At 42.5% G+C, this 71,898-nt stretch overlaps 3 protein-coding genes and 1 pseudogene across 3 annotated transcripts; 3 read left to right on the top strand and 1 right to left on the bottom strand.

The window, feature by feature from the left end:
• Nucleotides 1–6,343: 6,343 nt before the first annotated feature.
• Nucleotides 6,344–7,434, top strand: LOC139204903 (piggyBac transposable element-derived protein 4-like; annotated as a pseudogene).
• A 22,368-nt stretch (nt 7,435–29,802) lies between these two features.
• isg20l2 (interferon stimulated exonuclease gene 20-like 2) lies at nt 29,803–35,555 on the bottom strand. The gene is made up of 3 exons (XM_070836155.1): nt 34,146–35,555; nt 33,221–33,421; nt 29,803–30,952 (listed from the first exon to the last, which is right to left on the bottom strand). The coding sequence occupies exons 1-3, from the start codon at nt 34,812–34,814 to the stop codon at nt 30,851–30,853; spliced, it is 972 nt and encodes a 323-aa protein (XP_070692256.1). The 5' UTR covers nt 34,815–35,555; the 3' UTR covers nt 29,803–30,850.
• Nucleotides 35,556–36,168: 613 nt separating this feature from the next.
• On the top strand, nt 36,169–47,814 carry mettl25b (methyltransferase like 25B). Its single transcript, XM_070834924.1, has 8 exons — nt 36,169–36,306; nt 36,754–36,872; nt 41,927–42,140; nt 42,241–42,303; nt 43,247–43,384; nt 45,658–46,487; nt 47,093–47,277; nt 47,404–47,814. The coding sequence occupies exons 1-8, from the start codon at nt 36,169–36,171 to the stop codon at nt 47,487–47,489; spliced, it is 1,773 nt and encodes a 590-aa protein (XP_070691025.1). The 3' UTR covers nt 47,490–47,814.
• A 3,152-nt stretch (nt 47,815–50,966) lies between these two features.
• On the top strand, nt 50,967–65,855 carry LOC139205695 (atrial natriuretic peptide-converting enzyme-like). Its single transcript, XM_070835984.1, has 11 exons — nt 50,967–51,360; nt 52,115–52,480; nt 53,320–53,685; nt 54,806–55,159; nt 55,262–55,279; nt 61,992–62,055; nt 62,139–62,182; nt 62,516–62,666; nt 62,775–62,888; nt 63,411–63,478; nt 65,745–65,855. The coding sequence occupies exons 1-11, from the start codon at nt 50,968–50,970 to the stop codon at nt 65,766–65,768; spliced, it is 1,962 nt and encodes a 653-aa protein (XP_070692085.1). The 5' UTR covers nt 50,967; the 3' UTR covers nt 65,769–65,855.
• The last annotated feature ends 6,043 nt before the right edge of the window (nt 65,856–71,898 follow it).

The following is a 71,898-nucleotide window of genomic DNA, read 5'->3' as shown; positions in this document are numbered from 1 at the left end:
AGGTCGGGGGTTCGATCCCCAGCTCAGGTCAACATGTCGAAGCAAGCCTTGGGCAAGACACTGAACCCCAACTTGCTCCTGAAGCAGCTTCAGTGTGTGAATGAGTATTAAAGAATAGTCTCCTCCTGTATGAATGATGGGTGAATGAGGATGTCATGTAAAGCACTTTGAATAGTTGAAATAACTAGAAAGGCACTATACAAATACAGACCATTTACACAGCAGGTGAGATTTATTTTGCATTTTCACAAACTCTTAGTTTACTTATTACTAACATCAGACTTATTCCAAAACAGTAAGGGACACCAAGATGAATTGAGCTGAATTAAGTTTTTACATGAGGCGTCTTTAAAGTGAGGGCACGAGACAGTGTAGTAGGTTGGAAATGCTACATGTTTAGTTTCTATTTAACAGAAACACCCCCTCATTTTTTGTTAATTATTGAACTATTCTAACCTACTCTCCACGCAGTCTTTACATCAAGGCAATACTCTTTTAAGTCACTAGGTGATGCTGTGGTGCTACTGTGGATCCACTAGGGAGACGATCTACCGACACAGCTCAGACACAGCAAATTAACAAGCTCTGGTCTGAGCGAGATGCTAATTTTGGCCCTCTCTCTATCGATCCACAGGTACTGCAGAACTTGTTTTTCTATGTTTAGCTTGGTTTAGGGTCTAATGTGAATATAGTATTAGCTGTTTGAAATGTTTTAAAATGATTTGAAGATGTGTGTATCAAGATACCAAGATTTTGAGAGGTGTACATTAAGCTAGCAAGCTTCATTTTTGCAGCTAACCAGCGTCACCATGTTGAGTTGATCTTTTCATGAGCATCAGTTTTACACAGTACCTTTCTAAGTCTTTATAATTGACATTAGTTTTCTGTAATATAAGAGAATGTGTTCCAAATACTGTTACGCATATTAGCCAGCCAGCAGTGAGTAAGTTGTGTCAGGAAAGATACCACCACATCTCAGGTCGCGCCATATTCGTACTGTTAGTGTACGAGTGAGTGTAATGTAAAGAATGTTGTCAAATAGTTTTGTGTATCTTATATTGGTGTTGAATGAGAGTTAGCCTAACTGGATGGGGAATATATTTTTAATTTACGTGCACTTATTTGCCTTTTTGACAGGATGTTTTATGATATGTATTGTCATTGGGTAAGATCATTTTTTAATTTGTGAAATGTTTTGGTGTTAATTTGACATGCGCTTAAATGAGATCTTACCAATAACTGTGACTGAGAATGGTATGCAGTTGTACACAGAAATAAACAAGCTCTAGTCTGAGCAAGACGCTCATTTTGGTCCTCTCTCTATCAATCCACAGTGTTGTATATTGGCTACACGGTGCTTCCTAGCCTGTGTAACCCTTACTACCAGTCTAGGTTTTACCTAGGCATGGTGCCGGTAATAACTAGAAAATGTACATATATTTCAGGTTATGGTGCATCCCAATCACTCTGGATCCACAAATAAAAGTATTTAAAATGTGACTTTCCAAACAAAAGTGGTGTCTTAGTTCAACTTGCCCAGTTGAGGGGTAAGTTGAGCCTTGGGAGAGGATAAGTTGAGCCACATGGGAGTACATTGTGCCACTGATTATGATGAAGTCAAACTGCACATTTTCACTTATCATCTATATCAGAGAAAGAAAAATTCAACACCAAATGACTGAGTTTACAGTCAAAGTCAGAATAAATTCAAAGTGAAAATCAACTGCAGTTAACTAACTATGCAATTAGCTAACTATTTCAATTGTTTGTCCATTACTTTTGCAAACTATTTCAAATGTAGTTTTAGCTAACTATTACAATTGTTTGTCCATTACTTTTGCAAACTATTTCAAATGTAGTTTTAGCTAACAATTTCAACTATTTACCCATTTATTTTAGCCGATTATTACAACTGTTCATCCATCACTGTTAGCTTGCTGTTTTATGTGGTTATCCAGACTTTGTTGTAAGCTAAGCTACGTGTGAGTGGAACTGATAGCAGGTTGAATGAGAACAATAAAATCTGTTGGTGAAGTATGATGAAAAAGTTAATCAGTGGAAAATAGTAAATGGTCTGTATTTGTATAGTGCCTTTCTAGTTATTTCAACCACTCAAAGCGCTTTACATGACATCCTCATTCACCCATTCACACATCATTCATACAGGAGGAATGTAATTTTGGAGGAGATTATTCTTTCATACTCATTCACACACTGAAGCTACTTCAGGAGCAAGATGGGGTTCAGTGTCTTGCCCAAGGACACTTCAACATGTTGACCCATAGGAGCTGGAGATTGAACCCTTCTGATTGAGGGACGACCCACTCTACCACTGAGCCACAGCCACAGCCGCCCATAGTTTGCTGTGTCTGTCCTTGTGAAACAAGTGTACTCATCCATCCACTTATTATCTATACCGCTTATCCGTCAGGGTCGTGGGGGAGCTGGAGCCAATCCCAGCTGACTTGGCCAAAGGGCCAACATATAGAGACAGACAACCACTCACGCTCACACTCACAGGCAATTTAGAGTCAATTAACCTAACCTGCATGTCTTTGGACTGTGGGAGGAAGCCGGAGAATCAAGAGGAAACCCACACAAGCACAGGGAGAACATGCAAACTCCACACAGAAAGACTTAACGTTTCAACCTGGATTCAAACCTGGAACTTTCTTGCTGTGGGGCAACAGTGCTAACCACCGCACCACCACGCTGCCCACTACTGTACTCAGAAAAATATTAAAAATGAATTAAAAGCAAAGGAAACTAAATTAGCATTTGATAACAAGCCACTGGGTTAAAGTTCTCCGGACATGTTCCCAGTCTATCTTTCCTTCTCTCACTCTGTCTCCTATCTATAGAGTATACAGAGTCAGGGAGCTGAGCTAGCATTGGTTGGCCAGCATTACTCCGCCTGGCGTTTCCAAAGCTATGACCAATGCGATGACAGATGGCTGAAAAATGGCAACGTGCGGTTTCCCATCAGCAACCCCAGGGAGCATATATTAATTTCTATATATACTGAGTATACTTTATATAAACAATATATGTTGGCGTACATTGCATAACTGCAACTAATGTAACCCTTGATATTACACATAAAAACTGACAGCAGTAATGCACATAGGTGACAAACAGTGATGTAACCATCAATATTGCACACAAGTGACAAGAGTAACTGGAACATTCAATACATTTATGGTCACTACCTTACTCTGATGACTTGCACTGAATGGAGTCGAATATCCCTTCCTATCCTATTCCCCATCCCAGAGTATCCCATCCTATCCCAGAATATCCCTTCTTTAGTAGGTATAGATTGGAAGGCTAACTAGGTCACTTTGCTCGCTGGAGTTTTGCAGTAGCTAGCGCGTTTGACCACGTGCATGTCCCTGCCCGCGAACCGTAGCAGAGAAGAGATGACAGACTGGCCGACCTGTACGTCAATCAAGTCGCAAATGCGACTTTTTTTTTTTTTTTTTTTTTTATGTCACGCGATCTACCCGCACTACCTCCCTCCGCAATCGACCGGTAGATCACGATTGACGTATTGGGCACCCCTGCTCTAGAAGAAGAAGGAACCTTCATCCATATCCCTGGCAGAGGTCTCCGAGGTAGTTGAGAAGCTCCTCGGTGGCAAGGCGCCAGGGGTGGATATTGTTGGGCTGTCGTGGTTGACATATTCCTCTGTAAATCCTGTGGGGGGGTACTGCATGAGTATGGGGTACTGGGTTCGTTGCTACAAGTTATTCGGTCCCTGTATAACCAAAGTGTGAGCTGTGTCCGCATTCTTGGCACAAAGTCAAGCACGTTCTCAGTGGGTGTTGGATTCTGCCAAGGCTGTCCCTTATCACCAATCTCAAGGCGCAGCCGAGGTGAGGAGAGGTGTCCGGTTTGGGGAGCTCAGAATTGCATATTTGCTTTTTGCAGATGATGTGGTTCTGTTGGCTTTCTCAGGCCATGACCGTCGTGCACTGGGGCTGTTTGCAGGTGAGTGTGAAGCAGTTGGGATGAGGGTCAGCATCTCTAAGTCTCAGGCCATGGTTCTTGGCCCGAAAAAGGTGGATTGTCCCCTCTGGGTTGGGAGTAGGTTGTTGCCCCAAGTGGGGGAGTTTAAGTATCTCGGGGTCTTGTTCACTAGTGAGGGTAAAATGGCTGATACAACCGGCCGAAATGAGTTTCCTCTGTAAGGTGTCTGGGCTCAGCCTTAGAGATAGGGAGAGGAGCTGGACATCCGGGAGGGGCTTGGAGTAGAGCCGCTGCTCCTTCACATCAAAAGGGCACCTCCCCTTAGAGGTTTTCCAGGCAAGTCCCACCGGGAGCAGTCCCTGGGGCGGATACGCTGGAGGGATTACATACCTCATGTGGCCTGGGAACGCCTCGGGATCCCCCATGAGGAGCTGGAAAGTGTTGCTCAGGAGATGTGGGGGGGCGGGAGTGCCCTGCTTGACCTGTTGCCACCGCAACCTGCCCCTGGATAAGCGGAAGATAATGGATGGATGGATTGATTGATTGTTGGCTGCTACAACAGAATGTGTTCACAGACATTTATTTTGGAAGCCACATACCACTGTGGTGGTGAAAGAAAAAGTGAAGAAAGAAAATGGAAGTAAATGCCATAAAATATGCTCTACCTGCACAATCATCTTGCACTAAACCTGTAATAAGAATAAGAATAAGACCGCCTTTATTTATCCCGGAGGAAATTGTTGTGCCAGAGTGCGATCTCTTAGCATTTCTGAAGTGGGTAACTCATCAATGAAGAAATTGAGCATGTTAATTTGCAGGCAATCACAAAGAAGCTAAAACTCCTAACTATAAATAAATAAATGGTTTGTCTGGTTTATTCATTTACAGCTGTAAATTAATTACATGTAATTTAATGTAGCCTATTTGGTAAAGATATGCCCACATGTCAATATATTCATTTGAATGCAAAGTTTTTTAAAAAGCTCCCAAAGATAATAAATAGAGGCTAGCTGTGCTTAGTGGTGCACCTCATTAAGTGGTTCTTCACCCTGAGGAACAGCGGTGTCAGTGGAACAAACAGAATTAAAGTTTGCTCAACATTCAGTGTGGTTTTATAGTGTCCACACCTTTGTTAAACAAAAGCATTTCAAGTGACAGCAACAAAAGCATTTAACACACATTGAATTATATTGCCTGTTCCCTTGAAAAAAAAACAAAACTGTGCTGCTTTATTTGTTGAGTCTGTAAACCATGGGCTAATGCTACACAGACTAAGGGATGTTGGAATAGAAGACTGAGCTATAAAATGGTTCGGGCATTATCATACAGAGCACACACAATGTGTTTTTGTAGATCATCCTACATTAGATGTTTTTGAGATTTCCAGGTTCGATAATACCTTCTATTTTATTTTCTATATTTTTAAATAACACTGGAAAGGACTTGGAAATAGTGAAATTGGCCTATTGGCTCAACTTGTCCCAGATGAGCAGTAAGTGTTGGGGGTGGAGAGAGGACAAGTTAAGCCACATAGGAGAATACTGTGCCATTGATTATGCTTAACCCTTAAATACTGTTCGGGTCAAATTTGACCCATTTTGACATTTGACAGCAGTAAAAAATACCCTAATCGTCATTCTTTGAGCCTGAAGTTTGATGACTTTTCCTAAAGTGACCCAAAATACACAGAAATGAAAATATTTTAAAATTGTATCCTTTTTTTTCACTCATTTTTGTACACTGAGACTGTTTCGGGTCAAATTTGACCAGTATCTATTGAGATGGATTTTAGATCTACCAGTGTGGGTCAAATCAAGGAAAATGGTCGTTTTAGGGAATCTTGAAACTGTGAAACTGTACAGGCCATGTTTGTGTGTATTTTTTATGGGACAGTGGTGACAAAGTTCAAGGGAGACCTCGACACTGTCATGAGAACTGTCTGTTCTCCCACCGCATTTGCCCAGGTTCCCGCAGAGACAGACACCTGCTGGTTTTTGAAGGGGCATGGGGGAATCTCGAAACAGTGAAACAGTAAAACAGCATAGGAGCAATCATATATGGCGCACAAAGGGAACAGAAGTCATCCAGGGGTTAGAGGGTGCCTTGACACAGACACAAGATCTGCAACTGCAAGCACAAGCACCTGCAATGTAATAAAATAATTTGCAAAGTAACACATTTGAATCAATGAGTGACTGACATCATGGCAACAAGACTAGGTGTGCAACAGGTGCTTGATCTGATCTTCTAAGAGGAGGTTGATAGTGATTTGGAGGAGGATGTGTCAGACTAGGAAGACAACGTGGAAGAAAACTCTGATTACACCCCCTCTGATGAAGATGACTCTGATGTAGAGGAGCAGGCAGCAAGGCAGATGTTTGTGTCGAAAAACAGTGCAATCTGTGGGTCTTCACTTCCACATCAAGTTGTAGGCAGGCTGGCAGCGGAAAATGTCATTCGAATGACTCCAGGACCCATCTGGGGGACTGGCCATCTCCCATGCATCTGACATTTTTTCCAACTCTTCTTCCCTCCAGCCATTGAAAAGATTGCAATGACAAACATGGAGGGGATTAATCGTTATGGTCAAGAATGGAAGACCATGGATGTGACTGACCTACATGCCTACATGGGGGCTTCTAATACTGGCTGGTGTGTACAGGTCTCGAGGTGAGGCTGCTTCTAGTCAGTGGAACCCTGTGACGGGAAGACCAATATTTCGAGCCACCAAGTCCTGCACGGCGTGTCACTGACAAACTGGCAGCAATTAGGGATGTCTGGGACAAGTGGGTGGAACGGCTGCCTCTCATGTACAACCCTGGCCCAGAGGTCACAGTGGACGAAAGACTCGTTCCATTCAGAGGTAAGAATGGTCTTTTATTGTTAGACTAATTAATCTCTGCTTCAGTATACATGTTATTGGCTGTGATATCAAATGGTCAGATTCAGATCAGATTCCCTTTATTTCTTATGCACTTCCATACATAAAAGGGAAATGTTTTCCTCGGAAAAACACAACCCAGGACAAAAACAGTGGAATTCAATAAATAAGAAGATAGATAGAACAAAAAGATAAATGGTTTTCCCCCTTTTTGTGTTTTTGCAGGTCACTGTCCTTTCTGCCAGTACATTCCAAGCAAGCAAGGAAAATATGGTATTAAATTATGGGTTGCTTGTCATGCACGTTCCAGTTATGCTTTGAATATGCAAGTATACACTGGGAAGCCAGCTGGCGGAGCCCCAGAGAGAAAACAAGGCATGCGTGTTGAGTTAGAGATGACAGAAGAGCTAAGAGGACCCAATGTGACGTGTGACAACTTCTTCACCTCTCATGAGTTTGGTCAGGTGCTCCTGAAGAAGAAAATCACAATGGTTGGCACTGTGCGGCAGAACAAACCTGAGCTGCCACCCGCTCTGATTACAACAAGGGGGAGAGAGGTTGAACCACCCGCTGGGCTCTCATGATATTCCACAATATCATTGGCATATCAACCTACAATGCCTACAACCTACAAAGGAGGTTCTTTTTGGAGGAGTTTGGAAAGGCCCTTGTGACTCCTTGCATGCAAAAGCGACAACACCTTCCCTCAGCAGCTTCAGCAGCATTGGTAAGGGCATTGCAGCCAACTGAGCCTGGCCCTGATCAAGAACTCACACAAGAAGCCAACACAAGGGGACAGAAAAACAGGGACAACCTGCTGCAAGTGTGGGACCCACAGTAATATGAGAATATAACTGGACACTGGGTACCCTCCCATTCTCATGTTTTATTGTGTGTTATTATGCAGTTGTAATATGATTTATATTCATGCAGCACTAGTCATATTTTTAGCAGGTTTATTAGTGGATATAATGAGTGAGCTCACGCAGGCACTTCTGGGCAGCTTAGGGGTCTTTAGGGTGCACAGGTAGCACACGTGCCCAAGCAGATTGAAATGTCCGGCAGTATGCGGCCACGCTGAGCAGTTGTGCTTGTGATTTTTGTACTTCCAGAATTAAAGAGATGTTCATAACCCATGCATGCCTGGCAGTCCCATTTTTGAGTCCAAGTGTGCAACACAAATGTGGGAAACACGTGCAAGTTCCACACACGTAAGGTTTCCTACCACTGCTTTGAATGCAGAGACTAGTTTATAATAAGCATTTTTTTATTTAATGTTTTGTGTTGTAAGTGGTAAATGTTGAATTAATATTGATAATTATGATTTCTTATGATATAGCAGTGAGGACAGCGTTTAATGGTTGCAATGGTTAAACATGGTTATATTATGAATTCCAACAGTTCCAGAATGTTCATGCCATTTTCAAATTCAATAAAATATATCTAAATCATTATGGCTTTTATGTTTTATGTCTTATGTAAAACAGGACACGATACTGTGTAATAGATGTTTTTCTCCAAAAACGTGTGTTGTAAAACTTAAAAAATACACTCTCTCTGCTCTCTGAAACATTTATTATGGATTAATCATACATTTATTGATGTGACATAGGTTATTTAGACATTCTAAATAGATCTGTAGTTTAAAATTTGGTATAGACACTTACTACGAGGGAATTCTTGGTCAATTTTGACCCGGACCATACTGTGATGGCTTAAGATATGAACAGCATGTAAGGGTTAAGTAAAATTGGACATTTTCTTCTATATAGCCTCACCTAAAGAGACCTAAAGTTTGGTCTAGACCTGCTCTTTATGGAAACCACCTTGAGATAATGCTTGTTATGAATTGACGCTATATAAATAAAGATTGATTGAGTTATCATACTATCACAAGGAAAGACAAACTCAGTATCCATTGCTCTTCATCAGCTATTTCAAATGTTTATGCATTACTTTTAGCTAATTATTTCAAGTGGTGATCCATACATTGTGCGAAGCTAAGCTAGCCGGATAAAGGTGACGCTGCCTCTTGCACTGCACTTTTTAGATTCTGCGTACCACAGTGATCTAGAAATTATAACCAAATCAGGCTCACTGCCCACAGGGAGTGTCATAAAACCTATAGAAAGGCCCTCTGTAATGCCAGAGTCGCATACTACTCCTCGTTAATAGAAGAAAATAAAAGCAACCCTAGATTTCTGTCCAGCACAATAGCCAGGCAATAGCCAGACAAAGAGCCAGAACTCTATTGATCCTTGTGTTCCTTTAGAGCTCAGCAGCAACATCTTCATGAGCTTCTTTAATGATAAAATTCTAACTATTAGAGACAAAATTCATCACCTCCTGCCGTCAACAGGGTCTGATTCAACTTCAAACTTAGGAATTATGGAATCAGCTGCTAGACCTGATGTGCATTTGGACTGTTTTTATTCCAATTGATCTTCCTGAATTGGCTTCAATAGTCTCCTCATCCAAACCATCAACTTGTCTCCTAGACCCCATTCCTACTGGGCTACTTAATGAAGTCCTGCCCTCAATTAGCACATCCTTACTGGATATGATAAATCAGTCTTTACTAACAGGCTACGTACCACAGTCCCTTAAAGTAGCAGTAATTAAACCTCTCCTGAAAAAGCCTACTCTTGATTCAGGTGTATTAGCCAACTATAGACCTATATCCAACCTTCCCCTTTTCTCAAAGATCCTGGAGAAAGTTGTAGCTAATCAGCTGTGTAATTTTCTAAATTCCAACAGTCTATTAGAGGACTTTCAGTCAGGTTTTAGAGCAAACCATAGCACAGAGACAGCACTGGTGAAGGTTACAAACGACCTCCTTATGGCATCAGACAGAGGACTTCTCTCTGTACTTGTCTTGTTAGACCTGAGTGCTGCTTTTGACACCATCAACCATCACATCTTACTGCAGAGACTGGAACAGTTAATTGGCATAAAAGGAACCACATTAAGGTGGTTTAAGACCTATTTATTAGATCGATTTCAGTTTGTACATGTTAACAATGAATCCTCTGTCCACACTGAAGTTAGACATGGAGTTCCACAAGGTTCAGTGCTTGGACCAATACTTTTTACCTTATATATGCTTCCTCTGGGTAATATTATCAGGAAGCACTCCATTCATTTCCACTGTTACGCAGATTATACACAATTATATTTATCAATAAAGCCAAATGAACCCAAATCAGTTGAGTAAACTTCAAATCTACCTTAAGGACATAAAGTCTTGGATGAGCAGCAACTTTCTGCTGCTAAACTCAGATAAAACTGAAGTTATTCTGCTCGGCCCTTAGGGACACCTTTTCTATCAACATAACTGCTCTGGATGGCATTACTCTGGCCTCCAGCTCCACTTTGAGGAATCTGGGAGTCTTATTTGATCAAGATTTGTCCTTTAACTCCCACATTAAACAGATTTCTAGAACTGCCTTTTTCCATCTACGTAATATTGCTAAAATCAGGCCCATTTTGTCTATAGATGATGCAGAAAAATGAGTCCATGCATTTGTCACTTCTAGATTGGACTATTGCAACTCATTATTATCAGGCTGCCCCAATAAGTCGTTAAAGACTCTCCAGCTGGTCCAGAACGCTGCTGCTTGTGTTCTGACGAGAACTAAGAGAAGACACCATATTTCTCCTGTACTGGCTTCTCTTCATTGACTTCCAGTAAAATCTAGAATAGAGTTTAAAATCCTTCTCCTCACATACAAGGTTCTTAATGGTCAGGCCCCATCATATCTTAAAGAGCTCATAGTACCCTACTACCCCACTAGAGCACTGCGCTCCCAGAACGCAGGCCTACTGGTGGTTCCCAAAGTCTCCGAAAGTAGTGCAGGTGGCAGAGCTTTCAGCCATCAGGCTCCTCTCCTGTGGAATCTCTTTCCAGTTTGGGTTCGGGGGGGCAGACACCCTCTCTACATTTAAGAGTAGACTAAAAACCTTCCTTTTTGATAAGGCATAAAGTTAAGGGCTGGCCCAGGCCTTGGACCAGCCCCTAGTTATGCTATAGGCTGTAGGCTTAGACTGCTGGGGGACTCCTATGATGCACTGGGCTCCTCTATCCTCCTCTTCCTTCTCCATCATTATGTCTCATGTCCGCTTAATGTCTGCCACTAACTTGGTATCTTCCCCGGAGCCTTTCTGTGCTTTTCTCATCTCTCAGGTTCCTGTGGATCCTGGTCCTGCTTCTCCTGCTGTGGTTCTCTAGTTCCTGTGGATCCTGGTCCTGCTCCTGCTGCTGTGGTTCTCTGGCTTCATGAATCACTGGTGTGGATCGTCGGCCACTCGTCATGTTTTTCAACATTACCATATTGCGAATGCTAATTTTTTACACTCTTATTGTTAGTGCTATAGTCACTGTTAGTATGTTGGTTGCTGTTTGTGTTGTCCCTCTCTCTCTGTGTCTCTCTCTCTCTCTGTCTCTCCCTCTCTCTGTCCAACCTCCACCCAACTCGGACCCTGACAGAAAGCCGCCCACATTTGAGCCAGGAATATGTTCAAGGTTTCTTCCCGTTAAAGGGGAGTTCTTCCTTCTTGCTCAATATAATATCTGATGCTTGCTCATGTGGGAATTCTTGAATCCTTAATTTTGAATTCCTGAATCGCTGGGCCTCTCTCTTAATTAAAGAGTTTGGTCTAGACCTGCTCTTTATGTAAAGCGTATTGAGATAACGCTGTTATGAATTGGTGCTATATAAATAAAGATTGATTGATTGATTGAGTGTACCTGAATGAAATTTTGATCTTTTCTCCTGATGAAAAGACCCATGTACAGAATGCCAGGAACATTTTCGAGAGACTTTTAGAGAGCCATTTATGTGTTAAAGCAGAAAGGTATGAGTTCCATGTTCCTACTCCCAGTTTGAGGAAGAGGGTTTAGCAGTTTGTCGGATTTGCAAATTTCTACAGAAGATTACATGAACTCATCTCTCCTTCTCTAAAATTTACTTGGACTTCTCAGTCGAGCAGGCTTTGGTCTGCCTGAAAGAAATGTGCACCACAGCACACATACTCACCGTTCCGGACCTCAAGGACAGTTTGTGGTGGAGGTCAATGCTTCCAATGACATAGTCGGGGAAGTTCTATCCCAGAGATCCGAAAAGGTCCATCCATGCACCTACCTGTCGCATAAGTTAACCCCTCCATAGAAAAATTATGACATTGGAAATTGTGAACTGTTAGCCTTGAAGAATGATGGAATGTTGGGAGAATGGAGACACTGGTTGGGGGGAGCTGAACAGCGATTTTTGGTATGGACAGATCATAAGAATCTAGAGTATATTCTCAAAGCAAAGAGACTCAATTCTAGACAGACTAGATGGACTCTTCACTCCATTATATTGCCCAGGATCAAAAAATGGAAAGCCCTATACCTTATCCAGGATCTTTGACCCTGATCCAGTTCCAAAAGAATTAGAGGGCATCCCACCACCTGAATGGGTGATAGGAGTCATGTCATGGCCCATGGAGGAACGAGTGAAACAAACAAGATCCAGATATCCAAACAGATCCAAACTTTAATAAATTTCTTTTAGTAGAATAATAAGATCCCCTCCATTGTGTAGATTCCAAAGATCATGTAGGTTTCGAACTGTGTTTGTCCACAGTAAAGTAAAGCTGGGGTGATGTGTAGAATTTCGCCATGAAAATGTTAGGATCCTGTTGGTTTCTATCTCCCCTGCCCTTTCTCCCTCCTGTGCTGTCTCCCTCTTCCTGCCACCTGAGCAGAGGTTACTCCAGGTCACTCCGCCCATGCACCGGCAATTCACACACAACTGAATCTCCAATCAAGCCACCCACTCCTTCCCTGCCTACATAAGCCCAGCCCAGATCACCACTCACTGCCAGATTGTTCGTTGCACTTGGTACACTTCAGGCTCCTTTCTCCAAGACTACTTGTGATTTTGCTCGTGTTTGCTCTCTGTCCTGGTTTCAGTTTTTGTCTCCTTCTCCGTCCTGCTCCTGCTCCCTGCTCCACCTGGTTGTCTTCCCTGGTCCCCACCCCGGGTCCTGCTTCCGCTAGCCCCTTTTCCCCGACCTTGCTCCTATCCGTTGGTGTAAATAAACCCATCTGTCTCCCAACCACCCAGTTGTTCTGTGTCTGCGTTGTGGGTTCAGCTGGTTTAGTTCCGCATAACAGAAAAAGAAATATGGCGCTTTTCCACAAGCACCTACTCAACTCAACTCGACCTGTAGGGTTTTCCACTAGACGATAGTACCTGGTACCAGGTACTTTTTTAGTACCTACTCAGCCGGGGTTCCAAGCGAGCTGAGTCGAGCCAAAAATGTGACGTCAACAGACTGCAGGCCGCTGATTGGCCAGGGAGTGACGTCACTGGATGAGTCATGAGAGCGACTCGTTCACAAGAATCAAATCCGGCGTTTTTATTATTTCTGTGAACGAGGTACAGGGCTACACGCAAACCAACCACTCTATGTCCTTAGTTGTGTTGTGTTTGTGCCATATACAAATTACGCCACTGGAGTTTCGGGCCAGCTTGCTATGATGACCCCATCCACTTTGAGGTGGTACGCAACTGTAATGGAAAATGACTCGAGTCGAGGCCAGTAGAGCTAAAACTGTGTAATCGAAAAGCACCAATAGTAACTCAACTGTAAACTGTCCAGTCTGCCCCAAACTTCACCTGCATGAGTCCTTATCTAATGCTTACATTGACTTATAGTCATAGCACCACCTGCAGGCAATAAAAAACACATTTTCTCTTTAATGTTATCCCCTTGGGCAGCATGGTGGCGCGGTGGTTAGCACTCTTGCCTCACAGCAAGAAGGTTCCAGGTCCAAAGACATGCAGGTTAGGTTAATTGGTGACTGAATTTCCCATAGGTGTGAGTGGTTGTCTGTCTCTAAGTGTGATTGGCTGGCGACCAGACCAGGGTGTACCCTGCCTCTTGCCCGAAGTCAGCTGGGATTGGCTCCAGCTCCCCCGTGACCTTGACAGATAAGGGGTATAGATAATGGATGGATGGATGTACTCCATGCAAACCAAATGCAAACCAAACCAAACGCTCCATGTCCTTAGTTGTGTGTGTTCGTGCCATATACAAATTACGCCACTGGAGTTTCGGGCCGCCTTGCTATGACGACCCTGCCCACTTTGAGGTGGTACGCAACTGTAGTCGAGTCGAGTCGAGTCGAGCCGAGTAGAGCCAAGTAGGTACTAGTGGAAACGCGCCATTGGTGTCACAAGGAATACAGTGTGGACATCTGATGTGGTTATTGAGCCTAGGTGTAGCAAGTAGGCTCAATACTGCCCCCTACAAATTATCATCAGTTTATTCCTCACTGTGTGTTTCACCTACATGTACCAGAACTGGTGAGCAATTGTAACATCCCAAGATGTAAAAAAAAATGTCCCTTGGTACCATGATCTAAACCCAAAAGGAAGTCACAAACTCTCCCCCTAGACGGAGGTTAATCAGATCCCCTTCAGACTTGGCCAGCATATATAAAAGACCTTAATGATGAAAAGTTGTTCACAGTTGGTACAAGACTTGGTGTGGCCATGGCGAGGCATCAGATTTCCAAGTTTAACCACACAATGGGAAGTAGTTGTGACTTCACTGTGCATTTCTGAGTCTGTCCTAAATTTCACGTTTCACAAATAAAGTGCAGACTTTTCATTTTTTGTACTAGGGGAAAGTGGATTGATAAACCCCCTTTTTCTTTCAGCTACAAAAGGAGTCAGTTTGAGCTGTGTCTGGATAAGAAAGTAGGATAATAAACAATGTTGACTTAAGGCCACTAACTAGTGGCAGACATTAGGCTGACATGAGACATAATGGAGAGGAAGAGGAGGATAGAGAATAGAGAGGAGGAGGAGCCCAGTGCACCATAGGAGTCCCCCGGCAGTCTAAGCCTATAGCAGCATAACTAGGGGCTGGTCTAAGGCCTGATCCAGCCCTTAACTATATGCCTTGCCAAAAAGGAAGGTTTTTAGTCTACTCTTAAATGTAGAGAGGGTGTCTACATTCACCAACACATGTTGGTGGAACAATCCTGCGTTCTAAATCCTGCCTGGTGAGCAAACCTTAATCTTAACCAGTCAACTTCAATGCTTAAACCTACCATTTTCATTCTGGAGCGAACATCACCCTGACTTTAATCCTGGTTCGGGATCAACAACCACGACCATTCATTTCCCATAAATGTTTTCTTTTTTCCTAACCCCACTAATCCTAATCCTAACCCCATTCCTTAAACCTAACCATAATCCAATCAACTAACTGTCATCATCATTCAACTTCCCAAAATGTATTCCTAACTAGTACCCTATTGAAAGAAACCTTTGCCCTATAAACTAAACACAGAACATTTTTCGACCGCACCACATCACAGTGGCAAATCACACAAAACGCAAATCACACAAAACACAAATTTGGATTTTACATTCCAAGACCAAAGTGGAAGATAGGGGGGAAAGATGACTGGACAGGAAGACAAAAAGGCAATAAAAAACTATAAACAGAAAGAAAAATATACAGAAAATATATACACAGGGCATACCCCTGTTTGCTAAGGTGGGAGTATGTTCTGGTAGTTTGGAACAGCCTTGGAGAGCCTCTAGGTTAGAGGCCTGACTAACCTCCATATGCAGTACATCAAGTGTCTCCCAAAGATCTTAAATAAAAACCTATTCCAAATGACTGAGAATGGCCTGCTAAATTGGGGAATACTTGTTTTTTAAACACATTTATTTTTTGCAACAACACCTTTTTATCATATTGTGTATGTTGGTCATATCTCAGTTACTAAGATTTCTTGAAATACCAAGGCATTTTAAAAGGCCACAATTCTGTTTTGGCCACTAGAGGGCCCTCCAGGACGTCTTACAATACCTTTCAAAAGATTCCAAGACACAAAGCTTCTTTAGCACTGATAAAGCTGTAATTGAGGTGGACAGCTTCAAGAATCCTTCCACAGAACAGACAGACAGACAGTAAGAATGACAAACAGACTGAGAGGATGAAGATGCCTTTTCTGCAGGCTATTCAGCATCATACAGAGAGGACACATTTCACACTACACATCCGTACCATCCTTTACCCTGACCTCAACCACCCCTCTCCTAGTGCCTGAACCTAATCACATCACTAGGGGCTGCCAAATTTCCCAATATTCCCAACTATCCTCTGAGAGGCAGGGGAAAAGGGTTCTGCAGCTGTTTCATATTGGCTTCTAGGTGTCTCTATGGTAGGCAGAGGACTCAGAGTTCGGGCTGTCAGCATAAAGACAGTCTGCATGCTCCTCTGAGAGGCAGGGCAAATGTGCTCTGCAGCTGTTTCATATTGGCCTCAGTGCACTACACCATCTGCAGCTGACTAAGGGGAATGGTGCAGTAAGGATCAGTAAGTATGGTGCGTATGGGGGACGGGAACAGGTTGAAGGCTTGGGGTAGAGCTGGCTTCGGAGGGGGGGCTTGGGGATGAAATGGTTGATTTGTCATGCCCTCTTCTAAATTTGATTCACTCAGACAAGCCTAACCCTTTTCTATAGTTGTAAACTGGCCAAAATATTTATGTTAAAAACTATTCTGTATAACTATATAAATTCACTAACCTGTAATACATATGCAATTTGCAGCAGTTAATAACCCATTTCCAGCAAACAATGTGGGCTTCATAGGTAATCGTCAGTAATTGGCTTTCTGGGAAAGACCTAGTCTGATTCAGAGAGAGCAGCTCTCTTATCTAGAAATATGGCCAGAGGCAGAACTGCTGTCCTAAATGCTTCTCTGTACCTCCATTAGAACAGTTACACACACAAAATCCAATACAGACTGGGTCTGCCCCCAATCATTTAAATCAATTAAGTCAAAAATAAACAGAAGAGGAGTTATACATAAAAATCTAACTCACATTTCCTGGCTTTGACGAAAAGAGAGTTCTCCAGAAGCCGCTGCAGCACCGCCTGAACATGGTTGTCATCAGCAGGATGTCATCCAGGTATATGAACACATGCTTGTTTAGCATGTTTTGGAGCACGTCATTGTTGAGGGCCTGGAAAAGACAGCTGGGGTGTTTTTGAGACTGAAGGGCATCACTCATAGAGTCCGGTGGGGGTGTCTTACACTCAGTTTCTGCTCGTATGCGGACCAAGTGGTAAAGATGTTGGCACTCTCCAAGAGCTCCAAGGTGGTGGAGATGATGACAGTAACCCAGGATGAGAGGAAGCCGAGGAGACTGTAGGATGTCGAACTGGATGGCCGCGTGGTGGTTACTGGACAGGAGCGTTTGGACAGGCACTGTTTGGCAAGTGACCGTTCCCAGGAGGTGACCATTGAGGGTGCTGGCAGGATCCACTTCAGGCATGGGAGTCCGGTCGATGCCAAGCTGCAGAGCCAGGTCCTCGTCGATGAGGCTTGCATGAGGGTGTGCGAGTCGCCTGCTAGCAGCAAACGAGCGTGGCACAGGGGATGTTGAGGAGGTAATAATTTGTTGGTGCAACTCACCAGCAGTTGTTTGCTGGACACCGTGAGACGAAGTGACCTGACCAACCACAGTAGAGGCAGAGGTTCACCTGCCAGCGGTGCCTCCTCTGTGGTGAGACTGGTGCGGCTTACTTGCATGAGCTCAGGCTTCCTTGTGGGTCAGCCATCTGTGTCGTTCCCCGTAGTCAGGGGTGCGTGGTCGAGTCACAAAGCGTTGGTCTGCCTGCCCCTGCCACCATGCGTGGATGTGTCGGTCTATCCGGGATGCTAGGAGACAGCAGAACTGATGTTACTGCACGTCTTTCACCGGCATGGCCTCCCTGCTGACACTGTCTCCAACCAGGGTCCCTTGTTCACTTCCATCTGGAGAGCGTTCTGCAAACTGGTGGGGGCTACAGCCAGTCTGTCTTCTGGATTCCATCCACAGTCCAAAGGGCAGTCAGAGAGGATGCACCAGGAGACGGAGACTGACCTACGCTGCATGGCATCTCGGCATACCTCGTTCTGGTCCCAACAACTTCTGTCAAATCAGATTGTTATTCTGAAATGCATTCACCTACTTGCCAAGTGTAATAAAAGTAACTTTGATTTTTTGTGTCTACAGTGTGCTGCATTTGAGTCCTAAACACTCCTGTTACAAGCTGTCTGTTATGACCAGAAGCACACACAGATGGACTTGAAAGCTCAACAAGGCCAAGGCACCAAAAAACAGCCTCTCACAAGAAACACTTACTAATAGATACCAACCCGACTAGACTCAGGTTGGTATCTATCTGATTAGACTCAAAACTCTCACAAGGAACTCTCACTAACACTGACTAAAGACACTGGAATGCTTGATACAAGGGTACAAGATTATCTGGCACAGGACAGGGGAAAACACAGAAAATGCATACACCAGGTAAGGTGGCACAGGATGAAACAATCAGGGCGGGCCAGACAATCACAGAAGTAGGAGACACACAAGGGCAGGAAGTCAAGGGACGTGAAATGAGAGGGAAAAGTTGAACACCACAATAAAACAGAAAGTACCAGAAAAACACATGAATTAAACTTAACAAACTTGAAGAGACATAACACTGTCTGATTGTGTTGGGTTGGCTGGCGCTTCCAGATGGGGAGTGATGCTCAGTTGTCAGGGTTACCAAGGTTGCAGGTGATAGCTGCGCCGTGCTACAGGTAGTGCAAGATAGACTGTCGCTTGTTAGAGAAACATGCTGACAGTGACCTGAAGATTCACACAGCGGGATGTGGGGTAACATGTGGGTTAAGATCATAGTTCCTTGTTTAGATTTCAGAGAAAGTCACCCAACTGATTGGCGACTGCTTTCTCAAGAATCTTGGGGAGAAAGGGAAGGCTAGATATAGGTCCGTAGTTAGCTAACATGCCTGAAGCAAGAGTTGGCTCTTTAAGAGGAGGTTTAATTACAGCCACTTTAAAGGCCTGTGCTACATAGCATGTTAATCAAGACATTAGGTGCCTCAATGATGACACTGCATGTATTTCTCAGCATTAAGGACACCATTAACCCTGACCAAATCCCCAAACTTAAAAAGAAACCTCCACCATACTTCACTGTTGCCTGCAGACACTCATTATTATACTATTATAATTATTTATACTATTATTTGTGCATAGTTGAGTCACTTGGCCATGTTTCCATGTCAGAGGTTGATGCAGTCATTAACAACTTTGATCAAAATGAAGGCTAGTCTAGTCTAGATGGGAAGCACTCGACTCATTCAATGGCAACTGTTGTGTACTGAAATCACCACAGCAGAGAAAACCATTGCAAATGTTTCACAGAGATCTCTAGCTGCTTTAAATACATGGGATTTGGATAGAGACAAACTACACAGGTAAATGTAATTTGTCATTTAGTGTTGTTGATGATGTCTTTTTTTATTATAGTGAGTATCTTTTCACAATCACTTGTAATCTTATTGGTTCATTGGAAAGAGACCTTTGTTGCCTCCTTAAATGTTCTATGTGTAATAAGTATTATTGTAAGTAACTCATTACTATTTCAATGTTGATTCCTGGTACATTAAATCTCCAAAGCGACCAGAACCACCTGAACTTCCCAAACCTCAGATGATGAACTCAGACACTGCAGTCTCAATAGCAGCAGATAGAACAGAGTTTGTTTGGAATGCAAGTGACAATCAACTGAATGTCCCAGCATGGTCTGCATTCAGTGCCTTACCATAAGATACTTCCTGTGCTCTATCCAGTGCTCTCTACATGCCTTCCATAAGAGAATCACCTCGTGATCTTTTGACTATATATAAAGATTTAATATGGCTTGTACCGCTTGCAGAAGAACTAGGATAAATCACATCCTAGTGACTGCCAACCTTGCTATCTATTGCAAAGCACAAGATCTTATGGAGCAAACTACCCTCTTTACAAGGAAAGATAACAATGAAAATAGGCGGTATGCACATTATCATGTCTTACCTGGCAAGCATCAGCAAGCTCTATGGTGATGGCGGCCTCTTTGACTTACTGACTGAGTCAAATGTGTATGCTGAGGAAACAGCTTGACAAATACAGAGTGGCAAACAACTGGCAAGAGGAGTTAGGAGCATTAAATTACCTCTGAAACTTTGTTCAGGATCTTCTGGAAAGCTATACAATCATGGCTTATAAAACAAGCTCTAAGTCCAATAACTGGAAAACAAGAGCAGCTCTTGAGAGATGTGCAACATGCATTCCATGCTAATAACAAGACTTGGAGATTGAACTTATTACGATCCACAACAGTATCCAAATGTTCTCGAATTAGAGTTTGCAAACTTAGCATAGTGGTTCAACTTTCTGAAGGGTGCTGATCTGTTGCTGCATATTCTGAGTGTGAAGCAGACTTTCAACTCCAGCCTGAAGCTTACACAGTCATGCAACAAGGAAGATTTGTTGAGAGGGATACATGGGTGGAGTTCTTGGCTTTACATTAAGAAAGGCAGCTCTCACAAGATGGCTAATGGCAAGACATGTCCCCACAGCGTATCCTGAAAGACCTGACGAAAATAATTCAAAAACCCATCTGGAACATAGAGCATTCAGAATGGACAGATGCAGAACCCTTTTGACCTTGATAGCATTCCAGAAGAACTGTTAAACACTGTCACAGGACAGGTTGCTTCTGAAAAGGTTGCAAAAGATCTTTCATGTTCATTCAAGATGGTGCAAAGCATAAGCTTTTACAGCTTTTATCGCTTTTATCGAATAACACCTGGCAACTCATTTGCTTGCCCTGAACTCGATGTGAAGTGTTCAGTGGTCAGAATGGAAGCCTGTGAGAAGTTATTAATAGCTGTGGAGGTGCAGCGGGAAAAGATACCAAATACCTGAGGAAAGGGGGGTTTATGTGGTCCTACTTTGACTGAACAACAACAGTATATTTGGAATAAGGTGTTCTGCTATTGTTATACTAAGTAATAAACCAACCTTGCTGCCTGATGTTGTGTAGAACATGTTGTGTAGAATATTATTATTATTACTTGATAGCAATACATTAAGACAATAAGTAAACAAGCAATGACTGGTGTCCACTGCCACTACTGAATCTTAATTTTATCTAACACAGACAATGAGTGACTAACACGCCAATTGTTGTCATTTCTGTAGCAATATCTGATTTAGGATAGAGAAGTCAGAAGAGGAAGCAAAACCAAAAAAAACAATACCCAAAAGGAAAATAAATAAAGGAATAAATAAAAAATGAAGGAAGGATGCTTGCTCATGTGGGGACTCTCTCTTAATCAAAGATTTTGGTCTAGACCTGCTATTTATGTAAGTGTCTTGAGATAACTCTGTTATGAATTGGCGCTATATAAATACAAAGAAGAAGAAGAAAAGAAAGGAATAGAAGTGACTCCGGTGGTTATTTTAGGAGTTAAATACCCCAAATTAAAGTTAAAAGGTATATCTGAAAAAAGACACACTGAAGGTTTGGACCCATGTTGGCTGAAAGAAGACTTAATGTCAGTGAGTGTGTGGATATGGACCTTTGAATAAAAGATTACAAACCAAGAGACAAAAGTAAGAGGAGGCAACTTAAAAGAGCAAGAAGTTCTATTCAAAGGATAAAGGTGTCACTACAGAGCAATGCTGAGACAGCTCTGGGATGACCTTAAAAGCAATAAAGGACAAGCAGTAAAGAAACAGACAGAAACATTCAACTACAACAAGTGTTGGATTATGCCTGATTTTGTCGGGTGCAAATTTAGGGAGATATTGATTTTGACAGAAAACATGGAAGCATGGACTATTCCAGACCACACAATATGGTCATCCTGAATGACACTAAAACATTGCAGCACTATCAGAAAAAAGGAAAGGTCAAAAGAAGAGAAAAACATAGTCAATAGCTTGGAGATAGTATCCAAGCTCTTAAACAAAAAAAATGGAAGAAGCCTGGAGTTGAAAGTAGAGACTATGACTCAAGACTCAGACCTACCGTACTGCACCCACAATAGTAATAGTAAATAGTAAGAGTAATTGACATGCAGGGGCTGATTACTGGACTCCCTGATATCCACATGGGGGGAAACAAATGGACAAAAGCATTTGAAGAAACACTGGGAACAGTACTAACACTGGTTGATATACAAGTCACATGGGCTTGAACACTGGGGATATGACGAGCCGTCAATGTGCAGTTGCACCTAGCACACAACTGCCTGCCCCTCCCATACTAGCACCTCTAGTTGTTAATGTTGATGTTAATGTCTATACACAACAACAGAACTCAACAGCACACCCCAAACCTGAAAGGACTGCCTGCACAACCTTGAAGGGTGGAACGGGTGGGAGACTCATTCAACAAGGCCCACAAGGATGCTGCTGGGGATGCAACCAAACAGGACAACGCCAAGACTGTCCAGTAAACCCATGGCCAAGTCCTGCAAAGGGATCAGCCAACTCAATGTAGACAAATAGACCCAGTCAATCCAGGGGCAAGTCCAAATCATGTTTACCAGTAAAAACCTGGGGGTATATGCTAGCATGTCTGAGTTAGACCGTGTACTGGTTAAGTGACATGAATAAACCAGTAAACCAAATACTAAATAAGTGGAGGAAATTATCCATATCCACTCCAATATAAGCATAGATTGGAGACTATGCTATCAAAACTGCTCCACTTTGAGAACTAATTAAAGAGGCAGGGAATTAGACATTGTGAGAGCCCCTAGGAAACTAAGACCAGATTTGGAGTTGTCAGCATTGTTGAATTCGGATGTAACATATCACGTGGATGGATTCTGCTAGAAGAACCACCTGGGTAATCAGGCCGGGTTTACAATCATTAAACAAGAAAATGGAAATTTCGTGACGACAAAGCTGAAAGTTGCGACCAACTGTGCTCAGCGCAAATGGCAGAACTAAAAGCACTAACTGAAGCCTGTAAATGAACAGGGGCAAGATTGATAATGCAAACACTGACTCAGCATATGCGCATAGTGCCTTTCATTTGTTTGGGGCAATCTGGAAACAAAGACGGTTTAAGAGAGCAGATGGAGCTCCAATTCAACATTTGACGCAAATAACTGAGCTTATATGCAACCCTCTAAACATGCCATAATTAAGTTCCAGGCACACAGAAAAGTAAATGATTGTTATACAGAACAGAACTGGCTGAACCCACAATACAGACAGACACTGAGACAATGGTTAGGAGACTGGAACGTTTATTCACTACTGGGCAGGAGGTAGAAACCGGGAAGGGCAGGCTGGCAGAGTGAGAGACCGGACCGGGGTGGAGACCTGGGGGAGCAAACCGGAGAGGGAGACAGGACCGAGACAAGGAACAAATACTAAATCTAGCGGTAGGAAATCTGGAGACAAGGAGCCGGAAGTAACCATTGTAGTGGAAAAGAGAGTCAAGTCATCCACACCACAGGAGAGTGAAGGAGTTGACTGGCACAAAGAGATATCAGACAGAATATTATAGGCAATTGGGCGTATCATAAGCACAAATGGTTTTCTTCCTTATAAGGTAAGAATCTAAGTAAAACATAGCATTATAAATCACAGACACAAAGAGCGACAATAGCCAAGGTAACTCCATAATTTCTGGTCATCCTCCCCAACGCTAAAATCAAGGTGGTTTCCTGTTTTCTGATCAAATGCCCTCAAACTCAACTCCAGGTGTTTTCCTGTTTTCGCCGTGTCCTTTTCTTAGGATCAGTTGCAGGGCAGATATATACATTTGGCATGTCTCAGTGTTGTTACACTTGTGCTTTCAAAGGTCATCAACAACTAATTGTCATTTCAGTATTTTTCCATCACACCATACGGGAACGGACAATCTGGCAGTGAGTGAAAGAGTGAACTGAGCTTATAAAGACAAGGGAGGAGTAGGTGGCTGGATTGCTGATGAGGAACAGGTGTGTGGCTATTGCAGGTGTGTGGGTAGATGACCGGGAGTAACCCTCCTGACTCCGCTCCGGCGACAGACAGGGGGAGACAAAACACCCAAGAGGGAGAGAGACAGCAGGATCATAACAATGATGATGTCATAAACTGAAACAATAAAGCAGCCAAAACAGCAGCCAAAAGTCAAATAGCCATTTTAGCACCTCTAGTTTCACTAGAGCCAGTTGCCACTCCAGAATATACCATTTTGATGCAACAGAAAGCAGGCCAAGTGAACACAGCACAGTGAACACAGCAAAGGGGGCAACAGTTGATGGTAAAGGTCTATGGCATACACATGAAGGGTTGGCGGTTGTACCAGTAACATGATTGGCCATGTTGATTCTCAATGTGCACCGCGTAAATTGCTGTGCAAAGGGGGAGAGAGAAAATAAAATAACAAGGGTATTAGTTACCAAATTCACAGACAATAATGAACGAAGTACTTGAATTGTGCTCAGAACAATGTGAAAAATTAATAAATGTTTATCATTCTATGTCTCAGGGGCCTATTGGAAGAGTAAATGTAACTCTTAAAGCTAAGCTAAGCAAAATTTGTGCCAGCACAAAGCTGAACTAATTAGCTTTTGCAGAACAGAAACGTGCATCTAACGCATGAGATACTAAGAGGCAGATGCATGCCAGCATCTCACCTGAGAGAGCCTCAGACAACTGCAAGAGGAACTGAAGGAATATATGAAGCAATTAACTGCCATCCATAAGTCTATCTATCTAGGCTGTCTATACAGAAGAAAAGCGTCCCAGAAACTAACAGGACTGAATGGAAGCCACAAGAACAAGGATGAGGGGAAGACTGAGTGACAGTGTCCTCTTTTATTATTTCTGTGGATGGACAGGTGTGTGCGACAGTGGACTGACTGCACTGGGGACATGAACGTGACTTTGAATAGGATGCACTATATTTGGACCTGGTTCTGTGTCTCAGAGGGAGAGTGGGTCGTCCATCAATTGGAAGGTAGATCGCGGTTCGATCCCCAGCTCCTATGAGTCAGTGTGTCAAAGTGTCCTTGGGAAAGACACTGAACCCCAACTAGCTCCTGAAGCAGCTTCAGTGTGTGAATGTGTGTGAAAAAATAGTCTCCTCCAGCTTAGATTCCTCCTGAATGAATGAGGATGTAATAACTATACAAATACAAACCATTTACCATTTGCCACGTGGGAAGGAGAAGTCACAAGTTACTGTGCGTGTGTTAGGAAATAGAAAATGTGCAGACACGCTTATGCTAATACATTTTTATGTTAGTACATTTATGCTTTATTATCATGAAGTTTTAGCCTGATGCTGGACTGTGTGATGGTTGCTGTGACCTTTACACAGATCAAAGAGATGTGTGTTGGCGTAGGATGTATCAGACTGTGCTTGCATTCTTGAGATAAAGAAGAGTTCGAGAAGGCCTTGAACGGAGAGAAGTCAGCGTACCTGCGCTTCCCACCAACCGCCCCTGCAAGGAGGAGAGGGAGCAGGGTGCGGCGGAGGACTGCTGAGAGGAGGAACTTTGCTTATACATGTTATATATGCTTGAAAGACACTGAGACTGCTCAGTGCAGATGTAGATCTTTGCCTGTACTCCTTGCTTGTTGCAAGTAAAACTTTGAACTGAGATCTCTGTCTCTGAGAGTTTATCTTGTGTGTTGGGAAATTAATGGTACGAACTAACAGCGAAAATACAGTTCTGGTCTTATAGAAATAATTTCCTGACAGCGTGTGAATGTTGAATGCACTGTTCTTTGAAAGTAATAAACAAGTTGATATGAATCCAAAAGTATAACACTGCTAAACATAGTTATTTGTTGATGTGTGATTTCTGTGCAGTATTGACAGTAGTGTAGTAGTTCTGTTTGGTCTTAATCACTGTAAAATGGTGAATGGTCTGTATTGGTATAGAGCCTTTCTAGTTATTTTGACTACTCAAAGCACTTTTATGTTACATCCTCATTCACCCATTCATACAGGAGGAATCTAAGCTGGAGGAGACTATTCTTTCACACATGTTCACACACTGAAGCTGCTTCAGGAGCAAGTTGAGGTTCAGTGTTCCTACCCAGTCTCTTGCACCACAGTTCACCCCACAGCTCACTGTCAGCTTATACTTCTGATGCATGGTAATGAACTGCTTATACATATACTATATATACCTCATCTCATATCCTAATGTCATATCTCATTATATGGTTTGGTTATAACATAACTGCAAAACTGCAGGCAAAAGCTACACCTCAAGTGCAGCTTACATCTAATTCATAAATAGTATGTAGTCATTTTAATATACACTGTAGTATATCAATATTTTGCAAAGGCATAATGTTGTTAATCCATATGATCAGTATGGCTAACGAATGACTGTTGCTGTTGATATGTTTTGTCATGCTTACAGATTATGTTTGGGAGGTATTTGGATCAGAGTGAGCGGAACATCGAGATTGGCCATGGAATGACGAGAATGGGGGTCATGAGGGAATTTTCCTGGCCAATTAGTCCAGGTTTTTCACCCTCACTTACACTGTTTAACTTATTTAATGTTTTGTTGTTTACTCTGCTAAACTGATTGGTTTGTGAAAGAGATATCTCTCAGAGGAAGGATGTGCTGTGAAGGTGTGTCTAGTCTATATGCCATAATGTCTTTTTATCATTTTATAATATTGTTATTGCAGTCCACGAAGTCTGGGCACAAAATACACTATTGTGTTCCCAGAAGGACCAGAAATGGTTGCATGCAACCAAGACATACATGCCCAGGCTACTCTGGCTACTTTGGCTATGATATGTGAATGTTGACTATGATATGTGAATGTTGACTATGAACTCTTGCAGTTAAGCCAAAATGTATTTGCTTAACTGTTTTTGGCTCAGACATAATAATAATAATGATAATAAATTTTATTTAGAGGTGCCTTTCTGGCACTCAAGGTCGCCGTACAAGAAGACAGTAAAACAATAAAACATAGAAAATTCACACAATATTAAATAAGTTTACACAATATAAAAACAGGTTGACAGTGCAATTAAAATCATAGTGAGAAAGCAATCCGGAACAGGTGGTTTTTGAGTGTAGATTTGAATAGGGAAAATGAGTCAATATTTTTTAGATCAGGTGGTAGTGAGTTCCAGAGCCGGGGAGCAGAGCGGCTGAAAGCTCTGCTCCCCATGGTGGTGAGATGGGCAGAGGGGACAGTCAGGTGGACGGAGGAAGAAAAGCGGAGGGTACGGGAGGGCGTGGCAACATGGATGAGGTCCGACAGGTATGGAGGGGCAAGATTATGGATGGCTTTGAATGTTGTCAGAAGGATTTTGAAGTTGATGCGGTACTTGACCGGGAGCCGGTGGAGCTGCTGCAGGACGGGGGTGATGTGGTGGATGGAGGGGGTTCTGGTGATGATACGGGCAGCTGAATTCTGGACCAGTTGAAGTTTATGGAGTGATTTGTGAGTGAGACCAAAGAGGAGGGAGTTACAGTAATCCAGGCGAGAAGTGACAAGGCTTTGAACAAGGATAGCAGTGGTGTGGGGCTTGAGGGAGGGGCGGAGGCGATTAATGTTACGTAGATGGAAGTATGCAGACCGGGTAATGTTATTGATATGGGATTGAAAAGATAGAGTACTGTCGAGGATGACACCCAGACTGTTAACCTGAGGGGAAGGGGAAACAGAGCAGTTGATGATGGTCAGATTTGGATAGTGTTGATTTAGAGCCAATGAGGAGAACCTCAGTTTTATTACTGTTTAATTTGAGGAAATTTGAGTTCAACCAGGATTTGATTTCTGCTAAGCAGTCAGTGAGGGAGGAGGGTGGGAAGTTGGAAGAGGGTTTGCTGGAGAAGTAGAGCTGGGTGTCATCCGCATAACAGTGAAAATTGATATTATATTTCCGGAAAATATTGCCAAGGGGAAGGAGGTTGATGAAAAGGAGGGGCCCCAGGACAGAGCCCTGGGGCACACCTGAAGTGACAGTGGAAGGCTGGGATGTGAAGGTCTTGAGCTGAATGAACTGAGTGCAGCCCGAGAGGTAAGATTGAAACCAGTCTAATGGGGTGTGGGTGATGCCGATGGAGGGAAGTCTATTGAGGAGGGTGGTGTGACAGATGATGTCAAAGGCCGCACTCAAGTCAAGGAGGATGAGGATTGTGAGTGAACCAGAATCAGCTGCCATGAGGAGGTTGTTGGTGATTTTTATAAGTGCAGTTTCTGCGCTGTGGAGGGGACGAAAACCGGACTGGAACTGTTCATAAAGGCTGTTACGGCATAGATGGGAGTGAAGTTGAGTGGCCACTGTTTTTTCAAGAATTTTGGAGATGAAAGGTAGGTTAGAAATAGGACATAAGTTATTGAAGTTGGAAGGATCAGCACCGGGTTTTTTCAGAATTGGAGAGATTGCAGCAGTTTTGAGACACAGAGGAACTGTTCCAGTGGTGAGGGAAGAGTGAATGATGGCAGAGATGAGGGGGAGCAGTGAAGGGAGGCAGGCTTTAACCAGAACTGTGGGGAGGGGGTCCAGCTGACAGGTGGATGGCTTGGATTTGCGGATGAGGTCTGAAATTTCCAAAGTGGTGGGGAGCAGGAAGGAGGAAAAGGAGTGAATGGGTGGGAGACATTCAGAAGAGTCACTGGCAGTGGGATTGGTACCAAGGTGCTGGTGGATTGTGTGGATTTTTTCATTAAAAAATGACATGAGGGAGTTACAGAAGGCAGTTGAGTATAGGTGAGATGGAAAAGAATCCGGGGGTTGGATGATGTTCTGGGACACCAGATCATCACAAAAGGTAAAGGTCTCAGCTTTAGTGGATAGAGCACTGATTTCTTCAAAGGACAGTGAATGGATGCACAGAACATGAAAATATAAAACACTGAGCAACTTAGATATAACCATAGACTGAAAAAGTTTGAGGACAGCACGCAAAAGGTTCACATGGATTCAGATGTGCACTTCTGAACACAGCTTGCTGTTTCTAGGATGTGTCATGAATTTGCTGCAGCCCCTGCATCATTGATTAATGATAATGAAAGCATGAGGAAAACAATGAAAGCTGAAGAGGCTGTAGTTGAGGAGATACGGCAGCTACAGAATTCAGAGGAACCATCTGCCTGCATCGTTGATAGCATGGTGAGAGCATCTGGAAAAAGATTGCAGCCTTAACAGGAAAGGAGGGCTTCAACTGTGCGGCTGTAGTTTTTGACAGATATGACCATTGGAAGATCTATATATTAACCAGGAGGAGGCTCATACGAGATTGGGGGTGAATGCAAAATACCTCGCACAGTCACATCCTTGTCTTATCATCAAATGTGATGACACAGAGGTACTTGTTTTGCTTGTCTAATATGCAAGCAAAGGGATGCGTCATCTAGTGTGTATATGCAGTCTGGACATGGCCCAAGGTAAAGATCTGTTCCAATCTGTACTATTTCAAACAAACTTGGAGTTCTGTATGCCATACCCTCACAGGCTGTGACACCACAAGTAGCCTGTACAGGAACGGAAACACAAAAGCTTTAACAAAGCTGATTTGCAAGAAATGTCAAACTTTGGATTATCTGAAAGCTTGGAAGAAGTATTGCCTGTGGCAAGAAAATATGTCTTCCACCTGCATGGACAAAAGAGAAAAGAGAACAGGAACCATTGATGAGGCCAGATACATTTTGCTTTCAAGCAACATGTTTTCAGAGCAATGTGCCAGACAGCAGTGTGTGACACTTGGACATGCTGACTTAGGAGGAACCAGAGAGTGAACCGCCGACTTTCCAGTTGATGGATGACACACATGGGACTGACATACACTGAGTTTTGCTCTTGCCCCTTTCAAACATACCCAAACATGACACATTTTGCCATAGAGGATAATGTGAGTCACTGCTGCATACTAAAGATGGATAAAAGCAAGAAAAAAATAGACCAGTGGATGTTTTGTGTTTGTGTGTTCGATATATAATCATACTTGAGTTTTTTTTGCTAGTTCAAATCATTACTTTTGCATCCAGAACATTCAATTCACCTGTCAATTACAGTTCCAATAAGTTATCTCTAGACAAGTCAAGACCTCTCAACTCTCCATTGCCACTTTAATTAAGAGACCCAACGATTCAAGAAAACAGTTTCAATCAGAGCCTGCATTGTGAAATTACATCAGTGTAAGTGTATCATCTCCCAGGCATCCTGGCTCTACTTTGCATTTACAAAAAATATGTTACAATATCTGTCAATTTAACCACTTGCATTTGCAGTAAGATTTTTTTAATACATGAATCCATTTCATATGGGGGACACCTTAGAGAACATGAAAAATATCGTTGTGCCTTGTTCTACCTCTGGTAGAGGTATCTCCACTTGTCTATTCCAAAATAGCTGGTGTTCGAGGGCACTATGGAGCCTGCTGACCACACCTGAGCCAATTCACCACAGACCATAGCAACTTTTGCTAGTTCTGATGTCTGTGCCAATTTTCTTGAGTTGGTGACCATCCTCAGTCTGTCAACAATGTGAGTCAGCAGGAGAAAAAATAATAATCTTAACAAAAACAATGGGTTCTGCACAGTTTGTGCCAGGAACCATATCAGTTCAGTGCCCAGGCCCCAATGGTAAAAATAAAAACTGACAAGTGAAACATGATAGGGCTCCTTTAGTGGCAATTTGGTCAGACTGTTAATCATCCATATTGAAATGTAAGCCACAGGTGGTGTGACTATTACTCTGGGTTTAATGTTGTCCTGGAAGACAGCTGCAGGTGGATTGGGGTTTAAAGGATCAAATAATGCACACTTGGTGCTGGAATGAATGCATTACTAACCCCTAGCAGCTGGAGCACCTTTTACACACAATGCAAATCCTGAGAAAGAATGACACTGTTGAAACTGAAGATCAATGCAAAGTGTCTGAGCAAACAGTTATTACATTTATATATCCCATGACAATGTTACTTTTAAATTTCAGGCAACTGGTAGAAGCTTATCCAGTACACTGAATGGGCAGCTACGGTTTCCTTGGTATCTTCATTCACATGTCATCAGACAGTCAATCCTGTAACCAGGCAATCAGTCCAAAGCACATACATGTCACACCACATGTCAATTTAAAGTCTGTTTATTTCCATGTTGTCTCTAACTAGAGGCCAGTTTCCTCTCCCACTCCTCCTCCACCAGCTTGTATAGCTCCATAGTGGCTCTAGCGTCCTCCACAGAAGAGTGGCCCTTCTTCCCGGTCTGAGGACACAAGAGGAGACATGTTTGATGACACTTTGGAGACATTTTTAAACACTTCAGCAAAAACATTCTTGCAACTCTACAGGGTTCCTTTACGCTGCAGTTTATCTTCTTAATTCACTATAGACTTGTTCATGACTGAACTGGATTTCAGACACTTTCAGTTCTTTTTAAGAGGAGAACTTGTTTGAATTGAGTGTTACAAACTAACTTAGAGTGCAATAAACAAAACCAAAAAGCCCTTTTAAGATATGGAATACTAACTCTGCTGGCTTCATCTCTCTAGTAGTGGCTCTTTGTCACTCAAGCTTAGTCCTCTCCAAAACTATTCCAACAGCAAAGCCAATGCCTTTATTTTTGTTGTGCACGAAAAACCTCTGGGTTTGACATCAAAAGATGAACATAAGACAAGAGATCAGCATGTCAGCTTTTATTTTTAAGTATTTACATCTAAATCTGTTATACAAGGCGGCACCTTTAGTAATAGAACACCCAATTTTCATGTGAGCAACAGTATGGGAACAGATATACTTAATAAAATAGATCCAAGTGAATAATACCTAATATTTAGTTGCAAATCCTTTGATTTCAATAACTACATTAAGCCTGTGACCCTCATCAAATTTTTGCTTTCTTCTATTGTAATGCTCATCTGGTTTCACTGTAGTCCGTCTTAGTTGTTGTTTGTTTTGGGAGCAGCTGAAATGCATGCTAAAGAATTACTTGGCCAGTCTTCTCCCCTGTGATGAACTCCTTGGTTGTGTTGGATTGTATTTTGGTTTGTTGTCCTGCTGCATGATGAAGGATCAGTTTGAATGCATTTTTCTTCCCTCTTAGAAGGCAGACAAAATGTTTTTGTTTATTCTGCCGTTGCCGTAATGTGCTTCATCATCACTAAAGATAAATGAGCCCACCACAGAGGCAGCCATGCAAGCCCAAACCATGGCACTACTTCTACTGCGTGTCGCAGTAGCGGTAGATCTGCTGCTGGCACAACTAAAACAGCCCCTTGTTCTGCCTACACAACTGTCCACACATCATTCCTGCCTTGAAAAGGCACTGAACAAGGGGGGTTGCTGAGACTCACCTTAATAAACAATATTTAGTGTGTACCATTATCATTAAAGGAGGCAGAGGAATAGCTAAACATAATCTTAAGTAACTACTACCAGATCTGGTTAGCGTGTAAACAACCATGGAATTAGAGAGAAAGTTGCTAGAAGGAGAGCTTTGAGTGCTTCACTCAAATCACCACCATTAACAGAAATGTTGGCAACCAGGAACAAGACAATATGATTAATGCAGCACATTAGATCACAGCTTCATGAAAGACTTCTAGATTTCAGAGAGGTGATTATGTAGCATCTGATAAAGATATTAAAATTGTATTCATGTTATTTATGTTTAGACACTTTTTTTTATACATATTTAAATTGTTTTACTTCATATTTCATTGATATTTACCTATTTCTCCCACACATTGTAATATCAAAAAATGAGAAATATTTTCCATGTCCAGCTATTTGTTTTTTTATCTATATTCATAAGTTAATTAGTGTGAACACTGACTCCTAATTGATAGTGGATTGTATACTGTTTTGTCTTCATACAGTGTAATATCACTTACTGTTATAGCATCACTGGTTTTGGCCTTGGTGCCCTACATTTGGGTGTTATGCCTCAATACATTTTTATTCATCAAAGAGCAAAATGGCCCAGAAATGATCTAATTTCATGCCTGTTCATCTCATCAGTCCATAAAACTTTGTCAGAGAACTTTTGAGCCTCATCTCTGTATTTTTTTGCAGATTCCAATTTGCCCCCCTTAGTATTAATGCTTTGCATCTTCTGGTTTAGCTTCTGTATTTTTGATTCCAAAGTCTCCTGCGAAGGGTGGATTGTGATACCTTCACCACTGCCCTTACGAAAATTACACTATTAACTGTCCGACAAATGAGAATTTATTTGCAGAAGAGCGTATCAATCAACCAATCGACCTGAAGACATCAACCCTAGGTGACTGAGTGGCTAGGTCCGACCTAGTGAATTAACCTTTGGGGCTCTTAAATAAAACATGACAATTAATCAGACATGAGACTAATACATAAAACTGCCATCAAAATTTTGCATAATGAGGTTCATGTATGCGAAGAGGCTACACCTGGAAATTTTAATTTGCTCCTGGCACTGGGAAGTCTGCTGCTATGATGATTGGGTGGGAAAACATTTGCATAGTTCCGTTCATTTGTAATGTAGAATTCCTCCTACCTGTATGTCTTTGTTCAGGATGGCTTTGGTTAGTCTCTTCAGTGAGGCACACTCGTTAACTGCAAAACCAGCCTTCAGGTTGAGTAGAGGGATTTGAGATGTGTCCCTGGTGAAGGCAGCAGGGTGAGTATAACCAAGGACCTTGAAGTCATTGTGGACAGCATGGCCAATCACCACCTTCCCCATGAGCAGCCTCAGTATCTGCCAACAGAGAACACACTTACTCACTGACTTCATGACATTTGTACAGCACAAACAGCCAATCTCAAACTCTTTATATCAGTGCCTTCTAGTGTTGGACTGTGACGGACAGGCATATTGCACAGAAAGAACATTTATACTACATAAAGTTAGCCTAACCAAGGCTGATGTGGCCTACGGAACCCAGTATTCATTCTTTTTTTACATTGAACAGAGTGAAGATACATCAGTCAGTAAATGGAGAATTCAAACACACACAAAAATTCTTTGCAGGTTTCATTGTTCATTAGTTCACAATTTAACAACCTGTAAATGTGGACCATGTGAAGCTTTGGCACTGTGTTATCTCTTTCTTAAAAAGGTAGCTTCATGAGCACTGTGTTTTTTCTTTTATGTGAACATGAGAATTAAGTTCTCTAATTCCCCTCCTAACACTAGTGCCTTTAGATGTCCGAGTTGATTCAGAATAAAAAGTAAAATGGTGGTTACTGTTTTTGTGTTTGTTGTAGTCGTCCTTGCTGTTATGTGACAACACACAAGTCAATGAACAAATTTAAGGACAAACTATTTTGATAACTGGTTACTTGTTTAAGTAATTTGTCAAGCAAAGAGCTCAACATTTGCTAGTTCCACATTTTCCTTTTGGATGATTTGCTGATGTTTTGTCTTACATGCTTATAGACTACATCTAAGTTACACGTGTATAATCAAACAAAGACCTTACCTCATTCCTAGCCTCACAGTATGGTGTGGCATTGACAAGGTCTCTGCGCTGGATGCCACTCCACCGGGTGCGGTAGTCAGTTACAGGCACGGAGGGGTTTATGAATTTATCATAAACCACATCCCCATCATAGGACACTATACTGCAACGCGCAAGCTGGCTGATGCTCCCCTTAGGTCCTGTACCCACCATCTCACAGTCAATAGCGAGGTACTTTGTGGGGATTCTTGCTGATGTTTGAGTGGCAGTGGGTTTATGACTGCTTGATAATGAGGGCCTAGAGTTTGTGCTCACAGGTTCCTTTGTCTTGTCATGGCAGCCTCTGTTATTCACAGCTAAAGTGGAGGAAGGCTGGCTGTGTATGGATGTCCGAGGCTTCGAGCTCAGGGATGAGGCACTGGCTGTGCTGCTTGAAGGGGGTAAACTTTTGTTGTGTGTGAAACTGGGACGTGAAGGATGCTTTGTGGATGCTCCATTTTGGCGTGGAGCTTGATAAGGTCTGAACTGGCCTGGTCTGTCGCTGTATTTATGTTTACCATCAGCACACCTATTCTCTAAACGTGCCAGCTTTTTATGAACCCACTTGTTTTTCCTGTTCTGGGTGCCTGATGGTGTTCTTCTCTGTGTCGTGTCAGCAGAGGAGCACGTGTTCGTCGTGTTGTCCGACATGGTCGTGTTCTCAGTCCAGCAGAAGTCAAAAATACTGCGTCCTCAATGCACTCTCTCTAAACAACGACTGTGTAGTTCTGCTTATCTGATCTCCTCAGTGGGTATGTACCCTTTGTGACAAGTTTACATGGGTCATCCTGCAAGACAAACACGTTATCAAACCTCTGCATGAGAGCATAACTCTTCTCTTAACTACATGCACCGACCTGGTTGCTAAAGCAAGAATCTAAAGATGGTACATGAACGCATCACTTTCACAGTCATATTTATGACTTCACTTTTGCTGTCTTGATCATGACAAGGGGTCACTGAGGGCAAAGAGCACGTCTGTGATTCCCGTCACCTGCACATGGTCATCTAACTAAAGACCCAACGTTACACTGGCTTCATCCTCCACGTGGAAATGACTGATTCGACTAAACTAATCATTTACGACCTACTGACACAATGCTGTGTACAAGCAAGTGAAGCCTACAGCTACTGTCTCAATTACTTTGTATATTTAAAGAAGATTCATGTCAATGTAACGCTGCTAACTGGATCCATTTCTCGTTTAACGTTGATAGCAAACCGCCAGCGAACATTAGTTTGTTAAATCGATTCGATCGTTACTTAAAGGAAAAGTCGACTACACGTAATTGAAAACACAGGTAGGCTGATATCGATCGACTAGAAAATCTGTGAAAACAACTTTCAAAAATACAAACTAAATCCGGACCTGCTGCACTCCGGAACACACTAGTCTCCCTGCGCACTGTCGACATCCGGGTCATGCTGCCTTCGGGTACAACTAGAAACTAGAAGAAATAGGTACTCAAAGTATAACTGGTGTTACACTTGTCTCGACTGATATAACTGATTGAAATTTGGACTTAATTCCGTCGACGTGAATCAATAGCTCATGTTGATGACCACCAAATGACCACATACTTTTCTACCACATATTCACGCAACGTAGCACAACGTAGCGACGCAAATGACCACTGGATCAATACAAATATCCTCAATTTGGCCCAAATAGCTTATTGATTAGTGCGACTTGATTGAATGTAGTTAGTGGGGATTAATTAAATGTTGAGACACCGTATTGGTAACGTTGCGTCTAAGTAACGCACGAGCGACGACTTGTATCGCGGAATTCACGGGAAGCACCTGAAGGCATCGGCATTCTACACGGGTTCCTCCAGCCGTGGGCACATAATTCAAACAGCTACAGTTAGCTCGGCAGCTAGCGGCTGACAGCAGCCTTCTGTTGGATACAAAGTGTGTTGCAAAGGCTGAGTTTGAAGTACCTCACAGACAGTAGTGCCTGTCTCTGTCTTGTTTTGGACTCATTTCGTCTTAACTGGTAAAAATGTCTGTTAAAGCGTCAGCAGCTGAGGGTGTGCAGAGGTCTGCCTCGAGCCTCTCAGCCAAGCAGCACAGAGAGCTGGCGCAGAGACTCACCGCCTTCCTGTCTCACTACGGCCACCTGTGCGACTCCTATATAATTGTGCGTATTAATCACTTCCTCCTGTTACTGTATGTAGCATTTCCAGCTGAACCTGAAGTCAGCTGTGTCAGGCTCTATTACTTTTCAAAATGAAGAGGCACTGCTAAATGAGTTTGTTGTGTTCTGAAAGACACCCTGACAATTAAAGGGTCCGTGGAAATGAGGTGCTGTTGCTTGTAGCCACATCCTTTAGTTTGGCTGTTTCCTCGACCTGCAGCAGGTCAGTGACAGGGCTGGTGCTTTCTAGTTGGAGTGCAGGACTTTTAATTATAGTGGAGTATTCTCATAGTATGTGAATATTTAGGCCCTGCTGGTGGATCAGCTGCAGCAGTCACTCACTGAAATAAAAGTCTGTTGAAAGTCACTGTACTGTATCAGCTGGACTGGTTTTATATCCCACTCTTTTGTAGTTTCTCTAGTAATTATCACTTTATTATTGCCTTACAGGAGTTTTTTACTGAAGATCTCTGGCACACGTTACCCAACACCTGGCAGTCTGTGCTGCAAGACCTGACATATCCACAGATTGCGGACCTATTACTGGATGCTACGTGTGGAGAAAGGAGGTACGACTGAACTGTAATCTATGTGCAAAAAAATAGTGCAAATTCTAAAGCGTTCACAGCACATAATCCCTAACCCTCCTTCCACATGTAGCCATGGAACATAAACACTTTATTCCAGCATCAAAATATTCTGCTCATTTTTGCCATGTGCACCATTACCTTTGTTATTCGTGTCTTTCATACTTTCTGACATATTCCAACATTTTCCACCAAATATTCTCTTTTCAAATGAAGGGAAAGAATGTTCAAAATGTAACTTTTTACACTTTTTCAACTCTTCAGTAGTCATTTGTACTTTCAGCTACAAACTCCATTCAAACATTAAAACGTTCAAATATACTTGAGACTTTCTTCCATCAAATCAACAGTTTCATAGCATTTATACAAGCAAGCAGAAACGGAATATACTAAGCTGTCCCAGTTCTAACATCTAGACATAAAATCTAGATCAATATGTTCGGAAGACTGGAAGTTCTTATCACTTATGAAACTTTTTCAAGTATTTTCAAGTTCTTACCACTCATTCATACTTTTAGCTTCAAACTTTATCCAAACGTTGAAATATTCCACATCTTTTATACGTTCAATGTCATTTACTGACACTGTCATTTACTTACTTAATGGATGTCATTTAGTTAAATGACATCCATTGAATATTTTTAAACATTTTAGTTTAAAAATATTCAACTTTTTTCAACTTTGGGGAATCAGAGATGATTAATAATCATATTGATAAACAGGACTTTATGTTAAGTCCACCTTGGGAAGGGGGGGGGTGTCACCTCTTTAAAAAGAAGAAAAATGTAGCCAATTTATCTACTTCAGTCTCCATAAATAAACTTAACTGGCATGATGATTGATAATTAACTCAATAGTCACCACAACAAATGACCATATTGATGGTTGAGTCTGCAATCTGGGTCTTTTTCTGCAATCCTGAAAAACTCGGTGTGAAGAAAAACAGGGCAATAATCCTGTAGGGCACAAGCAATCATCTCAGATTCAACTCGCTATTTCATCTGCAGCCAACTTGGCCATTCATTTATTTGTGAAAATCTTCATATTCATTTGGGTACAGTGACATAGCTGGCTAGCTTGCCGTTGTTGTTAAACACGCCGTGACATTATATTTACTGTTTGTCAACCGTACACAGGGATATTTACGGTGAATCTTGGTAGCTTAACATTAGTTTTCTGGCCAACAGCTGTGCCAAAGGGATCTATAAGAATAAGACCGACTTTATTTATCTCAGAGGAAATTGTTGTGCCAGAGTGCGGTACAGAGGTCGTCACAACAATACAAAATATTAAAATACAAAATTGAACAGAAACTTAGACACAATAAAATACAATTAAATTAAATAGTCTGTCCCTTTTTAAAACAAAAAGTACAGATTGAAAAGTACAAATTTGAGCAAATATGAGCTGTATGCACTAGAAATGTCTTCGGTTGCTACGGTGTATATATGATCTGTCCTATTTGCTGGAGTAGTAAGCAGTGTTTCCACTGCAGAAGAACGTAATGGGGAGGTAATGCTTGTTCCACATATTAGTCAAACCCTCATTTACAGGGAAATGGAGTTATGGCTTGTGAGCAACTTTATATTTTTGTTGCAAAATGCACGAAAATATATATGAATAGTTTTAAGGCACTTGTGAAGTCTAATGTATTTTACATAGAGCTGCCCAAATGAGAGAATCCCCCTCCTGTGTGGACCTACCTGGCTTCACGGCAGTACGAGCAGACAGAGATGCCACAGCGAGAGGAAATTTTTATTACATAGTCGCCATTGTTGTTTAACCACGAGCCAGGCCTGGAGCTACATGTGATGTCATTCACGATGCTGTTGTGAAGATATAAACCCTGCTCCCTGATACATTCATTGTGATATCAGGAGATTCAGCCTCACCTCCCATCTGACTGGTTTTACACAGAATGTTGACTGTTGAAAACAGGACACTTGATCTGCTTTATGCTTTAAGTCAAGGAGGCATACACTGCTTCAGCCCTTCCACCACTTGGCAGATCAGATCACAATCTGGTCTTTTTAGTCTTCCTACATACCCATTTTGGAGTGAGAACAATGGCCTCCTACTTAACACCCTCAAGACCAAGAAGATGGTCGTGGAATTTCGAAGGTCTAAGTCCCCACTTCACCCAGTCAACATTCAGTGGCATGTGACCATGGTATAAGTGGGATAATGCCCTTCAAAGTGTTCATAATCAGGAATTCTGATTCCTACTCAGCGCGTCTGAGTTTGTGGATCTGAAGTCAAAGCTGTGCCCTTGTATCCCAGTATCCTGGTTGCAAGTTGGAGGAAACTGGTCATTCCGTTGTTCTTTGCTAGTTAGGTGCTCAATGCTAACTTGCTTGTGTGTTCCTGTTTGTCTGGAAAATCAGCTGGCAGACTTTGAGTCATACCTGCTGACACTAAATTAACTCGGTTCAGGTAGGACTTTGAGTCGCTACCATCATAACAGTGGTCTTCTTCTTTCCAACAGAAAGCCCCCCCCCCCCCCAAGCATGGTTCTGTTCCAGGTTTCTTCCCGTTAAAGGGGAATTCTTCCTGCCACTGTTTCCTAATATAATATCTGATGCTGCTCATGTGGGGATTTGTGAATCCTTCATGTTGAATTCCTGAATCGTTGGGTCTCTCTCTAATTAAAGAGTTTGGTCTAGACCTGCTCTTTATGGAAAGAGTCCTGAGATAACGCTGTTATGAATTTGCGCTCTATAACTAAAGATTGATTGTTTGATTGACTGATTAATTGATCAAATTATGTGGTAATATGAATAATTCAAACATCAACCACAGATGGCACAGTAGGAAATTTGTCAAAAAAGGGTTAATTTCTTTGAATTTGACGATTGGAAAAGAGAAATGTTGTGACCAGGATTACCAGAGAACTTGGAGAATATCACCAATTTAAAAGATAAACTGGATTATAACAGAGGCACATCAGAATATTTGGAGGGAATGCCCATGTTATACCAGCTCAGTCACAGCAGATTAAACTACTGTCCATCCTTTTTTATCAGCTTTTTGCTGTCTGCTTTTGTCCTGTTGATTCTCCCATCTGATTTTGTATCTAAATATTCTGACATGCCTCTGTTATAATCCAGTTTATCTTTTATTGAACTCTCCTGATTTATTTGGTTTGATATTTTACATGCAGCAATGGTCAAATACATTTTGATTTTGATATAATCTGAGCAGTACACTGCATATAGATATCCTGGCCTTTGTTTCAACATATCTTCATTTGGCCAGGAAAGTTAATTCTCCTTCAGTTGGTAACATGTGGTTTCTACATATTTAGAACTTAATACTCAATTCTGCTAATACTAGTACTAATAAACAAAAAGATCACATAAACTTTGTTTCATTATATAGTGAGTTAACTTAAACTCAGATGTTTTAATTATGCGGAATCCTTAAGACGTTTCATCTGTTCAACACTGGATGGCAGAATTGCCACATGAGAAAACCATTAATTAAAACTGAATTTTGTAAGTCGGTTAGCTCTGAACTCAATGAGAGGGAAGCATTTGTCACGGAAATGTGTAGAGTAACATAAGCTGGTTTGCTGTTTGATTGAACAGTGCCTTCCTATTATTAAACAGCACAAAAAGGGAAAGAAATTAATTCACTTCAACTCATGAATCTGCTTGGGTTTTACAACTAAGCTCTGGTTATCAAACAGTCAAAAACCAGTTTGTGATTTTGTGGGTTTGTTAGAGAGACAAGAAGGGATGCAGTTTGCATTTCTGTGAAGTGTGAAAGTAGAGAGGAGATTGAACTGTCCATTGTTTAATTGTCCTTTCATGCTCAAACGAAGATACTTAGTTGATGGCTGTGGAGTCGATATGTGTCCTTCAGGTTTGTACAGTTTCATCGGTGTTCTCAGTGTAAACTGCTGGGTTTATGTTAAGGTTTAGAAAATGAAAATGACTGTGGTTATTATTACAAGGTAACTTAAATCTAAAATTCTTTATCTTTTATCCTTTTATTTGGTTTTGTACATATTCAGTATGCCATTCAGTACTGTATATTAGTGCTGTTATTTTCATTCTGATAATATTCTGTAATAAATTCTTGCAAGTTTGCTACCAGTCAACCATAGATGGGTAAAAAGGCTGGCACAAGTATAATGCAAGCAGGTTAACAAAGCTCCAGCTCCTAAAATTGATAATGGGTGTGTTAAATATACAGAAGGGTGCAAATGATCAAGCCTACGACAATAATAAGTATACTAGTACAATGCAGTTACTAATTCTATATTTACTTGAGCATCTTTGCACTCAGCGCCATTACACTGTTGCCGTCACATATATATATATATATATACACACACACACACACATATACATATATATATATATACATACATATATATATATACACACACACACACACACACACACACACATACATACATACATACATACATATATATACACACACACATACATACATATATATATATGTGTGTGTGTATATATATATATATATACACACACACATATATAAAAGAAGGCAATAGTGTAATTCATGTATTTAGAATCAGAAAGTATGATTAGAATCTCCCCAGTCCCAAATCCCAATATATAGATGTCTTGGACAAAATGTTGATACTGTTATTTTCTATACATTCAGGTCATATTGGTAATTGATTTTTTAAAAATGTTTTAAACTAAAACATGGCTAAAACGCATTGCACATTTAAAAGCTGAGCTGTAGTCCACAAACAGCATTTTAACATAATTTCCCCTCCGGATGTCCAAGTGGGCCAGGACAAGTGTGGATAAGGTGATTAGTTGGACTCATATTGAATCAATCACTGCTCATTGCTCAGCCTCTTATCAAGAGACTGTGAAGTTTGTTTTTGTGCCTGGCAGCAAATAAGAAGTAATGTTTTTGTCCAGACTTGTCAGGGGTCTCATGCTGCAGTTCAGTTCAGGCTCCTTGTGGAATGTTGCTCATGAGAAAAATATCAGGATATTGCCAGCCTTACGATCTCAATAATAACCACAGAGAATTTGTCATTACAGATACCCTTCAGTGTGGCCTTTGTCACTCCTGGCGTTCCGTTCCACAGCTCACGCTTTGGCATTCCCTAGAGAGTGCCGCCAGCAAAGGAGAATGGCCGCCTCAACAAAGCCTGCGGAGTTCCTGGAAAACCAAAGTCAGAGTTGTCTTCTGGGGCACATGTTCAGGAAACACGTCAAACCCAAGAAACAGCATGAGATCCGCAAACTGGGCACGGTACAAACTTGCTTATTTGCTATGGTCACTACTGTTAACAATATAGACTACTTTTTCTATCAACATTGTTTTTAAATCTGTTTCCTTTTTAAAATTGCAGCTGGTAAAACAACTTTGTGACCAGACTGACTGCAGCAGAGTGGTGGATGTGGGCTCTGGACAGGTATTATTCTCACACTGTTACCAGACATAGCAATTAGCGAGCCATAGACATAGTGATTTTTTTGGGACTGTTTTCATCAGTGGATTAATCCACATTTGGTGCTCTATTGAGTACTTGGGGCAGGAGGGCAACATATGTTTATAGGTAGTAAAATTCCGACCATATGAAATCGTTCAATATAAATGGAATTTTTGGGATACTGGGCTGATTGTTCACAGGCTGCAGAGTTTTGTCATATTAAGGTCTCACATGTTTGTATTTTAACTTATCACTTTACTGTACATCTTCACGTCACAATAACGCTGGGGACACACTACACAACTTTGACAGTCTTCACAGATTTTGGAAAGACTAGGAGTCACACTGACAGACTGGTTTCAGCAGATTTTTGTATGACGACTGAAAGACTGGGGATCACACGCTTAACTGCGCCTGATGGGGGATCACAGACTACGTCATATGTCAAACCAACTAAAGCCAACTGAACGCATCAAACTCTTGCGAGGGCGACAGTTTAAAATGTAAACAAACATACCAGTTGGTGGCGGTAATGCATCAATTTGTTGTTTGCCAACCGCTAATAACAGTATTCCGTTGTCTTCTGACGCTATTTCCTGTGTCCCACCCTCTCTTTTTCATTGGCTGTTGGCAACAGGTGTTTGCAGTTGGGTCGGTAATCAGTGTGCACTACCCGATTGCGTCCAGATTCGGCTCAAAAAATTCAAACATGTTTGACTGCGACTGAGGTCGGGTCGGGTCTGTTCCCCTCACACAACTAAGAGATAGATTTTTGTGCCAACTAGTGCAGACTGGTGCAGACTTTGCCCAACTGGGAATCATGGGTAAAATCTGGCAAAAAATCTTGTAGTGTGTCCCCAGCTTAAGAGGCAGTAAATCATCACACATTAAGCACTGAGAGTTTCCACTGCTCTTCTCTAAACAGGGCCATCTGACTCGCTTCCTGTCCTTTGGGCTCAGACTGTCTGTGACTGCAATTGAGGCTGATCACACCCTGGTTGCCATGGCATCCAAGTTTGACGGACAACTACTATGGGCTTTAGAGAAGGAAAAACAGAAAAAGGTTGGTTTTGCTACATTTATTACACACTGTTAGTCCATATACAGTTGTGCTCATAAGTTTACATACCCTGGCAGAATTAGTGAAATATTGGCAATTTTTTTGAAATACATGACTGATCATGGGGAACATTTTTCTTTTATTTAGAGAATAGTGGTCAGGTGAAGCCATTTATTATCACATAATTATGTGTGTCCTTTTTAAATCATAATGAGAACTGAAATCACCCAAATGACCCTGATCAAAAGTTTACATACCCTTGAATGTTTGGCCTGATAATATTCACACAGGTTGACACACACAGGTTTAAATGGCTATTATTATGGTAAGTGTCCACGCCTGTGACTTGTTGTGTATAAATAGTCAGTGGGTTTCTTAGCTCTGGAGAGAGTCCTGCACATTTCATCCAGAGCTGCACAGATTTTCTGGATACTGAAATATATATGAAATATATAAAAAGGTATCCAAAGATTAGAAAATGCCAATTAGTAGTGTTCAAACTCTGATAAAGAAGTGGAAAATGAGTGGTTCTGTTGATACTAAGCCACGGTCAGGTAGACCAACAAAGATTTCAGCCACAACTGCCAGTTAGGGATGCAGAAGCAACTTCAGCTGAAATACAGGCTTCTCTGCAAAAAAGTGGTGTGGCTGTTTCAAGATGCACAATAAGGAGGTACTTCAACAAAAATGGGCTGCACGGTCGAGTTGTCAGAGAAAAGCTGTTACTGCGCCAACACCACAAAACAGCCCACTCACAGTATGCCAAACAGCACCTAGACGAGCCTCAGAACTTCTGGAACAACGTCATTTGGAGTGATGAGACCAAAATGTAACTTTATGGTCACAACCATAAACACTGTTGGAGAGGAGTCAACAAGGCCTATGAGGGAAAGTACACCATCCCTACTGTGAAGCATGGAGGTGGATCTCTGATGTTTTGGGGGGGGGGTGAGCTACAACGGCACAGGGAATTTAGTCAAAATTGATGGCAAGATGAATGCAGCTTGTTATCAGAAAATATTGGAGCATGACAATGATCCAAAACACAAAGCCAAGTCCACCCTTCAGTGGCTACAGCAGAAACAAGTGAAGGTTCTGGAGTGGCCATCAGTCTCCTGACCTCAATGTCACTGAGCCACTTTGGGGATATCTCAAATGTGCAGTTCATGTAAGACAGCCCAAGAATTTATGGGACCTGGAGGCTTTTTGCCAAGAAGACTGGGCAGCTTTACCACCTGAGAAAATAAAGGGCCTTGTCGACAACTATCACAAAGACGGCAAGCCGTCATTGATGCTAAAGGGGGCAATACACAGTATTAAGAGCTAAGGGTATGTAAACTTTTGAACGGAGACCATCTCATGATTTTCTTTATTGCTATGTTCTGTTTAATGATGGTGCTATTCTGTGATGCCTTATAGTTTAATGTGAATCCCATTAAAAATAAAAAATGTTTTGCCTGTTCACTCATGTTTTCTTAAACATCTTACAAATTCTGCCAGGGTATGTAAACGTATGAGCACAACTGTACAAAGGTTGGTTTTCAAAGAGCATTGATTTGTCAAAATAACATCTTAAGCCTCATATTTCTTAACTGAAAGGTTCCAAAAAGCCAAACATTGAAGCTCTTAGTCTTGCCTGTTGACAGTTTTCACTCCCATTCTGTGATTATTAGTGAACCAGACACAGTTAGTATATTTCTTTAAAGCATTGGTTCCCAGACTTTTTTTGCAGCGCCCCCCCTTTTGTGTGTGTGTCTCATTCAACACCCCAGATAAAACATTACCATGTGACAGCCACTGGGACTCGCTGTGGAACAAAATAGCTGTGTGATTGGATCCCATTTCCTCACACAGTGCGGTAAAAATCCGGGTCTTGTTTTAATGTAGTTTACTGTGGCAATGATGTCTGTCATTACATCGTTCAGTACGGCACTCAGCTGTTTAGACGCGAGCGCCTCTCTCATGCAGTGCGTCCACTGCGCATCAGGGGCGTCGCGCTTGACAAGCCACCTCGTTTCCCAGCCACTGTCTGAGCCCCATCTGTGCAGATCCCCACACAGTCCTTCCAGTTCAGATATTAGCCCCTTTCAAGTAAGTATCAATGATTTTGAACAACTCGTCCTCAGTCGTTCTGTCAGTCACCCCCCAGTTTGGGAACCACTGCTTTAAAGTAACAAGTTTATGCCCATTCTCTATGTGTTGACAAAAGGGGTGAAGTATTTGTTGGTTATAAAACCATCAACACCAAAATTAATAAACGTCTTTCTTCTTGCTAGAGCTGCTCCTCTCTGCACGCAGTATCACAGTTCTCTCCCCGTCATGTGGTCGGTTGGGTAAACCCCAATGCGTCATGGGAGGCCTTCATCAAGCAGTTGAATACTGCAACTTGTGTTTATGAAGGTCCCCCAACTCCATTTCGACCCAGCAAAAAGAGACCTCAGAGCTCTGAGCATCAGGGATGTTCTCACGTGGTCCAGACATCATGTTGTGGTTCCACAGACTCTGATACTCGCTCACTGGACTTTGATTTTACATCACAACACAAGTCGAGCAAGAACGAGTCTCAAGACGAGTCATCTGCAGGAGAATGCTGCTCGTGTGTCCAGCCTGTCTGTCACAAGTGTGCACATCCTGAGGAGAACAGCCAGCGAGGCATTCCAGACTTTGTCCTGACCGGTCTCCATGCCTGTGGTGATCTCAGTGTCACCCTCCTCCGCCACTTTGTCAACTGCCCACATGTACGTGGCATTACCTCAGTTTCATGCTGCTATATGAAAATAACAACCAAAGAAAATCCTGCCCCACCAGGACAGGTAGAATGTCCCACTCCACCAACACTGTGCCAGGAACTGCTTCCCTCAGAGTTTGGATACCCGATGAGCTCCTGGGTGCAGGGGCTGCCGGGACATCAGTTGTCCTATAAGGCACGGGAGGGGGCATGTCATGCTGTTGAGGACTATGTACGGAGGCTTCGAGAGGAGAGTGAGCTGCTGAGGACACACTGTTATCGGGCGATGCTGGAAACCTTCATCAGGGATGCAAGGCCAGATCTGCGCAGGGAAGGAATCCAGACTATAAGGAAAGCCCACTTATTACCATTTACAGAGTGAGTGAACACTGCAGCCTCCAGGTATTTACACTAGTTTTTAAGTTCTTAAGCAGTTTAGAAGCAGGTTTAATGATACAAAGTACTCTATTGTGCAGCTTGAGTCCCAAAAGTCACATTGATTAGTTTATCAACAGAAACCAGCTCATTTAAGTCATGTATTGAGCAAAACTATTTTGTGGTCCCAAATTACGTGGCCTCAAATATGAGGCTTTTGTATTTTTCTGTTTTATGTAATGGTAAATCGAATGTCTGGACTTTTTGTCAGACAAGTCATTTCAAAGATGTCACCTCGAGCTCTGAGAAATTGTGATTCACCATCTTTTCTTTATTTTCTATTTTTTATGGACTAAATGATAAATGAATCACGTAATTTGTATTGTATTTTAAATTTCTGCAAATATAATTTAAGAAAACACACAATGGAAAATATAAGTAATGTAAGTCAGTTATTCAATCAATAAAAAAGCTCTAGAGCTGGTAAATGTCTGTTAGATGATGCAAAACGAGCTGGGTGACCAGGGGTGGGCTTTCAACACATCATAATCTCACAAAGCTGGTAATTAATTGTAATGTCCTCTTTCTACATCCATGCTCCCTTGCAGGTATGCCCGTCTTGGTCTTCCTCGTGTTGGCTTGCCTCCAGGATTACCTCTGGACCCGAGGCGGGTAGAGGCCATGTTGAAGCAGCAAGGCAGGGTAGTGGCATACTTCAGCCTAGTCCTGCTAATGGCCCCTGTGGTGGAGACATTAGTGCTGCTGGACAGGATGATCTACCTGCAGGAGAACGGTGAGCTGCTGGATACTATGACACAACCTTTGATAAACTGCAACTGTAACTACTGTTACACTCTATATATAACCGCATCTCTTTTTGTTTGCCTTGAGCTCTAAATAAAGACTCATCTTTCTGCAGGTGTGAACAGTCAACTGGTTCCGCTCTTTGACCCAAATTTTTCACCAAGAAACTTTGTGCTGGTGGCTCTGAAGTCACATGGATAGGGAAGAAACCCAATTCAAACATTAATCACTTTTTGGTGGAAAAAAATCCCACTTTGTGAGAATAATATGTGACCCAAGATCACGAAAGTCCCTCTTAAACAATGTAAGGAACTGTGGGCAGCTGTGGCTCAGAAGCAGAGCAGGTCATCCACCATTTAGCAGATCAGCAGAACGATCCCTAGCTCCTCCTGTCCGCATGATGAAGTGAATGAAGACTTGAAAGGTGCTGTACAAGTACTATCCTTAAGGTTGTTTTGCTTTTAGCCTCTGTTTTTGGAGATATTAAAGAATGAACTTTGAGGAAGTTTTTTTTGCTGGCATTTGGACTTTCTCTGACAGTCTCCTTGTAGTGGAACCTCTCAGATCTCCAGCAACACAGTGTAAATCTAAAGCTCTGGCCTCTGCTATACCAAAGTGGACACTCACTACAAACACTGGGTTGTTGACATCATATCACACTGGATACAGTATCACTCAGTGTCTTCATAATAGCACAGAAGCAGTCTTGTGTTTGGCTTTGTTTTTTATAGCATAGCTTGGTTTCCGTGCAAACAATCATATAGTATGTGTTTGTGATGTTGCTTTTTTTTTTAATTTAATTACTCCTGTACTTTTTGTGAAGCACATTTTGAGCTTCACTGTATCTGTGTCTCAAGGCAATGAACAAAACCAATGTTTTTCATTTTAGTTATGGGCATTTGGCAACTTATTTTGTACTGTAAATCTAGAATTGTCTAAAGTGTGTAATGTTTTTTCAGCTGATAAAGAATATGGGTCGAGGTAAAGCTAGACATTCAAACTGAGATATTCAAAACACAATAGAACAAAATTATTTTATTATATCAATATCCCGAATATTTAAAGTTGAAATGTGTTTAATTATTTACCTGTTTATGTGTCCCACTAGGGGGCAGTGGGGCTCCAAAACAAACTGCCAGAAACATTATTTTTAATGAGGCATTCTCATGGCTTACAGTATCTATTTGATAGACCGGTTGATATTTTAATGCAGTGTTTAATAACATTGTATTTTATATGCTTATAATAGGTTTTTTAAATCAGCAAAGCAAAAAGTAAATGTTATTTAATATAAGTAAGTAAAAGCATGGATGAAATAGAATTACTGAGCTGAGCCCAGACGCTCTACAGAGGAAACTCATTTCAGCTGCTTGTGTCTGCTATCTCGTTCTTTCGGCCATTACCCAGAGCTCATAGGTGAGGGTTAGAACGTAGATTGACTGGTAAATTGAGAGCTTCGCCTTCAGGCTCAGCTCCCTCTTCACTGCAATGAACCGGTACAGACTTCGTACCAATCCGTCTGTCCATCTTGCTCCTCATTTTACCCTCACTCATGAACAAGACCCAGAGATACTTAACGGACAAAACGGACGCTCTCCTCACCTTGGCTGTGCCTTGAGAATCCTATCCATGAAAATCACAAACAGAATCGGTGACAAGGTTCAGCCTTGACGGAGTCCAACAGAAGAGGAGAGAGTCCAGCCCCTCTTCAGGAGTTTGGTTCTAGAGCCAACACTGTGCATAGAGGTGAGCCCTACTACAGTCCCTGACAAAAGTCTTGTCGCTCACCGAAGTTGTTGGAACAGCAAATAATACACATGTTTCTTAATAAAGAACTGAATATGTAATGGGGTGTCCTAATTTTTTCACAACTGTATATTACTGGAATCTCTCTATTGTTAAAATTGACATTAAATATCCATATGTGCAAATATGTTAAAAAAAAAAACACACAGGCTGTTCACATATCGATGTCTAATCTTGTTTTTATTTATCTCTGGAAAAGAAAGTGATTTAATTGCAGGTGAACAACAAAAAATTAACCTTGTTTTACTCATTAAACAAAAGATATCAACAAAAATGTGTATTCTAACTGAGGAAAAAGTTAGGACACTCTACCCCCTAATAGCTACTGTTACCCCCTTTGGATGAAATAACTTCAGTGAGACGTTTCTTGTAGCCATCTACCAGTCTCTGACATCGGTCTGAGGAAAGTTTTCCATCACTCCTCAACGCAGAATTCTTTCAGCTGTGAGATGTTTGAGGGGTTTCTTGCATGTACATCATGTTTCAAGTCACCCCACAGCATCTGAATGGGATTAAGATCTGGGCTTTGACTCTGCCATTCCAGGACTCCTTTTCTTAGTTTTCAGCCAGTCCTTGGTGGATTTACTGGTATGTTTTGAGTCAGTAGGTGTGAACAGTTCTATAATTCAAGAACATGTCATCAATCTAATGACTTTTTTTAGGATCTTTCTTAAGAACAAATTTAAGAAAGAACTGTTGGTAAATCAGGCCCAATTTTCTCATCAGCCCTTTTCCTGGCAGCAGTAGGCAGCTGTTGTTTTCATCAAACAGTGTGGGGCTGGTTTTGGTCTGACTCCCTGCTATGTGCAGCCTCACAGAGCTGCTAGCATGGCTGTTATCATGTCACAAAGAAAAAAAAAACGAGTTTGTAATGTGATGACAAATGAAAATTTGGACCAGTGGATGGTCCTAGGTCAAAAAATTCATTACGATCCATCCTAACTTTATGGATGAGTTTTATAAGAAATACTATATCTGTTACACTACAATATTCAGTAAACTTGTGCTTACACCCTACTGAAATCTTATCTGGTACTGAGTTTGGTTATACATCTTGGTTCTCTCTGTCATTAGAATAGAATAGAATAGCCTTTATTGTCATTGCGGTACAATGAAATTAGGAGCGCTGCTCCAATTTGGTGCAAGAAAATAGTAGCAAAAATAAATTCATTTAATGTATATGGCTTAAGTTTTTATCTTTAAAAAGTCTCATGCTTCAACTGAGAAACTGACATTGAACTCCGTGCTTCCCGACAAATGATTAAAACTCACTTAAAGGGGTCTTTGAAAAGGAACACAATAATGAAATCAGTATATCAAAGAAGTCAACCACCGTGCTGCTGTCCTTTTAGGTCAGCCTGCATAAGAGAATCAACTAATCCTCTTTATGTAAAACAACATGATACCTAATGGTGAATGTGTAATTCTGAAACTCTTTATGAACAAAAATCTAAGCTCTAGAGAACTGTTGTTTTGTAGACAGTTGTTTTGTAAAATTACATCTGTTATTTCTCAATGCAATTAGTGTTATTTCCATCCAGAAGTCTGGTTTATTGTGCCAGCTTTTATGTAACAAATTCTCACCCCCGCAGGTAATGCAGAAAGCACACAATCACAACCAGATGTTGTCTTACACAGCTTGAATTTCACAAAAAAAAAGCTGCTGCTCTGGGATCAGTTTGGCTCTCATTTTGTGTTGAGCATCTTATTGATATGTGACCTTACCAGTTGTCCTAAATCAGTGCCTTGTTTGTAGAAATTCCATTCGTGGATTCCTACTCCACCTCTTAAGCAGAGCAACAGAGACATACTGGTCTTAAACCTCTAAAAGCTTTCTTAAACAGCACAACCATTTTTGAGATTACTGAGAGCCATGAAGAATTTGGTCTTAGTGGTTTTTGGTTTGCTGCTATTTCCTAAGCAGGCACATACCAGGAGAGATGACAAGACAAATTGCAAGCCTTTAATGGTCAGCTTTTGTCAAGGTGTGGGATACACCACTACCCTCCATCCAAGCGGAATTCTTGGCTACAACGTGCAGCAGATTGGTCAGATGGTGGAGACTGCTTGTTCTCCTAACGTCGCCACACTCATGTGTCGTGTTGTTGTGCCTGAATGCAGCTCAGAGGACGACAGCCGGATGAAGCCATGCCGGGCTCTCTGTGAGAAAGTCAAGGCAGACTGTGAGTCTGCCCTCAGAACAAAGCGGTTGCTCTGGCCATCGAGGCTCCGATGTGAAGCTTTACCAGAGTCTAACTGTGTACAGGTGAATTTAAAATAGTGAGGATATCAGTTCATGTTTTTGAAATTAATTTTGGCTTGTGCAGACTCTTTAAACAATTAGAGTTTGTGAGATTGTGCCTACTTTAATTACAAAAAACGTCAATTTGTAGTTTAATGGCACTTGGCCAAGAAATAGTCCTCCGCCCAACCTCTACAAAAACAACCAATGCTGTGTTTATGCTTTGACTTCTGTACAGATAAAACATTTCAAATGTTAATGAGTGATCTTAAGAGGTGTTGTTTGGGGATTTTTTTGAGAGCCAGACTACCCCTGTTTCCAGTCTGCCAAGCTAATCTCCATCTGTCTGTAGCTTCGTGTAAAACTATAAGCTATGTGAGTAGTATTAATCTACTCATCTAACTCACAGCAAGAAAGCCAAGTATTGCTAAAATTTCAAACTACTCCTTTAGATCTTCCTTTTCAATGACACTGAAAAAAGGGGTGTCATCACCAGAGGGTTACAGTGTTTGGGTACATTTTTGTGGTAAGGTCATGCTGTAGATGAATCTGAAGTGAATTTATGGACATCTCAAATCTCAGGTCCACTTTCGCCGACCACTTGGGTCACCCAGAGGAACAGTGCCCCCATAAATCATTGACAAATCCTGGTTGAAAGGTTTTTTTGACATTCCAAAATAAGGAAAATATAGACAGGTGCACTTGTGGTTGGTGAAAACTACAGAAAGAACAATATTGTTTATTTAGACTTTACTGATTTATGTTTGTGTTCTTCCAGAGTCAACACAACCCTGTTACTCCAACAGCCCCTGCAACATGTCAGACAATCACTAACCCTCTCTGCAAGGACCTGCCTTACACTCAGACCGTCCTGCCCAACATTCTAGGCCACAAAACTCAGGAAGATGTAGGTCTGGAAGTACATCAGTTTGCACCACTTATAAAAGTTGAGTGCTCCCCTCAACTGAAGCCTTTCTTGTGCTCCGTCTACACTCCTGAGTGTGTGTCAGGTAAACCTCGACCTCCCTGCAAAAGGCTTTGTGAGCAGGCACGCTCTGGTTGTGAATCACTGATGAACAGGTTTGGCTTCCAGTGGCCTGAAGCCTTGAAATGTGAAGTATTCACCTCAGAGTCCTGTGAACAGGTAAATTTACTCTTTTTGACTTAAGTGGAACAGATGTTTACAAAAATGTTGATGTCTTAGAAGTCGCTAGATGTAGAGTTCAATAATAACACCTATAGTTGTAGAGCAGATTTCCTGAAACAAGTTCAAAAGTGTCAAGCAAAAGACTTTTGAAACCGCAGTCAACAGTAACATTAAGGCACCAAAATACTCCATCAGAAATGCTTCAAATAAATACATAGCTTCAGTAATCCACCTCCCTCGCCTTTTCTGACATCGGAATTAGGGGACCGTCCAACAGATTCTCTAACTTTCCATAATTGACATCCAATATCCATGCAGTGATTAGCCAGCTGTTTAGTGGTGAGACAGTAAGCACCGTTTGAATTTCTCTCTTTGGCTCTTTCTTTCTATTCATTATTTCTGTCACTTTTCACATGAATAACCAAGTGTAACACTGAATTACTGCCAAGAGAAACTGTCTGAAATTGTGTGCAGTTATCCCAGTATAAAAAACGATAACATGTCTCCCCTTTCTGGATGATGTCTGGCTTTTCAAGCCCCCTTCCAGTGTAGCTATTCAGATTAGCATAATCCAACTCTTAGGGACACTTAGGGGTGCATAGGTCAAAGACAGAGGCACTTTGGCCCCTCACGTGGCCTCATGTGACATTGCACAAGACAAAAATTACTTTCAAGTTTTCCATCAAGAGATCCTAGACGGACAAATCCTTGTTGAATAGTTCTCTTTAAAAGCCACTTGTGCGCTAAAAGGGAAAATGCATGTGTGCTTGATGAAAATGACAGCAACAAGAAAGTATTTATTCAGAATTTACTGATTTATGTTTGTGTTCTTCCAGGGTCAAGACATCCGTTTTCTTCCAACAGCCCCTGCCACATGTCAGACAATCACTGTCCCTCTCTGCAAAGACCTGCCTTATACTGAGACTGTCCTCCCCAATATTTTAGGCCACAAAACTCAGGATGATGCAGAACTGCAAATAAATACATTTGCACCACTTGTACAAGTTGAGTGCTCCCCTCATTTGAAGCCTTTCTTGTGCTCCGTCTACACTCCTGAGTGTGTGTCAGGAAAACCTCGATCTCCATGCAGAACACTTTGTGAGCAGGCACGCTCTGGCTGTGAATCACTGATGAACAGGTTTGGCTTCCAGTGGCCAAAATCTCTCAGGTGTGAAGCATTTACCACAGAGTCCTGTGAACATGTAAGTTTGCTCTTTTTGACTCCAACATAAAAATGAACAGATGTTTACAAAAATGTTGATGTCTTAGAAGCCACTAGGTGTTGTATGCCCCTTAATAGCAATCTACAGTGGCAAACAGACATGACTAGCTCAAAGGAACTGACGAAACTAAATGTATCAGATTACTACCTGGCTAACTGCAGAGCTTTACACAAAGAAGAGATCAATCAATCGATCTTTATTTATACGGCACTAGGTCATAACAAACATTATCTCAAGACACGTTTCATACAGAGCAGATCAAGACCAAACTCGTTTAATGAAAGAGAGACCCAATGATTCAAGAATTCAAAATTAAAGATTCTAGGACCGTCACATGAGCGAAGAACAGGCAACAATGACATGGAAAACTTTCCTTTAACAGGTACAAGCCCCGGACCGGGCTTAGAGGTGGGCAGCTTTTGTCTCGGGCTGCATTAGGTGTGGGTGGGAGAGAGAGAAAGGGAGAAATAAGTACATTTATAGGAATATGACTAATAATGTATAATGACTAATGATGAATAGTCTGACAAATAATGGATAATGACTAATAATAGTAATGGAAACAGTAGCCCAGTAATAACAGTCAGGTATACCACCATCATGATCCACAGCAACCTGTCAGACAAGACAGCACAAATTCCCTGGGAAATATACCAAGTTAGTAAGAGACATCAAAGGGATACATACAGATGACTAAACTATAAGCTTTATCAATGAGACAAGTCTGAAGTATACTCATAAACGTAGAAAGCATGTCTGCCTCCCAGAACAAGACTGGGAGATGGTTCCACTGGAGAGGAGCCTGATAGTTAAAAGCTCTGCCTCCCATACTGCTTTTAAAGACTCTAGGAACCACAAGTAAGCCTGCATTTTGGGAGTGCAGTGCTCGAGTGGGGTAATACGGCACTATGAGCTCTTAGATAAAATGTATTTACTCTTAGGTTGACATGACTGCTAGACTGTTGTAAACTCTTGTCTGCTGTAGGCCAGCTGCCAACTGTAGGCCAAGTTTTGCTACAAGCCCAACCTTCATGCAATGAAAAAATAGCAAAAGGGCATTAGTCTTGGAGTGACGGTATGCACTTGTGTCCTGTTTCAGTATGGAATAGGCAGCAGCGGAGGGATCTGTGAGCCGATCACCATACCAATGTGCCAGGACCTGTCCTACAACCAGACAATCACTCCAAATCTTCTGGGACACACAAGTCAAAGAGAAGCAGGAGTGAAGATGTCTTTTTTCAACTCCATCGTACAAACTGTGTGCTCAGTTGACATCCGCCTCTTCGTGTGTATGGTGTATGCCCCCCGATGTGTGGCAGGGGAAGTGCAGAGGCCCTGCAGGTCATTCTGTGAGAGAGCCAAACAGGGCTGTGAACGTCTGATGACCAGTTTTGGTGTTTCCTGGCCAGATGATCTGCAGTGTCACTCATTCCCCGAGGAAATGTGTATATCAGTAAGTAATGGATACCTTGTTGAGGAAAAGGAATTAGAAGAGTTCAGTTTGGCAATGGAAATCATTCAGAATATTTTCTTACTTCTTCCCTTTTTTCCACAGGAGGACAGCAGATCTGAGGTATTTCAGCTAAGTGTTTCAAAATTTAATGTAAATGTGTCTTTACTAAACTTGATTGTAATTGCTCAAGATATAACATATATATTTTATATGTGGTTGTACTTAATAAGTAAAACAGACATTTAAAAAAAGAAGATAATTGTTACTATGTGTACATCTATTCCCAGTTACCAGAGATAAGAACAACAGGGGAACCAGACAGTCACACACACAACAGAAGACTGTTTGTCAGAAATACTTCATGTGGTTTAGCCAAGGGCAGGAGGCTGGACATGATGCTAAAGTACGCTGCAGTCGTAATTCAGCGTTTTTAAGCATTTACCAGAAACCAAATTGCTTTTATTTTATGAGAAATCACAGAGTCCAGAGTGGAGCATTTAGATTCAGTCAGAACTAACACCAACACCACTGTGGTTCAAACAAAACTACCAGAGAACTACATAAGATACAATAACTCACTAAGTGTAACGGGTGTTTGCAGGACCCAATAGCAGCACAGTACTGGAAGAGCAATCAGGCGGAGAATCGGTGACAGGCAGGAGGTCAGGCAGTCAGCAGGCAGACAGAAGACAGGACGGACACAGGCGTAGCTCGTGGTCAGGAACAGAAGGCTTAGGTAATAACCAGGGCAGAGACGAGGAACGGTAGTCAGGGGCAAACAGGGTCGAAACCAGGAAATCAGTCCGAACAGGAGTGCTGGAAGGTCAGGCATGGAGCGAAGACAATCTGGCACTGAATGAGTCTACTGCTGAGCCTAAATAGGCAGGTGAGTGTAATTGAATGCAGCTGGGGAACCAGGTGAGGGTGATTGCCACTGATAGGGAGGCGTGGCCAGGTAAGTAGGTCAGAGAGTGTGGAAAAATACCAGGAGCAGCAGACCAGCACAGCAGATTGTGACAGAACCCCCCCTTCAAGGGACGGCTCCTGACGTCCCCAAAACAGGCAAAAATAGGTTGGACAAGTCGATGGGGTCAGAGGTGGAGTTAATACTCCTGGGAGGTCACAGTGTCCTCATCCGGGTGGGTGGAGGGGTCAGGGTGGTGGGAATCCTCACCATCAGGCAAGCTCTCCAAGGGAAGACCAGACCCCACCTGTTCCTGTGAGGGGGCAGACTCAGATTCCCTTGGTTTGTCAGCTGTAGTGCCGGGCTGATCAGGATGGCGGCGGTGAAAATCAGCAATGAGGTCCGGATCCAGGATATGACGAGCTGGAACCCAGGACCTCTCCTCTGGACCATAGCCCTCCCAGTCCACCAAATACTGGATACCCCTCCCCCTGCGACGAGACCGGACCAGGCGATGGACGGTGAAGGCAGGACCACCATCGATGAGGCGAGGCGGAGGAGGAGGAGGAGTAGCTGGTGCTAACGGGCTCTCATGGACAGGTTTGACTCTGGAGACATGGAATGTAGGATGAATTCTCATAGAGTGAGGAAGTCTCAACCTCACCGCAGTAGGACTGATTACCCGCTCGATGGTGAACGGACCAACAAACTTGGGGGCCAACTTCTTGGACTCCACTCGGAGGGGAAGGTCCCGGGTAGAAAGCCACACCTTCTGGCCAACCAAGTATACTGGAGCTGGGGAACGGTGCTGGTTGGCAGATCTAGTGTAGCGATCCACAGAATGTTGAATGTTAGAGCGAGCCTTAGTCCAAGTCCGTTGGCAACGCCGGATAAAGGCCTCCACGGATGGGCAGGAGGCCTCCTTTTCCAGGGCCGGGAACAGAGGAGGCTGGTAACCATAGGCACACTGGAATGGGGAGAGGCTAGTGACAGAACTGGTTAGGGTGTTGTGGGCGTACTCCACCCAGAGGAGTTGCTGGGACCAGGAGGATGGATTCTGGGAGACCATACAGCGCAGGGCAGTCTCCATTTCCTGGTTCTTGCGTTCAGTCTGACCATTAGACTGGGGATGGAACCCAGAAGAAAGGCTGGCAGTGGCTCCCAGCAGACTGCAGAACTCCCTCCAAAATACCGAAGAGAACTGTGGTCCTCGGTCAGAGACCACATCCACTGGAAGGCCATGGAGGCGGAAGACGTGGATCAGGACCAGTTGCGCTGTCTCCTTAGCTGAGGGCAGCTTGGGCAGAGGAACAAAGTGGGCCATCTTGCTGAAGCGGTCCACGATGGTTAAGATGGCTGTGTGACCATCAGAGGGGGGAAGACCAGTAACAAAGTCCAATGAAATGTGGGACCAGGGGCGATGCGGGATGGGAAGAGGCTGTAGGAGACCAGCTGGAGCTTGACGGGGGGTTTTATGTTGGTTACAGACAGGACAAGCTTTAACAAAGTCCCGAGTGTCCTCTTCCACGGATGGCCACCAAAACCGTTGGAGAAGAGCATTCAGAGTTCGCTGGGCTCCCGGATGGCAAGAAAACCGGGATGTGTGTACCCATTGAAGCACCTCTGACCTCAGGACAGGAGGAACAAACAGGCAATTAGGGGGACAGGCGCTTGGGCCTGGTTGGCCCTCGGTGGCGACTCTCACCCTCTCCTCGACATCCCAGGTAAGTGTGGAAATGACAAAGGGGGACGGAAGAATGGTCGAGGACCTATCAGCCGAGTCCTCTGCTTTCTGGAACTGTCGGGAGAGGGCATCAGGTTTGGCATTGCGGGTTCCTGGTCGGTACGAGAGAGTGAAATTGAAACGGGTGAAAAACAAAGCCCACCGGGCCTGCCGGGAGTTCAGTCTCTTGGCTGTGCGGATATACTCCAAGTTCTTGTGATCAGTCCAGACAAGAAATGGTACCTTAGCTCCCTCCAGCCAGTGGCGCCATTCCTCCAAAGCCAATTTCACCGCCAACAGTTCTCGGTTCCCAATGTCGTAGTTGTTCTCTGCAGGGGACAGACGTCGAGAGAAGAAGGCACAGGGGTGGAGCTTCTGGTCAGAGGCTGAACGCTGGGACAGGACGGCCCCCACCCCTGAATCAGAAGCGTCTACCTCCACCACAAACTGACGCTCTGGATCAGGCATTTGCAGAATGGGGGCTGACGTAAACCTTGACTTCAGAGTTTCAAAAGCCTTGTGGGCGTCAGGTGACCACAGAAAAGGAACCTTGGAGGAGGTGAGGGCAGTGAGAGGGGCGGCCACTGAGCTGTAATTGCGGACAAAGCGACGGTAAAAATTGGCAAATCCCAGGAAGCGCTGTAGCTGCTTACGGTTCACAGGAACAGGCCAGGAGGAGACGGCAGCGACCTTTGCAGGATCCATCTGCATGTGGCCCTGCCCCACGATGTAGCCCAGGAAAGGGACGGATTCTGCATGAAACTCGCACTTCTCTGACTTGACATACAGTGAGTTCTCCAGCAGGCGCTGGAGGACTGACTGGACATGATGGATGTGCTCCTCTCGAGTCTTAGAAAAAATGAGTATGTCATCAAGGTACACGAAGACAAAGTGGTTCAGCATGTCACGGAGTATGTCGTTCACCAGGGCCTGGAACACTGCAGGAGCATTGGTGAGCCCAAAGGGCATGACCAGATATTCATAATGTCCAGTAGGGGTGTTGAACGCCGTCTTCCACTCATCCCCTTCTCTGATGCGAACAAGGTGGTAGGCGTTGCGGAGGTCCAGTTTGGTGAAGATTGTTGCCCCCTGTAGTAGTTCAAAGGCAGAGGACAGGAGTGGCAGGGGGTAACGGTTCTTTACAGTTATGTCATTTAGGCCCCTGTAGTCTATGCAGGGTCTCAGAGTCTTATCCTTCTTATCCACAAAAAAGAATCCAGCTCCGGCAGGGGACGAGGAAGGGCGGATGATTCCTGCCGCCAAAGAGTCATTAATGTAGGTGTCCATGGCCTTTCTTTCAGGGGCAGACAAAGAGTAAAGGCGCCCCTTTGGAGGAGATGTGCCTGGCAGAAGGTCGATGGCACAGTCATACGGCCGGTGTGGAGGCAGAGAGGCTGCTTTAGCTTTGCTGAAAACCTGGCGGAAGTCGTGGTATTCAGGAGGCACCCTGGAGATGTCAGGTGCTGCACTGGAGCAGGGAGAGTGGACTGGAGAACAAGCCTGTTTCAGACAGGTCTGGTGACAGGAGGTTCCCCACTCCAAAATGACTCCAGTGGACCAGTCTATGTGGGGATTGTGTCGACGGAGCCAAGGGTAACCCAGGATGACGGGCGGCGACCCTGGACTCGGAGATCTATTCGGGTCGCAAGTTCGATCACCTCATCAAGCGTGACCGGGATGTCATGCGAAACCAACTCATCCTTCACGTAGTCAGCCAGTCCATGAAGAAAAGCGTCACAGAGGGCAGCAGAATTCCAACTACTCTGGCTGGCCTTGGTGCGGAAATCGATAGAGTAGTCAGCCACTGTGCCGTTCCCCTGTCGCATGCTCATCAGTCCCCTTGCCGTCTCTGCGCCGCATGCTCCTAATCCAAACACTTTTCGCAGCTCCACAGCAAAAGACTGGAATGACCCACAGGCGGAAGACTGTCTCTCCCACTCGGCAGTTCCCCACAACCGTGCTCTGCCCGTCAGGTGGTTGATAACGAATGCCACCTTAGCTGCCTCCGTGGCGAAAGTGCGAGGTTGCAGGGAAAACAACAGGGAACAGTTTGTGATAAATGGCCCACAAGTCTCTGGATCTCCATTGTAGCGCTCTGGGCTTCCCACCTGCGGTTCCGGCGCGTCCCTAGCCAACAAAGAAGCACGAGCCGGCTGGACAGGTGGAGCTGGAGGAGAAGGCGGGAGGGCAGCCTGCTGAGAGAGGTGTGTGGTCAGCTGCTGAAGCTGGGAGGCTAAAGTGGCTAACGCCTGCCCATTAGCCGCAGCGAGCTGCCTGGTTTCAGCAACAGCTGCTGCCAACAGCGTCTCATGCTTCTGGAGGGCGCCTTCCACCGCCTCCAGGCGATCCAATGCAGAGGGGTTGTGCGCTGGGTCCATTTCTGGCCAGATTGTACTGTAACGGGTGTTTGCAGGACCCAATAGCAGCACAGTACTGGAAGAGCAATCAGGCGGAGAATCGGTGACAGGCAGGAGGTCAGGCAGTCAGCAGGCAGACAGAAGACAGGACGGACACAGGCGTAGCTCGTGGTCAGGAACAGAAGGCTTAGGTAATAACCAGGGCAGAGATGAGGAACGGTAGTCAGGGGCAAACAGGGTCGAAACCAGGAAATCAGTCCGAACAGGAGTGCTGGAAGGTCAGGCATGGAGCGAAGACAATCTGGCACTGAATGAGTCTACTGCTGAGCCTAAATAGGCAGGTGAGTGTAATTGAATGCAGCTGGGGAACCAGGTGAGGGTGATTGCCACTGATAGGGAGGCGTGGCCAGGTAAGTAGGTCAGAGAGTGTGGAAAAATACCAGGAGCAGCAGACCAGCACAGCAGATTGTGACACTAAGTTACTTTGCCCTGAATATTTGTGTGGTGGTTTTAAATCACTGAGCATGAAGAAGTTTTCCATTAAGGGATATCTGGTTGAAAAGACCTCAGGAAACCAGATGAGAAAGAGAAAGTCTGTAATGAAAATTGTCCTGATGGGTGAATGACATAGATCTTTTACCTGGGAGGCTTGGGTTTGAGTCCTGCACCACAATACGGAGACATTAGTGATATTTTATTTATAAGCACACACACACACACACACACACACCATGTGTATGAGGGGATTTGGCTAGGATCCTTTTTTTCTATTTTTTTGGCTGGAGTTTACTTTTTAGGGTTTAGAGTTACTTTTTTAGGGTTTAGAGTTATTTGCTAGGGTTTAAGGTTACTTTTCAAATTCATTGTGGATTAGAAACTGAAATGTTACTTGATGCTGTATCAGGTCACAAACACCACAAAAGCTTGGTTTTGAGTTGAAATATTGCCTGATGAGTTAAGTAGCTTTGCATTTTTTCTTGGCAAACTATAAAATATATGCATTACATGCACTTAGATAACTTTTAATCAGTCACTCACTGCTGAAACTAGAGCAGAACGCAATGAAAAACAGATGTTTTATGGTGCAATATAAACTGAGCTTTATACTGAGAGAGCAGCTTTACTGATCATGATTGAAGTCTCTGTATTGTAGGAAATGGCATTTTCAGGTGTTACTTAAAGGAAAACTTTCCTGTCGTACCTCCCCTTGCCCGTTACTTATCATGCACCCCCACTTTTAACTATAACTAGGCACTCATGGGAGGAAGGGTTAGGTTTCTTTTAGTGTGGGAATGGGCACTTAAGTCATGCGATACGTATTCATGGAAATTATTTCACAATGTCTCTCCAATCATCATGTAGCAATACATAGTGCGCCAAGAAGCACAGCATTGTGCCAGCTAGTAAACTATTGTGTTATTGCAAATGTTTTATGTGAAGCAAATGCTTTCAGGATGTTTGTTAGACCTCAAGGATCCACACAATGCGTTTTGGTGAGTAGCACTGAACAGACACTTGGTTTGTTTACAAGAAAAATGCACCTTTGAATATGGTAAATCACTACGATTTTTAACAATCAAAAGAAAAATTAAAGGTTTGATCAGATCATTGAGCAGCAAAATATTTTGAAACCTGAGGTCGTTCTGTTTATTGCATTGTGCTCTTGAACAATATACAGACAAAACCAGGACCCACTGGTAAAAACATGGCTCCATAGGTCCTAATGGTCAGAATCTGTACATGGTACATTTAACTGAAACTAAACACTCTACCAGCAGCTGGTATTTTAGTTTCTAACTTGTTCATCATCTTCGTTCATCTAATTATATGTGTTCTTATTTCCAATAGATGCTGAAAGCTGAAGATATTCTTGCTAAGCTGAACGGTGGTGGCTATTCTGTTCGTGGAAAATGTCAGTTTTTTTCCACTCATGTTTAACTAACACTGCTCTCAAGATTTTTGCACTCACCATTGAATTTCTTCTCCCTAATTTAGCCCTGAGTCTTAAGACAGCCCGTCTACTACTGACACTCATGGATGTATCCTTTGTAACTCACACTTCATTGCTGGTTTGGTAAAACTGCTCAGTATTTATAGCCATATGTAGTTATCACACAACACTGCAGGAAGAGGATGGTAAAAAATGATTGTTTCTGACTTATTGTTTGGAGCTTCAGTATTTATTTGCTGTAGTTTCAGGACACCAAATTGAGACCGGAACAATGCCTTTTTAAATTGCCTATGAATTCATATGAATCAGTTTATATCTTACACTTTTTGATTCTTCATTTGGCTGTATAACAGCCACCACAGAAAAAGGTGATGTTATGTTTTCAATTTATTTTATTTATTTATTTAACCGGCACTTTCAGGCAGACAAATCAGGAGACCTGGATGTGGTGGAGACCTTCAAACTGGAGCATTTTGTTGCTGTTGCCAGGAGGGAGTATGTGGAGAGCTATGAGAGTAGGAATCCACCCTCCGTCACTCAAATTCAAATGAAAAGGGCTCTTTCTGTCCGTGGTAATACATCTATCTTTCATAAAAGACAACATTAATTTTCTGTGCAGTCAATAAGTCTAGTTTGTATTTGTGGATTATTTTTCATCCATGATTTCCTTTATCATGCAGAATTTGATTTAGATGATGACACCTTCAGGTCTCTGTGGCATGAATTCCATTCCAAAAGTGGGATTGACTACGATGAGTTCGTGGGGGTCCTAACAAAACTTCAGATCCTCAGAGGTAATGGCAGCATTTAGCTGTGTACCAGTTTCACAGTACATACTATCAGGGTGGAGAGTAACAAAGAACATTTACTCCTGTACCATAGTCAAGTACAATTTTGAAGTATTTCCATTTTCTGTTACTTCATACTTCTAGTCCACTACAGTTCAGAGGAAAATAGTATATTTTGTACTCCACTACATTTATTTGAAAGCTTTAGTTACTGGTTACTTCAGATTCAGATTGATAAAAAAATATAATCCATCCATCCATTGTCTATACCGCTTATCCTTAAGGGTTGCGTGGGGGCTGTATCCAATTAAAGAGAAGAGGTACACCCTGGACTGGTCGCCAGTCAATCACAGGGCCAACATATAGAGACCAACCATTCACACTCACACTCACACCTGTGGCCAGTTTAGAGTCTGTGGACTGTGGGAGGAAGCCGGAGTTCTACCCCCACCGATTATTTAGAAATAATTGTACATTTTGGGTTAAGTTCAGTAAGTTCAGGTTCAAAATATTAGCTTCCTGTCTCAGATCGTTTCCAGGCCCATCTGATGAGTTTGCCATGTGACTGCCAAGTTGCCAGCTTCTCTTTCAAGCAGGTGAGTGTATGTTTTCATTAATGGCAAAGCAACGGTAGAGGAGACTAGGATTTGTTGTCACACTTTCTACTCTCATGTGAATTGCTCATTAACAACACATCTTACAATAGTACATACATTCCTACATTACAGTCTGAGATCTTGGGAATGGGTATCCCTTTCATTGTTGCAACTTATTTTGACAGCAAGTTATGAACCATCAAAGACACTGAGATTGATTGATATATTCATGTAGTATTTATTATGCATCATAATATGCCATCAGAATCAATCAACCAACCAACCAACCAATCTTTATCTATATAGCGCCAATTCATAACGAATGTTATCTCAAGACACTTTCCATAAAAGAGCAGCTCTAGACCAAACTCTTTAATTAGAGAGAGACCCAATGATTCAGGAATTCGAAATTAAAGATTCAAGAATCCCCAAATGACGGCAAGAAACTTCAGACAGAACCCGGTTCAGAGGTGGGCGGCTCTCTGTCGGGGTCTATGTTGGGTGAATATATGTAAGATAAGAACATGACTAATAATAGTAAAAAGTGGCAGCACCAGACGATCCGCAGCAGCGATCCACGAAAGCCAGAGAACTGCAGCCAGACGAACCGCTATCATGATCCACAAGATCTTTAAAGTTAAGAAAGCACAAAAAGGCTCCAGGGAAGATATCAAATTAGTAGCGTACATTAAAGGGACATGGAGCAAAGAGATGGAGAGGAAGAGGAGGAGAGGGGAGCTCAATGCATCATGGGAAATATACTAGTAGTCCAAACCTATAGCAGCATAAGTAGGGGCTGGTCCGGCCAGTCCTGAGAAAGCCCTAACGGCCCTATAGGGGCAGATTTAAACCTATTCTCAAACTTAGAGGGGTGTCTGCCTCCTGGAACCAAACTGGAAGAAGATTCCACAGCAAAGGACCCTGATAGTCAAAAGCTCTGCCTTACGCACTACTTTAGGAACCACAAGTAGCATTGTGTATTCATTGTGAGCTCTTTAAGATATGATGGTGCCTGAACATTTAGAGTGTCGTAGGTGAGGAGAGGGATTCTAAATTCTGTTCTACATTTTACTGGAAGCCAGTGAAGAGAAGCTAGTACGGTAGAAATATACTCTCTTCTCCTAGTTCTCGTCAGTACACGAGCAGCAGCGTTCTGGACCGGCTGGAGAGTCTTTACAGACAGGCAGCCTGATAATAACGAGTTGCAATAATCCAACCTGGAAGTGACAAATGTGTGGACTAGTTTTTCTGTATCATTTATAGACAGGATGAGAATGATTTCAGCATTGTTATGTGGAAGGAAAAAGGCAGCCCTAGAAATTTCTATGTGGGAGTTAAAGGACAAATCCTGATCAAAGACAACTCCCAGATTCCTTACAGTGGAGCTGGAGGCCAGAGTAATGCCATCCAGAGTAGTTATGTTGTTAGAAAATATATCTCTAAGGTGTGAGCAGAAAATTGCTGGTCATCCAGGATTTTATGTCTTTAAGGCAGGCTTGGAGTTTACACAACTGATTGTATTCATATGGCTTTACTGATAATTGGGTATCATCTGCATAACAGTGGAAATGTATGGAGTGTTTCCTGATAATATTACCCAAGTGAATAGTATTGGTCCACTATACTGTATTGAACCTTGAGGAACTCCATGTCTAACGTTAACATGTACAAACTGAAATCAATAGGGCTCAAACCAGCATAATGTGGCTCCTCTGATGCCACTTAAGTGTTTAAGTCTCTGTAATAGGATGTGATGGTCAGTGGTAACACTAAGATCTAACAAGACAAGTACAGAGAGAAGTCCTCTGTCCGATGTCTTAAGAAGGTTGTTTGTAACCTTCACCAGTGCTGTCTCTGTGCTATGGTTCGCTCTAAAACCAGACAGAAAATCCCAAGATAAACTTTTCGTATTTAGAAAATTACACAGCTGATTGGTTACTGATTTCTCCAGGATCTTGGAGAAAGAAAGGGAGGGTTGGATAAAGGTCTGTAGTTGGCTACACCTGAATGACCTCAATGCTGTCTATTTACTAGTGTGTGAACCAATGTTTAAAAACCATTTATATAACACATTAAAAAAAAGTTAAATAGATTGTCAGAGTTAGTTACTTGGGCTGGAAGTGATGAGCCTTCAATTTCATTCTCACAAGATATATTTTGCTTACTAAGGGTTATTAAACATTATTGAAAAAAACATTCTATCAATCTATTTTTAGTGCTGCATGAAAAAAAAAGTTGTGTTATTACACTTTTTCTCTCTTTTCAGTTCATGGCATCAGCTATAATCTGAGGATCAAACAGGAGATGAGCTGAATGGAATTATATGAAACGTATAATCAGCTCCACTAACAAACCTTCATTCTTTAAGTACCCAAACTGAAGATAAACTGCTGTGAGTCTGAGGTATTTCTTTCTGAATTTTGTCATTTTTTAGGATACAGAATGTTTCTAGTATGTCTTTGTATTTTCAGATCATATATTCATTGTAATTTGGTAAAATTGTTACATTGAAAATACTCGTCTTAGTAGTTACTTAGTCTTATTAGTAGTCATGGCACAGGAACCTCGAATATCTTTTGAGTGCTTTATTGTGAACTAGAGAATGGAGATATACAGATGCACAGGCAATACTACTCTTATACTCATATGCGTATGAGGGGGAAACAACAGACATCAACGTAACATTACTTAAGCTATAGCTAACCCTAGATCGACACCATCAGACTTCCACCGCCTCACTGATTCTGTTCTATCTGAGTTCAATGTTAGCTACAAATGCAACTGTGTGACAGGTATAACATAAAAGATTGGAAGGTATTTGCTTTCTCTGAATTCTAACCTCAGGTGTTGCTCTAATTTGCATTCTAATTAAATGAAATTAAGAATGAATTTTAAGAGTCAGAAGAAAATGCTTTTGTCTCGTGTGTGAGGTTACTGGGAAGTGCTTGATGCTAATCCAATGATGCATGTAAGCCCAGTCCTACAATGCATTCATAAACTATTGTGTGTGTGTGTGTGCTCACTAAGATTAATGGATACAGTAGCCATTCACAGTTACATAGTCAGTCGTTCAGTATTCATAGTTACATTTCAACAGATCAGCGTCCTTAAACGCTGTTGCTTTTTAAATGTCTTGTGTTTTTTAATTGTTGCACTTTGAGATTTGTACCTCCAAATGTAAAGTGCATTATAAATAAAATATATTATTATTACTAGATCACATAACACTGTGTGCATGTCTATAGTTATGAGAACAAATTATGAGGACTTTGTGAGGACTTTGCCTGGTTCTTACAACTTCAAAGGACTATTTCTGGCTTAAGACTTGGTTTTAAGGTTAAGGTTAGCATTAGGTTAAGGTGAAGGTAAGGGTTGGGGTTAGGCATTTATTTATGATTGTTAAGGTAAGGGGAAGTGTCTAGGGAATGAGTGTCCTCACAAAGATAGAAAGACAAGAATGGGTGTGTGTTCTTGTTCTTCTATCCAAATGGGGACTTTAACCAAACTACACATGTGGGGACTCATGTCACCGTGGGGACCCCTCTAAATACCCTCAAAACATAATTTAAACATGCCCCATGCAGTTTTCTAAAAAGTCCCAAGGAAGTCCAATTTCATGACAAAAAGTGTGTAAGTGTGTGTCCCTGCGCCCCTTGAGGTCACACACAGCACTGCAGACCCCATAAGGCACAGTGTTCCAGAAGTGTGCGTAGCTATTTGCTCAATCACTTTTGGTAAAAAGTGGTAATACAATTTTAATCTTTTGTCTTTTTTGACCACTGATTGACATGAATTGATTAATAAATTCATAAAAACATGTTAGTCTCCATCATTTGGTTAAATTGAATAAACAGAAATAAATATTTATGAATCTATCAAAGTTTTGATGTTTTATCGCATATTTTAAGGGTTTCATATTTGTAATAATGAATATAATTCTTATTATCTACATTTGCCAAGTCAGTGACAACATGAATTAGCAGTCAATAAGATTTTAAGGTGTTGCATGGCTTTAATTTAGTTGTCACATTATAACATCCCAAGGGGGGGGCTCTCGGACAACATTGATGGTGATTCTCGGGATACAAACTAAATTTGAATAAATCTGAACTTTTCCCTGTCAATGAGGGGACGCCGGCATCAGACTATTCCAGCTTCCCTTGTAGGATTGTGGAAAACAAATTCACTTACCTTGGTATTACAGTCACAAAAAAGCACAAGTGCCTTTTCAAAGAAAACTTTCTCACTTTGCTAAACCACGCAAAACGGCGCCTGACACAGAAATGACACAAAATTGTCTCGCTATTACTCTGATGTAGACCCCTGTTGTGACAAATGTAAGCAAGAGGAGGCTTCACTTATTCACATGTTTTGGAGTTGTCCTTGCCTGGAGAAATACTGGAGGGAAGTCTTCCGAACTCTATCCGAAATTGTCGGCTTGGACTTGGAGCCCAACCCTCTGATTGCTCTTTTTGGCACCGCAGATGACATCGAGGTGCGCCTGACCCCTGCTAAGCGCCGAACTCTGTCCTTTGCCTCTCTCTTGGCCAGATGTGCAATATTGCTGAGGTGGAAGGACGCTGCCCCGCCCACCCACGCTCAGTGGTTGAGAGATGTCATGTCTTGTTTAAACCTTGAAAAAATACATTATTCAATCTGTAACCCCAAAGAAAAGTTTCAAAAAGTGTGGGGACCTTTTCTGGAATACTTCCATAACCTTCAAACTAGCTAGAGTTTGGATCCCACGCTCACACTTTGCTCCTTGTCATTATGTCAGCAATACCAAGCGTACAAACCGGTCCTCTCTTTGATGCCTCCTTTTGGCCAATGTGTGGGTTCATAATTTATACATATATTTATTTCTTTACTTTGTCACCTTATTTCATTTATTTACTATTATTATTATTATTACTTATTTACTTTTTACCTTCTTAGATTGGAACCCGACATCCAGCTGTTACCTGTATATCTCCAGGAATTAAGCACAATTGATGTACTTGTCCTATTGATTATTTTATGTAAAAATCTGGCTTGGAAATGATGGGGGGGTTGGGTGGGTTAAATAAGGTTCTTTTGTTCTGTGTTGTGTTTTTACTCTCTCCCTACTGTACATAGACAGGATTATCTTTCTCTCTTTGAGTTGACTATGTTTTTGACAAACTTCCTGTCATCACTTTACATCTGTACCATACATTTGTGGAAAAATTCAATAAAAATATCTTTGAGAAAAAAACATTGATGGTGATCACAATGACGGAGAAAGTGCACCCCTTGACAGAAAGCCACATCCCTTGTGACTAGTAAGGCTCATTGTTTGGTGGTTTGTTTTACTAGCCAATCGTTGATGGTATACAGTGCTCTTGAGCTTTTCTATGGTTTCAACCTGATTTCCTTATTTAATCAGAACCATTATTTTTTCATATGAAATAACAGGTGTAGGTTTCTCAATTCAATATACTTTTTTTTTTTTTAAATCAATTGTGTAGTCAAGACTAAATTAAAAAGAGTTTTTGGTCAACTTATGTAGGTGCAAAAGTTAGTAAACCCTGAGCTGAATTGCTTAAAACAAGCAGTTAAGTAGAATCAGGTGGGACAAATTGGTGGCTAAATTAACCACTGAAATGGACCAATGAAATGAGAGATGTTTAGGGAAGAAATTGCGCATCACTGACTGAAACAGAGATAAAACCAGGTCACTGTAGTCTTACCCCGGTGAACCCATACAGGTCAATCATACCGAGAGGAAGAAAGATCTCAGAGGACCTCAGGAAGAGGGTAGTGACAGCACATTTGTCTGGAGAAAGCTATAAAGTCATCTAAAAAAAAATTGAGCTTCATCGTTTGACCGTGAGGCAGATTATCTACAAATGGAGTGTACTGAAAAAGACTACAACTCTGCCTAGAAGTGGACAACCTTCTAAAATATCAGCAAGAGCCACAAGAAAAATGATAATTCGGGTAAAAGCCAACCCAAACATAACATCTAGGGATTTGCAGACCTCGCTTGCAGCATCTGGGACACGTGTGCATGCTTCCACAATAAGAAGAAACCTCAATCAACATGGCTTACACGGAAGGGTTGCTAGGAAGAAACCTCTGCGCACAAAAAAGAACAAAGCTGCCCGTCTCAACTTTGCCAGACAGACCTGGAGAAACCTGAAGCTTTTTGGAAGTCTGAACTGTGCGAAGACATCTGAAGATAGGCCTATATCACCCCGGATGTCGTTCATATTAGCCAAATCATCAACTGGCACCTCATTCCACCTGCATCAGTACTGATCAGAGCCTCAGGGGTGCAACTGCCAGCACAGAGCAGATGAGGTGGGCAGAAAGTCAGGCAAACAAACAGAGAGAGAATCCAGTCAGTTTTCAAAATAAAAGCCTCCGTGCAGACTTTCAATGGTATATTCCAGCAGCACATCAGTACTATTTTCTAATGGGGGGCACCAGGCCAGATGTCAGCTGGTCAGAGGGTTTTTAGCATGATGGATGACCAGAGGTTCATCTTGGATGTGGAGAAACACTTTGACTTTAGCTGCTGTCTGTAGCTATAGCACAACAAAGTAGGAAATACATCCAAGAAACACATTTAAAGCAGACAGAAGAAGAAACACAGCCTGTTTGATCAGTTTAATGACCAAACCAACTAAATCTGAGCAGAAAGACTGATCAGCCAGACAAAACACTTGTGAAACGCTTCTGATATGCCTCTTACATGCTTCTGGTGGGATATGAGCCTGTGTGGAGGATGGAGCAAAACCAGACCACAGCTGGAATGAGATGCAGACGAGCCTGGGGGGATTTCAGGGTTTGTCACCACCTGGCTCCGGGAATGACCACCGGGCTACTATCAACAGATCTAGGAGAGCGGCCAGGCTCATAAGGGGTTAGCAGAAAGGACAGTGGCCCACTGAAATGAAATGGCTTTATCGCCTAACCCACCCAGGCCAGGAAGAGGAGAGCGAGAGATAGCCCAGAGTGATCGAAATTACTTCAAGCAGGGCCCAGTATGTCACAGAGGCAAACAGAGCCAATGGAGGGCCCTCATTATGGGAGAATGGGGCCAGATGCATCTCCCCTTCATGCAGTTAACGGGGTTGAACAGTGTGAAGAATGTGATAAGGAGATGCTAAATCAAAGACCAAGACACCTATTGAAACAGGGTGAATGTTGACTGAAGTATATGCTAGTGTTAGCTAGCACATGCACGGATGTTGATGTCAGCAGGCAAAAATTGTTGATGCAAGCACGTGCTAGCATTAACTCTCTAGTTAACATCACTCCAGGAAGAGCAAGAGGCCATAGCAGAGAACTGATCATCACTGGATAGAATCATTAATACTGGTTGCCTATTAGCAGAGCAACCATGAAAAGGCCACATGGAAGTCAGCCACAGCCAAATACCTCCACAGAGTAAGGCAGGTTATACATTTCAAGTAGATCTGTGGTTCAGAATTTGTATATACACCTGTTATGAGGTGACTCTTTGGCCATACTTACAAAATGTAAGGTTTAAAAACTATGATATAGGGTAGAAAATATTGTAACAAATGTTAGTATTAAGAACAGGTTTCACAATTTTTATATAGATGGGCTATATATAGATGGATCCAGTCTCAGTAGGTCTCCTGCATATACGTGGATCCTGTCTCCGGTATATAGATGAATCCAGTCACCTGTATATAGATGGATCCAGCCTCAGTAGGTCTCCTGTATATAGGTGGATCCAGTCTCCTGTACACAGATGGATCCAGTCTCAGTACAGTCTCCTGTATATAGGTGGATCCAGTCTCAGTAGGTCTCCTGTATATAGGTGGATCCAGTCTCAGTGTACCTGATGTTACACACCTCCTAACTGTGACCGTGCCCCTCCCCCACCCTCACCTCCACTGTGAGTAAACTCAGCCTGGAGCTGCTCTGACACCTGGTTACTGTTAACTAGTGAGGTTATCCCTGCTGAATAATGACTTACACCTTAACTAAGTAATTATTTCCCTTTAATGAGCTACTGGCAGCGCGCCAAGCTGGCGGACCAAGGGCTAGTTTTTTTAACACACAGTGTCTGCCGGCGGCTCTGTGTGTGCTTTATAACTATCCTAGAGTTCCTCTAGTGTGTGCTGTGTCGCAAAACCAGCACTCCCTTTAGGACACCTGCTCTGGTGGACTCAGAGTGGCCGGTGACCCCACGGACACAGACACTGAGCGGCGGAGCTGCGGTGGGACTGTTGAAAATGGTACGTTTGACTTATTGTTCTGGGCTCCTGATGTAGAAGTGCACTGTCAGGGTTACTGGCGCTCTGTTTGTCAGCATGTAAAGGCTTTGTGGAAGCAGCTCCAGTTGCTTAGCTAGCTTAGCTCACACCTGGCTAGCCAGCTGCTAGCAGAGCAGCAATCAATCAAACAATATTTATTTATATAGC

The sequence above is a fragment of the Pempheris klunzingeri genome, chromosome 8 (assembly GCF_042242105.1).
Source record: "Pempheris klunzingeri isolate RE-2024b chromosome 8, fPemKlu1.hap1, whole genome shotgun sequence".
Taxonomy (NCBI): domain Eukaryota; kingdom Metazoa; phylum Chordata; class Actinopteri; order Acropomatiformes; family Pempheridae; genus Pempheris; species Pempheris klunzingeri.
The sequence above is the reverse complement of the archived record's forward strand: the minus strand, read 5'-3'. Positions and strand labels throughout refer to the sequence as shown.

What these genes read in the sequence shown, in the direction of transcription:
- LOC139205695 (XM_070835984.1), top strand. Translation starts at nt 50,968, where the DNA reads ATGAAGAATTTGGTCTTAGTGGTTTTTGGTTTGCTGCTATTTCCTAAG. An exon ending in CTATTCTGTTCGTGGAAAAT is followed by an intron (nt 62,056 to 62,138) that starts GTCAGTTTTTTT and finishes TCCCTAATTTAG; the next exon opens with CCCTGAGTCTTAAGACAGCC. An exon ending in AAGGGCTCTTTCTGTCCGTG is followed by an intron (nt 62,667 to 62,774) that starts GTAATACATCTA and finishes TTTATCATGCAG; the next exon opens with AATTTGATTTAGATGATGAC.
- mettl25b (XM_070834924.1), top strand. Translation starts at nt 36,169, where the DNA reads ATGTCTGTTAAAGCGTCAGCAGCTGAGGGTGTGCAGAGGTCTGCCTCG. An exon ending in TGGATGTGGGCTCTGGACAG is followed by an intron (nt 42,304 to 43,246) that starts GTATTATTCTCA and finishes TTCTCTAAACAG; the next exon opens with GGCCATCTGACTCGCTTCCT. An exon ending in CACTTATTACCATTTACAGA is followed by an intron (nt 46,488 to 47,092) that starts GTGAGTGAACAC and finishes GCTCCCTTGCAG; the next exon opens with GTATGCCCGTCTTGGTCTTC.
- isg20l2 (XM_070836155.1), bottom strand. Translation starts at nt 34,814, where the DNA reads ATGTCGGACAACACGACGAACACGTGCTCCTCTGCTGACACGACACAG. An exon ending in ACTGTGAGGCTAGGAATGAG is followed by an intron (nt 33,422 to 34,145) that starts GTAAGGTCTTTG and finishes CTCTGTTGGCAG; the next exon opens with ATACTGAGGCTGCTCATGGG. An exon ending in TCCTGAACAAAGACATACAG is followed by an intron (nt 30,953 to 33,220) that starts GTAGGAGGAATT and finishes TTGTGTCCTCAG; the next exon opens with ACCGGGAAGAAGGGCCACTC.